At 44.0% G+C, this 71,269-nt stretch overlaps 2 protein-coding genes and 1 long non-coding RNA gene across 5 annotated transcripts; 1 reads left to right on the forward strand and 2 right to left on the reverse strand.

The window, feature by feature from the left end:
- Nucleotides 1–10,778: 10,778 nt before the first annotated feature.
- On the reverse strand, nt 10,779–30,710 carry MAP3K8 (mitogen-activated protein kinase kinase kinase 8). 2 transcript variants are annotated; one of them, XM_064444890.1, is made up of 9 exons: nt 30,448–30,710; nt 27,501–27,625; nt 26,220–26,580; nt 23,319–23,483; nt 21,572–21,833; nt 18,854–18,960; nt 14,560–14,712; nt 13,686–13,932; nt 10,779–12,153 (listed from the first exon to the last, which is right to left on the reverse strand). In XM_064444890.1, the coding sequence occupies exons 2-9, from the start codon at nt 27,533–27,535 to the stop codon at nt 12,020–12,022; spliced, it is 1,464 nt and encodes a 487-aa protein (XP_064300960.1). In that variant the 5' UTR covers nt 27,536–27,625; nt 30,448–30,710; the 3' UTR covers nt 10,779–12,019. The 2 variants fall into 2 exon arrangements, with proteins under 2 accessions (XP_064300960.1, XP_064300961.1); XM_064444891.1 differs by lacking the exon at nt 30,448–30,710 and having other exon boundaries at nt 27,501–30,169.
- Nucleotides 30,711–31,194: 484 nt separating this feature from the next.
- LOC135312117 (uncharacterized) lies at nt 31,195–32,852 on the reverse strand. 2 transcript variants are annotated; one of them, XR_010371778.1, is made up of 3 exons: nt 32,655–32,852; nt 31,963–32,070; nt 31,195–31,561 (listed from the first exon to the last, which is right to left on the reverse strand). It is a non-coding gene; the product is annotated as an uncharacterized LOC135312117 (long non-coding RNA). The 2 variants fall into 2 exon arrangements; XR_010371777.1 differs by having other exon boundaries at nt 31,963–32,852.
- Nucleotides 32,853–33,143: 291 nt separating this feature from the next.
- On the forward strand, nt 33,144–49,393 carry MTPAP (mitochondrial poly(A) polymerase). The gene is given in 10 exon segments (XM_064444889.1): nt 33,144–33,363; nt 35,624–35,796; nt 36,331–36,564; nt 36,897–37,121; nt 41,681–41,892; nt 43,876–44,102; nt 45,330–45,422; nt 45,528–45,601; nt 47,359–47,671; nt 47,674–49,393. Coding segments are annotated over 10 exon segments (1,767 nt in total). The 5' UTR covers nt 33,144–33,194; the 3' UTR covers nt 47,721–49,393.
- The last annotated feature ends 21,876 nt before the right edge of the window (nt 49,394–71,269 follow it).

Raw genomic sequence — 71,269 nt, forward strand, 5'->3', positions numbered from 1 at the left:
TCAGGCAGAAAGAAAGAAAAACAACAAAAAAAACCCAGAAAATCAAGAGGATTGTATATAAATGCAGGGAGCCCAGGTAATGAAATGGAGGAGTACCTTGATATGCCAGTGAAAGACATGAAATCAGCTACTACAGAGATAACAGCAGTGGGAATGTCACCTGGGGTGTAGGGTCAATAGCGAACAGGAAACAGAATAGTACCAGGAGAGGGGATGGAAAGCTTTCCTCACTTCAGGAATGGGAAAGGAAACAATTTTGATCTGTGTAAAATCAATTGGTTGAACAGGTCATAAAGAAGTGCTAGCAGGGCAGTTTTAGGAATCTGTTTTAAGTTCCTTAAGGTCAAATTTGCATTGTGATAGCACTCACCAAATGTTATTAGAGAGGGGGTAACAATGACAATTTTGGAGGCCAGCTGGTTTTTTGCTTATGGACTTGATGTAGCAAGGTGCAAGGCCAGAGTATGACATCCCTCCCCGCTGCAGAACCAGACATGTGCCTGTCAAGTGACTGTGGCAGACTTGCCCTCATCTTCTAGGTGTATGGATGGGCAGCTGTTGAATGCCCAAGAGGTCTTTATTTGGTCACATGACAGATGCACACAGGCCACATAGGAGAGAAAAAATGCAGAGCCCTTGGTAGCCAGAGCAGCAGGGAATGGGTTGAGGTCAGACAGGGCTATTCCCTGTCCAGGTGTTATGACAAGCTTATGGGCTATGTGTTACCCAAACCTCCACCAAGCAGATGATACAGAAACTGTTTGGAGAGACATTCTTCAGAGAAAGAAGAAGGTGTGGAAAGGCTCCATCCCTAATGGGTTGAGTTAGTAGCTGAGTAAGGGTTTCAGGTGTAAGCAAGAGCCTGCAGAGGCTGGGAAAAGAGACTGAGCAGCCATGGTCATGCCTTGGACATCTCAAAGTGCAAGAGGAAAGTGAGAGCTGTCATGAGGCGAGCTGAAATCAGTCAAAGGACATCAAAACAAACAGCAAAGTATGGGTTAAATGAAGTGGAGAAAGAACTCACCACAGGAACTCTTCCTCTTTTGTGCAAGGTCTGCTCCTTGATGCAGCAGTGTTGCAAAAACCAGCATGATTGTACAGACATTTTCCCTGACAGTGTTTTTACTATATCCTCTCAGTTTCTCCTTAGTTCTAGCTTTCCTCCAGTTTCTAGGGAAGTCTGGGCATATATTAAAAATAAATACAGAGCCTTTAGACATGATCAAGGGTTGGCATCAGCTGATCAGGTGGTGGACTTCAGTTCCCATGACCTTTTTAGGGTCTGGCTCCAGGCACCTTCCTCCTCTAAGCTCTCAGGAAATCCCCAGGCTAGAAGGGCTGAAAATAAAACTAGACTAGACTTACCAGGGTACAGAAAGGCACCTGAAAATGTAACAGAAAAAGAACTTTTCTCTGCATTCAGGTAAAGTCTGAAAGTGATTTTTAAAGTAAACTTCCCCCACTGCCAGCTCATTTCTGTGCTGATCTCATGCATAAGGCCTGAGACAGACTTTTCCAAGATAGTTGTCAAGGGGCTGCAAAAGGGAAGCAGCCCCCACGGGGGGGTCATTTTCCTTTCCCTGCTTTCACGTGGGCCTACGGTGCCTGAGGAGGGTCGGAGGCTGGGCTGGGTGAGGGCAGGGGAATACCCACGGGTGCTCCCCTGGGTGACTCACCCAGCAGCAAGCACATGCAGCACCCTCCAGCTGCACCAAAAACCATCAGGGCACCAAACGTCTGGGATGGAAGAAGGCAAAGCCTGGGGCTCATTTTCCTGTGCAGAAGAAGGATGAGAGTGGAGCAGATCTGGGATTGCAAAGACATGAAGACACTGGCTGAGGCAGATGAAGGTATAGGCAGGGATGTGGCTCCTAGGGTAGCTACCGCACTGGGAGTGTGGGATGGACCAGAGACAGTAGCCAGCCCCTGTGTCCTTCTGACATAGCACTTCCCGCTGCCACCAGCAGAGAGGGGAGAGGGCCCTCTGCTGCAGGTGCCCCAGCCCAGGGTTGCTCACAGTCCCCACACTGCCTGGCCCTGCTCATCAGTCCTGCTGCATTCCTCTGCTTGCAGCAGAAATCCACGTAGCTCACGTCCATGAGGCCAGTTTTCATAGCTGGTATCACTCAGCTGAGGCATTTGGGTCTTCTCGTATTTCTGAAGCACTTCATCCATCTGAAGCTCCCCATCCCTCCTGCTCCAGGGAGCAGGAGCTGGGGGCGTTTCTGCGAGGAGTCCCTTAGCTTGTGTTGTGCAAAAAGTTAGACAAGATGATAATTACCCCTTTCAGTTTTAAGGTTTCTGAACCATTTCCTCTCTCTATCTCACATGTTTGCTCAGTTCATTTTGCCCCACACTAGAGCTTTTCCCTCCACCCGAGCTGCTCTGCAGCAAGGTCTGATCCCTGGGGCATCTCCACTTTCCCCACAGGGACTTCACAAAACCTCACTGTGGAAAGTACCTTGAGGACTGGGGGACTATGGTGGAGGAAGGCACAAGACAGAGAGCATGCCACTGCCAAAACGCCCAGCCTGAACTAGGAGCAGCTGCATTCCCTTCCGCAGTCCCCGTGGCCACAACTTTCCTCTCTGGGAGTGAGGCAGGCTGCGAGCTTTGCCTCGCACAGGGCATGCGGACACGCTGCGCTCTGGACACGAGCCTTTCCTTTCCACACCCTGTGAAAGGTGAGACAAGTTTCAGGAGCAAATAAATAAACATTACACGGTGCGTGGCTCTCAACAGCAAAGAAATAAGCTGAGGGCTCCAGCGCACATGGCTGAGGAATCATTTACTAACCAGGACAAATGCAGGAAGATACTCTGTCCCTGGCAGCGTGCCCGTACAGTCAGCAGCGTGACACTGGGAGTCAGCTACACGCCAGGAGTGAGTCTGTGGGAGTTGTGGAGGTTGTGAATAACGCTGTGTACACCACCCTGGGATGGAAAGCTATGTGAAGCTCATCACTAGCAGTAACATAGCTCCTTAGATACATGTGACTGCTTGTTGTCCCAGCAGATGCAGAACAGACATGCTTCGTATGGGGTTTCTGAAGTGCATGCCTAGGACTATGCTACCGACTGCCAAGGAGGAGGTAAATAGAAGGACCCTGCCATAAAGGAGTAGCTCAGAGCTCAAGTGTCTGAGTGATAGGAGGCAGCTCAGCTGCTGGGGCTGGGGCAGGAGCAGGCTCACTGAATGCAGGAAGCTTTCCTCTTTTGCTAGCTAGATAGCTCCGTATAGACCGCGTGGGACTTGGGCAGACACAAGGCAAGGGGCATGAAAGCATCAGCCTAGCAAAGCTACAAGTGCACCTGAGGGCAGGGTGGCACAAACCAGTCTGTTCCTTTACTCAGAGAAGAGGAGGGATTTAAACTCAGAAACACCAGCCTGCTCAGCAAGGTGCAGAGAGCGAGATGCTAGCTAGTGTCCTGCAAAAACAGGCAGGCTTATAAGAGATTTATTTCAAAGAAAAGAGAAACCTGTGTGCATGTTATGGATAAATGCATTAAGCAAATTAATAGGGTTGGACTACATCCTGTGTCTCTGGTCAGCTTCTGCCTCCCCGGTGCCCTTTTTGCACATGCATCACCCTATGGCTTTGACTCATGAGTTGGCAGTGGAATGGCTTCAGGTTTACTGTCCCATGTCCTGACAGGAGACGAGGTGCAGGCACTGACATCACTGGGAAAGTGGAAATAGTATTTAATCTTTCCGCTCTGTTTTACAGTAGTATGCGGGTGCTCCCACAGCAGATGCTCTGGGTGCCATGGCTGCTCAGCACCAGCTGGTGGGTAGCCCAGGACCCGCTCCCACAGCGATCAGCTTCCCAAAGCACCTGACATCTGAGCCAGCCCAGCACTGGCTGCGTGCTGGCTCAGGGCAAGCACAGTGTACAGGCCACCTCTGGTCTTCAGCAGGTTTTGGTGATAGTGCAGCTATGCCAAGTCTCGTCCCTGCTAAAGGCTTGTACCCTTTCAGGCTTTCTGTTTGGCTCCTCTCCCAGCAAAACCTTCCCTCACAGGGGCTGGCAGGAGAGAGGAGAGTAGCCCTCATATGACAGCACTAGTGCTTAGGTGGACTTCCATGTTCAGAAAGGCAATGAGGTCCTGGTAGTCCCTCTCCCAGCGACCTTAGAGGAGAGGGACAGCACGTCAAAGGTTGCCTGGATGGGGGAAACAAAGCTTCCCTCTGTAGTTTCTCCCAGGCACAAGGAATAGCCTGGGAGAGCTGCAGGGACCGGGAGTAAAAGACACTGTGTCATGGGGAGGTGGAAATTATAAAAGCCATTCCCTAGATCTTGCAAGACTTGCAAGGGAAGGGAGGTGAGGTAAGCAAGCAGGGGAGGAGTCCCATTGCTCTGGGACATCAGCTGGATGTGAGGGTGCAGGCAGATGCTGAAGGGAGACAAGGTTTGCCTTTTTGTGACTGCCTTTTCATGCACCAGCCTCTCCTCTCCATCCAAAATGTGGGCCAGTGGGCAATGGGATGCAGGATGGCTCAGCTTTCTGCTGCTGCCTGCTGCCCCTCAAGGTTCAGGTCCACATGCAGCAGGAGGTATCTCTAGTCCAACTCCTGCTCGACACAGGGTGGACTGCAAAGTCACATGCAGTTATTTGTGTTGTCCCATTCAAGCTTTGAAAAATGTGTCCCTGCATCTGTAAAGATACCGATTTATAAACTTAAGGCAACTGGTCTTAGAAATTAGATTTGAAATTGTGCATGCAATCTCACCTCATGCACTCTGTTGGTTCCTCATATTTTCAAAACTCTTGTCTGAAACTGTTATGTCGCAGTGAGTGTGTAACTTCAGCTTAATAGTCACAGCCTCACGGGACCTGGGAGAGGAGCACCCAGAAGGGAGTGTTACAAAGATGAGTCATCCTCACCAGGCTGATATTTAACAGTTGGACATGTTTCCCTGGTGTGTAACCTCTGCCTCATTTCATAATCTTTCAGAGCAGAGGTGATGTTGTCTGAGACAACACTTGCAATTACAACACTGACAATATGCTTCTGGCTTCTGGTACTAATTCCTCCTGTGAGAGGCTTGACTCTGCCATGATGACTTTTCATATAGCAGCACTATCCAATTCACTAAAACCATTTCCTAAATATAAATAAGACCTTTTTCTAATTAAAAAGGCACAATGAAGTACTGTAATCATCACTATTGCAAAATCTATAAGAATAGTATCTACTGAAATATGAAGGCTGGACATGCAAAATGTTAAAGTCTAAGCCAAGGCAAATTCCAGTTTACAACAGCTGTAGTTAGCTGAAGTCTGCAAAGAGCTGAAGTTTGCAAGGAGCACCACATTTCCTTCCCTAAATCCAGAATTTTCTTCCTTTCCCCAGGCAGCTGAGGGATGAAAGACCTCTATTGCTGACCATCTGCAGCAGGCCTTCCTACTATGCTGGTTTCAGCTCTTATGTGTCCTAACAAGTGGTCTGAAGGTGTGCATGCAAGTGTGCTCTTGCCCACAGGCCTGCTTATGGAGGGGTTTGTGGAGTGGTCCCTCCTCTCCTCTGGTGTGCCAGAACATGAGGTACGCAGGGATGCCAGGCATGCACGCTAACTTTGGCTTCAGGTGTCTGAATGTGCAATGCTGCCCAAGTGCCCACCTGATAAATGAGCACTGGAAGTCACCCCCCTTCACTATGGAAAAAGGAATCCTTCTGGCCCTGTTTACAAATTTCATGGGGCGCAGGAAGGAACACCACTCTTCTCCTTAAGATATGCATGCTCAGAGACACACCTTGAGGCCTCCTCCTTCCAGGTAATTTCTGACTTCTTATCAAATCTGCTCTTATTCATGTGGATTACAGGGAAGGCTAAGAGAAGATGTCTCAGTTAATACTAGAGTCTTGCTGCAAGGCTGGAAAATAAAACCCAATTGTGGTAGTAATTGCATAAAGCAGTGCAGAAAGGGAGTCAGATGTTCCTGAACATTTTTAACATCATTTGGGTCATTTCCCTTCCCTGAAATGTTACTCTTCTGGCAAGATGAGTTACTGCTGTGTTGCAGCCAAAGATGTTTTCATATTTATGTGAAGAAGCCAACTTAACTTCAAAGGCTACTTCCTTGCTTGCTTGGAAAGATCTTTTCTTACACAGACAATGGCTCCATTTTCCCTGAAAGCAACCCAGTGCATACATGAAAATGGTATTTAGCTAGCTCTGCCTGAGACAAAAAAACCTGGTTTTCTGTTCTTTCAAAACCACCTACACTCAAAACCACAGGGATGGAATGTATGTGTCCCTCCACAGCGGGTCTGCAGGGCGAGCGGGGAGCTGGTTAGACCATACATCATTACATGGGCTTTTCAGACCATTTTTCAAACACAGCCTTTGTGGCATCCCTGGTGCCCTGGTGTTCCCACCTCTCTATGCCAGAAAGCGCAGCCGTGGTCCCCACAGTGCTGGCCCTGCTGCCTTTGCAGGGGTTTGCCCAGCAGATGCTCCTGGGGGTCCAGTTTGTCCCTGGGCCACTGGCATCTGTGGGATGGGAGCACAGTGCCACTGGGCTGCTGTCATCCCCGTGACATGGCAACACTCCCAGCCATGCGCAGGGCAGCAGCTGAAACCCACCATCTCCAGGCACTGTGGCAGGAGCTCAGTGGGGGAAGGAGCCAGGGGATCCCAAATGGCTCCACCCATGTCACTAGTGACAATCAAATCATCTCCAAGTGGCTGGTGACCCCCACAGAGGCAGAGCCATGGTGCCAGCCTCCCCCAGCATCCCTCTGCACCTGTGCCAGAGGGCCACTGGGCTGGCTAGCACTGTGGGATGTGCTGTGCAGTGACTCACAGGGACCAGACAGCGTTGCAGAGGGACACCGAGTCCTGCGGGATGGGAGGGAAGCTGGCACAGGTGGTGGGGACAGCAAGTTAGGCTTGGAAACTACTATCAAAATACAATACAAAAATACAAAATACTATACAAAATACTTACAAAAATAAGGCACAACATCTCAGTGGTGGGAGGTGATCTCTAAACCGCTGGTGGATAAGGCCTCCTGAAGCAGCATCCGCAGTGATGGTGTGATACAAGCACAGGCTCTGCTCAGGGTCAGCTCTGCCATGAGCTTATGTGTACCAGGACCATACACAGAAGCTCCTGCTCACTTGCAGTTTAGACAGGCGAGAGAGGAGCTAACAAAGGGAAAAGACCCAACTGTGAATTCACACACCAGTTTTGAAGACTTCCTCTTTGAGTAAACCATGGTAGGGTTTTTTTGGTTTTGGGTTTTTTTTGGGGGGGGGGGCAGGAGAAGAAGAAAAGTTGACCTTGGCTTACTGTAAGTGAGAGTTACAGGAGAAGGCAAGCCTTTGCACTGCCAGCAACCTTGACAGGTCCCAGGCTGCTCGCTGGCTCTGTGGAGCTTCAACTCTGATGGAGGTTTGATGGATGCCTTCCTGCTGCCCCCTCCTCTTGGGCTCTGCATACACCTCGCCAAGTCCTTCCCAGCCTGTCTCTCATTTCCATATGTTACTCTTCTCTGGCTGCATGCTGCTTCAGTGTGAGGCTTGCTCTGAGCATCAGGAGGGATTTTAAACTTTTCAAACATCACCATTTATTTTAATTTTTCATATTGGTAAAGCTATGCCTGGTGTTGTAGCCTGAAAGTGGGGCATTGCCTTGCTGTGCATGGACACCATGGCAGCATCCTTCCCCTGAAACGGACTCCTTCTGGAACAAGGTCTACACTTGAGACCAAATTTATGGGTGACTGTGACACTGCTGTTGCACGTAGCGTGACAAGGATCAGCTATGCACAGCCATTTTCTCTTGCACACCTCACTCTGGAGCATCCCTGCCTCATCCCCAGCTCTCCTCCCTCTGATGGCCTCTCTCCAGACAAACCCAACTTCTCCCGGGCACTGCCCAGACTGACCCCATGGCCATGCCACCCTACTGCTCAGGTGGCACGTGGCTCTGCCTCGCATGGGAGGTGGGAGGTGCAGGTGAGCAAATGCTCGTGGCTGTCACGGCAGCTCGCCTCCTCCCTGGTGAGTCACCGTGCCCCAGTATCAGTCAGCAGGGCTATTTCTGGTGGCCAGCCTGATGCAGCACGAGTGCACCCATGGGACTGTAATAAGCCACTCCCAAGGTCCGGCTGGATTTTTTTGGGGCGTTGCTGAGTTTGGCCAGCACGCAGCATTTATAAAGGACTTGTTTTCCCTTTGCCCAAATTATTAGCTTTGGATGGTGACAGTTTTAGAAATGGACTTTGCTGGGCCTTTCCTATAAGGAAAAGAAAAGGATGCTCTGGCTCCAGATAGTGCTTTGGTGCTCACTTACTGGGAATTTGCAAAGACCTTCCTCCTTGGGCACAGGATGAAGCAAAGCGTAGGAAGCAAAGTCCTGGTACCCAGTGTCTAAGCCTGCCTTAGAAGCAGCTTGTACAGCCCCAAGGGAAGCTGTTTCCAGCCATCCACGCACAGCACCGAGCAGCTCCCTACGCCCCAGCCCTTCCCAACCAACCTGTTTGGCCTGGGCTGCTGCAGGGGTCACACCTCCAGTGTTCCTTCCCCAGCTGCCTCTTTGCTTCTGCCATTTAGCCAGAAGAACAAAACACCATGGTCCCAAAAAAGGGACTAGCACTTGGCCAAGGGCCTCCCTCCCCATCCTCACCACCACTGCATGGGGAGGGCCTGGCAAACCGCTACTACTTCTACTGCAGCTTCTCTCAAACTTCCATTTGGGTTAACAAGGAGGCTCATTTAACCTCCCAGCAAGAAAACCCTTATTTTCACTTCTTCCAATTGCTCCTCCCAGTCCCTTCTGTCCACTGACATTTTTGCAGGATTAGAAAAACAAGGGCCTGAATTTAGAAGGAGATAATAAACCTGCAGAAACCAGGAAGCGAGCGAAACCCTCTTGCTTGCAGGAGGCATCAGAGACAGGTGTGGGGGGCAGGGGTGCAAAGAAGCAGCAGCTATAAGAAAACCAGAAAAAAGGGACTGCTCTCTCTCCCCCCATGTTGTTTCAAAGGCATGACCTAAACACAATCTTCCTTCCTGGAGTGGGGAGCTCAGCACACCTTCAATGATCTCCAAGCCCGCTGAGGCTGCTCCCACCAGGAAGCTCTGGGATCACACGCTGATCTGAGGACAAGAAACCTGCTAAGCTCAGGAGGAAAAAAGGCGCCTCTGGCTCCCTATTTTCACCAGTTACTGTGAGCAGTGGGTTCCTCCACACACTTCTGTTTTCCTTTGCATTTAGCATGAGTTTCAGTATTCCCCCGAGAGAAAATGAAACTAGAGATCAACACCAGAGATCAACACAGAGGCAAACCATTTGCAAAATCCCACAGCTCAGAGCAGACCAGCCACTGGGGCTTGTGCTAGCAGGGTTTTCCCACCATCCCTTTTCATTTCCTCTCCCTCACCTCCAGCCTTGATTGCTCCAAGTACACAACTGCTCAGGCAACCAAATTAGAGAGGCAATCTTCTCCCTTCCAGGTTATCTCTAATCCAGTTCATTTCCCTGACCTCATTGCCTAGGCGGTGGCACAAAGAGGTGAACCTACACAATGCAGGGATCAACCACTGTGGGATACGCTTGAGGGATGTGATATACTTGGGATATGGTATATTGCTCCAGAGAGAAACCCCTGCTTAGCTGTAGCCCGAGGCTCACCTGAGAAGTAGTCCTCAGCTATTAGAAAGCTCACAGAGCTGGCAGCAACTTTTGGTGTTTCATGTACCTGAACAGCTATTTGTTGACTGTGTATCAGTCCTCTGAAGGGACATTTGTCATTAAGCTTCATACTGTTTAGACCTGTGGATGTGCCTATGCAGAGCTATTGGTTCGCTCAGCCTAACCTTATCACCTGTGTCTGGCAATACATAAACTGTAATTACTTTGGATAACCTGGTCACTTATTACTTGCATAGTGTGAAGATATATATCAGCCATATACTACGAACAAATATTAAGTAGTGGACCTGTCCCCATACACAGATTGCCATGCTAAATCATTTAACTAGGTGAGGGAGAGGAGGATGGCATTAAAGAAAAAAAACCAAAAGTATAAAAATCAGTGTAACATTTTTAAGCAATGTTAAAAGCCCCCTAGCAGCCTATAATTCCTACATGGATCTCATTGTTGATTATCTAGGCACTTGGTAAGCATTTGCATAACATCTAGCCACTATTCAGTGGGGATAAACACCTTAATTTTATAAAAGGGAAACTAGGGAAGAAATTTTAAGCCCACCTCCAGTTACCTGAAAAGCTGCTTCCTACTAGTTCTGTGAATTTCAAAGATCAAAAGCCATCGGCAAAAGACCAGAAAATTGAACCCTGGTCTCTCAAGGCAAAGGTGAGCATCCAAACCATTAGGTCATGTTTTCTTTAAGTCAGCTACAATACAGTCAGGATAAATATAAAGAGGGCTCCCCCACACAGCTCTCCTCAAAGCAGCTAGTCATCTAGAGATTTTGCACAAAGCACTGAAGCAGGTGGGTTACTCCTAGCAGGATTTTTTTTTCAGCAATTAACATCAGGACTGAATCATTGTATGTTGTACACAACCGCTGTGCAACATCCACGCAGCTGAGAAGGAGTGTTGGGGTCTGAGAATGAGATTTTGTCAGAAACACTCATTGGTTGTTACCAGAGTCCAAAATCCATCAACAACAACCTTCACTCAACTCCCCATTAACTGAAAAGACGTGTGTAGTGTACCTGGGCCACGGTAGGGGAGGTTGGCCCAAATACCGTCACAGCCCCACACTGTTTTCAAAGATGAAAGAACAGAGAGACCACATCTCAAGGCACTGAGCTGGATTTATTCATTTAACCGTATCAGTATCAAACTAGAAATCATCTGTTTAAGATCACGTGTTAGATGGGAGCAGCATTAAATAATAGACGTATGAAAAAGAGACTGTGCTTCAGAAAGATTCAATATACAACATACATAGTATGCCATTTTAACACAAATGCTTATAAAGAATCATCCTAAGCATCAAAGAGTTTTATAAAAGTTTACGTTCTCATCCCATGGGATGTACAGAACTATGCAGTTTACATAGTTTTACTATCATCCAAAACATCATGTTTCAAATGTATGAGGCACAGCAAGAACAATACAACTCTGTTTCCATAGGAACATAAACACAGCTTGTCACTAATGACACGCTTTCCAATCCATAGCACTCACGGCAATTATACTCGTGTACAATTTTAAAGTATTAAAAAGCAAGAGTCTGGAACCTGCCACTGTTACCAACAGGAATAACATTTGCTCTACCCTTGAAAACTGCCCAAGATATCCTTGCAGTAGTTGTAACATAGGAAGCAGGTAAAGTCGCTGCCATGCTTTGTCAGGGCCAGCTTGCTGTGCTATTCCCAAAACTAACCAATATAGCCAGTGAAGGATTCCCCACACCCACGAAGGGGAACAGCGCCTTGCTTAGCTCGGACAGCCCAGGGAAGATGCAAAGTTAAAACACATCTGTAATCAAGTGATGCTTTGGCTCCAAAGATAGCTGATAGAAATTAGTTCAGCTTAAGGGAGGCCTTGATTTCCATTAAGAATGACCAGAGACTGGCCAAGCCTCAAAGACAGAACAAGACCGAACCAGCCCTTGTCTGGTTAAACCAAGGACTCCTTATTTTTGGAAGGTTTTCTCTAAGGACAGCTCAGACGGACTGAATGTTACAGCCCACATGCTCAAATTTTTTTTAAGGCACTATTTGCAAGCATATATTACAAGTTTTATAAAAGTGCAAGGCCCAGCACAGTAAAATATTCTGGATTAAGACATTCCCAGCAGAGTTCTTTTTGCCACCTTCTTGTTGGTTAACCAGCAGATGCACAAATATTTTTGCTTGGGATCAGCTTATCAGAGCCCCTAAGGGTTTAGCTTAATCATCTGTGCAATTAAACAGTATTCACATTTTACAGCCTACAATGGCAATATTTTTATGTACAAATTTGAAAATCAAGTCTTAAAATCAAGAGGTAGAGGTCCATTTCTGACCTGCCAACATACAATATTACTGAGTCAGTCATATTCTAAGGCTGGTGGTCCCCTAACAATATTGAAGTAACCAGCTAGAGCTCCAAGATCTATGTAGAGCGATCTTTGCCTCTTTAGCAGGTCTGACTCTTCCATGCTCCCGGTACACAATGAGGAATCTAAAAAGGAAAGAGACAAAGCATGTCCTTATTACACAAATAGCTACATTAGTTCAGTTCCACGGTTGCAGACATTACTGGAATAATTGGCCTAATATTTGCTTTTATTTTCTGTGGTTTAGAAAGCTTCATTCTTAAGGACAATATAACATAAACCTCATATAAAACAAAACAAAAGATACCAAATCAACCCACAACTCTAGGGCAAAGAAAGGTAAGCAATTTGCTATTGAAAACAGTAAGTGTGCTCAACTATTTAAAAAAAACAAAACCAAACTCTGCCAGCTGGGACAGCTAGGCAAAGCTTTCTTATCCTGTGAGCCATAGTGCTAAAGGAGAGTTTGGTGCAAGAAAAAACTGCTAGCTTTCTGCCAGCTGAGAATTCCCCTTCCTTACAGGGGAATTTTCATCTAAACAAATGACATCCTCTTTGTGTTGCTGGGTGTCACAATACAGAACAAATATGGGACCATCAGTCTTCATTCTGTTTTCTTTTAAATTAAGGTCTGAAGAAACCTTTGCAGTGGCAGAACTCCCCTGAATACTTGTGTAATGAGTGTCCTGGAATCTCAAGTACCTCAACTGAAGTTCCAGTTTAATGGTCAAACATTTCTTAGTCTTCAAAAGAACTGATTCAAATGGCCTGAGCTGGTCAAAGGATTATGCACCCACAGGGCAAAATTCAGAAGGAGCAATGCCATTCTAGATGCAAAGGCTGTGACTGATTTAAGCGTTAAGGGGATTCATTGCAACAATTATGCATTACAACACCCAAAACTTTGCATAGCTGTCTTTTCAAATACTTATTACATGTCTGGGTCAGTTTTTAAACGCTTTTTGTCAGGACCTCCGCCTCACCAACGTATTTTAGAAGAAAAGCATTTTTAAGCCTGTTAGCAGGTTGCTAGCACCAAATCTCCCTTGGTCTTGATATTACCTGAGGACTCACCGAGTTTTCTAATTGGTTGATGTACTATCATTCATGAAGCACTTATTAATGCAAAAGGGAACTGTGTTCTATCCTACATAATTTTTGTTTTTTTAAAACAAACGGCTTGTACTGCTGACACTCAGGTACATTCCAGTTACAGTCCTGTGTGTGTCTTTAAGGAAGCAAAATGTATTGGTTTTGGTGGTGGGGAGGGGGTGGTTGTTGGGATTTTTTTTTTTTTTTGTTAACAAACAAATCACTAGTATCAATAAAACATCTCTACTACTGCGGCAAATTAAGATAATTTGGGACAGCAGCCTATACTTCGTGAAGAAGCGCCCTGAATGACTGCCAGGGCTTTTTCATGAGCCAGCCCTTCCGGAGGTGCAGAATTCAGGCTAAGTTCTTCCCCTGTTGAAGTCAATGGGCGTTTTACATAACACTTAATGAGCTCTGGGTCTGATCTCATCTGATTGGGATTTTTACCGGTCCCTTTCCTGAAGCTTTTTGAGTTTTATTTGTTTCTGAACACTCACATCAAGTTTTGACACAAAGTAAAAAAATCTATAAAGTGCAAGGTAAGTAAGCCTGATATCATTACCTGCAATGTTTTCTGGCAACTGCAGCTCCTTCCTTGCAAGTAGTCTTTTCCTTTCAAACAATGCTGAGTCCAGACTCTGACACCTTGGCTGCTCTTCGGGGGGTGGGTGTAAGGCTTCGTGTTTCAGTAAGTCTGCTGCAGACAGCCTGTGATTAGGATTCCTTTCTAGAGCTGCTTCTAGCAACTCTCTCATGGAAGTGCTGCAGTCTTCAGCAATGTCCTCTAAGGGGGGAGCTTGCTTGTGTATCTGTTGGAATAAAAAAAGACCATTGAAACAGTTACTCCAAAAACAATGGAAGAGGAAGTCACAGATAACCACGAGTGGTCTGGGAATTCCCCACTTAAAACTCATCATCTCCCTGAGCTGGGCTGATCAATTAGAACGGAACATGTAACTGCACAAAATCCACCTTTTTTAAAGTCAGATTTTATCATAAATTTAAAAACTCAAAGCAACTCCAAGCAAGCTTAAAATCTGGTGCAGTGCAAATTCACCAGATTTCTGTATCACACTGGAAGAACCAGAGAATCAAATTTGCCAGGCTCATTTTTAACTGCAACTTCTAAGCAAAACAGACAAGCAGAACATAGACAGGCTTGTTCCATTCAGGTTTCACACTGTCCTAACGCTGTCCTTGCAGTAAACCCAAGGCCTGTAAATTGTAACACAAACCACAGAGATGACTCCAGCTCAACCTCTGTCTTCCCCTAAATGATCAAAACCCACTTCTTCCCTCCACCCCCCTCCAAGCAAAAGGGATGATATCATCTTTCTGACAAGTATTTTGATAGTTTTTGTATGACTGGAGCTTTCCCAAAAAGAGTACTGAAGCTTCAACTGAAGCTGAGCTACGGCTTTGCTAAGGACACTTACAATATAGAGATAGGATGGATATGCAGAACGAGGATATCTGTTCACCCAGGGAGGGATGCCAGTTTGCATATGAATAATAGTAGCTCCCATGCTGTAGATGTCTGCTTTTGTTGTGTGGCCTCTGCAGAGGATAACTTCAGGGCTCATGTAAATCTGTGAAGAGCAGTCAAAAAAAGATCAATCAACAGGGAAAAGAAGCAGCAAAGATGAATGTGACATTCCAGCATTCTGAAGGGACACATCCCACTAGTACTTGCAGCCTAAAGACCTAGCACCATCTGGGGAATAAGATTTCTCTGCTCTGCACATTACCACAATCACAGAGATTTTTCTGGTTTGGCACCTGGACAAACTCATATTCCAGGTTTGCCCTCCCCAGGCAGACCACAGCTCACTGGCTATGGGACTTAGCTGAGCTGTGAGAGGCTGAGGGTCAAGCCACGGCTCTGCTTTATTCAGCTGGGTAGCAGGAACACATTCCCCCACAGCAAAATGAGGTGCCTGAATTGCCAGTTTGTTTTGTGGGGCACTGCTCCATTCTGCTTGAACAACATGGGCATGCACTAGGCTAAAGAGAGAGGGTGATCCTGCTGCTAGCCACCCCGCTGTGGGTAGGAGTCCACTCCTCAAATCCCTGTTACATTGGATACTGCACAACTCTTCTGAACAGAACTGACAGATATACACCCTCCTGTCTTCCTTACTCTTCTCCTCTCTCCCCCTTACTCAATAACCTGCACGTTGGGGCATTATCCTAAGAAATGGGATGGTGAGGAACAGGCCAGGTCTAAGGCGACGCACAAATTAAAAGCCAGATCTCTTAAGTCCTGCTGCGTGCCCTTTCCACCAGGCTACCCCAGAGCAGCTATTAAGGCAAGCACCCCTCTTCCATCTTTTTTTTAAGCCAAGAATTCTAATCTCGTCTAAGCCAAAGTAAGTTTCAACCCAAACGTTTCACTGAAACGCTTGGATTTGTCAAGACTCTGAAGGAGGATCCAGTGGGAAGTTCCTGCCAGTCCGGGCAGCTGGGAGCGCAGCCAGAGGAGAACCAGATGGGCAGGATGCAGGAGGCACACCCCGCAGCCGGCAGGAGCTGCCCGCACAGCTCTGCCACCACCGCTGGACGAGGGAGCAGGTTTCGACACAACGCGGGCACAGCCCACAACGCACTAGGTTAGCAAGCCACCCTATTTGCTTCTGGTTTCTGCTTTTCCCTCACCCAATTTCCCTCTAAAGGAGCCAAACAGAACCTTAATTAGTTCAAGTCGTCCTGCCACAAAGAATCACATTAAAAGCCATTAACTGACACAAGAGCAGGAAGTTAAGTCATCACCGCATGGTTTGGCTGCTTACGACCACAGATTGGGAACAGCTGTAAGGCTCACGCAAATTCCAAGGAATACTTCCCAGTAAATCACATACCACATCTGCAAACTGAGCTTCACATCCAAAGGTTCAGCAGCAGGCATCTGCAGCTGCTACTTACTCCTGTCTATTGCTTTGCTCAGGGCTAAGACAGAGTAAGTGCATCCACACCCGCCACCTTTAAGTTTCATAAGGAGCACAGAACAGAATTTCTAATTTTGCAAAAAAAGTCATTAGCAAATACAGTGCAACTTGAGTGAAATCTATATAAACAAAAAGCAGCTGCCTTTTCGATGAAAAAAGGATCCTGGAACAAAAACCTGTCTGCAGTAATAGTCAAAGCGTGCAAATGGTCAAGATGCACCTTGATTGCACAGGGCCCAAAAGGAAAAATGAGATGCGTACCCAAGCTGTGACTTCAGACTGATTTAGACTGGCCTGAGACTCTGTGGCCACCAAAGTAGGCACTGCAAGCCCCAGGTGCTTTCCCATTCCTACTCCTTCCTACTGCTGGGCTCAATTGTGTGCTGGTCAGACCAGAGACACAACCCAGCTAAAAACCAGTCCTTTTCTTTGTGCTGTGCTAGTCTTAGTTTAGCATTCCTGCAAATGAAACACACCTTCCACATTCAATAAACCTTAGCAGACAACTTTTTCCTCCCCTCAGATGGTTCTAACTGAAGCCTACTTACTTTAATGAAGTGACAGAAGCATAATAGAAAGCATAGCAAATGCCTAGAAAAAGTATTTCCTGCAGAGCAATTTCATCACAACCATGGCATATTGTGCTGCACGCGTTGTACACACACTGTTCAGAAAACCCAGGTTTTTCATGCTACACCAAGTAAACAAAATTTAACTATCAGTCATTCTGCCCAGAATTGCAACTATTCATTTTCATAAATACAAAGAAGATTCACTACATTCAGACCTTCTTGTGCTGTAGAAGCAAATAAAAATCCTACATCCCCAGACAAGAACATGCACAGGAGAAAGATAACTCAAACTGCCACTTTCAAGGACACGAGTCCCTGCCAATACCAGACGTAAGAGAAACCTGCCAGTGCACAGGCATGATGCTGCATGGCAGGGATAGAGCCCTAACAAGGTGTAGCACAACTATGAGCAGATCAGCACTCCTGGACAACAGCCACACTTCTTAAATCTGCATAATAGAGGGTGCAAAACTCAGGAGGACCTTGGAGACTCAAGATCTTACTTCAGGGAAAAAAAAAATTCAAGAAAGCCAGTGCTATCAAAGGCTGGCATTTGTGGGTGACTGGATTAGGCACCCCACAAGGCTCAATACAGGCACTGTGGAGATGAAGATGTCTAGGAGGAAGCTGTGAGTTGAAAAACCTACAGACTAGCATTCACAATGTTCCTGCAAGTCTTTGAATGGTATTTGAAAATATCCTTTCCCAGCACACCCTCTGCAACCTTACTTCTGACCAGCAATGCTGCGGGGGAACAGCAGGATTGCCAGGTCAAGGACTGGCTACCTCTGCCCTGAGACAGCAAACACCAAGCACCACCACCTTTCAGGGTTGCGGGGATTATCTGCTTTCTGAGGACACGACTGCAGGTGCTCAACAGTGTGGAATATTTTTCTTCCTACTAAATGATTAATCAAGTGGTTTTTGCAGTTGCTCTAACCAACACGAATTTGGCCTGCCCCTCCAAGATGCAGGAGCAGACCATCACCAGTCCACTCCACAAACCTGGAAATCTCCTGTTTGCACACATCTCCATCCTTGGGAAATGCCCTACCAGGGCTTCCAACTAATTCCCACCATTTTTCTTATTCTCATTAACAGCACACAAAAAAACCTCCAAACACACACAAAAAAACCAAAGCAAAATAAAAAACCCACAAAGCACGTATATTAAATGCCAGAAAGCACATTGCTTCCAGTACGGTAAGCACTTTAAGCTCTTAACTCCCCTAGCAAGAAGGCCAGTGAAAACAAATGTTCAAGTATTTTCCCAAATATCTCAAAAACAAATAAACAAACAAGCCTGACATTCTGTGAATTCTTAGTTTATCCTACCCTTCCAAGGAGTGAAATGCTCTTTGTCAGTTATACAAGTATCTCCTCTGAACACGTGCCTATGCTGTAGAAGAATATCAAAACAGTAAGCACTAACGTTTCAGTTGAAGTGTTTCCTGTAAAAAACCTCCTCCAGCAACAGAGAGCATGCAAAGCCACATTTGCAGCCACTGTCCAAGCTAATTGTTGCTGCTTGGTTGTTTGCTAAAGCTCCAGCCCTGGTAACACTTTGGCATGAGGGTAGCCCAAGCGATGTGCAGGACCTCTGTGCACATTCAGAGTCAAAGTCACTGAGAATATTTAAAAGGCCCCCACCTCCATCACTGTCACGCCTAAGCAGTTTACCAGATAGTCATCATGTAGATGGGGAACAGAGCTTAGAAACTCTAAGGGACGAAACCCAGAAGTCTGTAATTTCTGTGGTTTCAAAGGAGGAGTCAAACTACTGTTAAGCAGGTCACCCCCAACCACAGCAGGTATCTCAGAAGAAATCTTTGCTAGTGCAAAGAACCAAATTCCACTCTGAAGCATCTCTGACCAGCAGCTGATTCACTGCAAACAACCCTCCTCAGACTACTGTTCCTTTGTTTGCCTTCAGTGAACCCTGATTTCTCTTTGACTTCAGATTTAATAATCGCTAACAAATGGGACTGCAGAGAAAGTGACATGGCCTTCAAAGCGTAAGACCCGATTCTCCATTCAGTAAGTTGAAAATAAAAATATAACTGAGATTATATTAACATTTGTTTGTATTTTTTTATAAATTATTGTAAAACTCTTTTGCCTAAGCTTATACTCTCAAGCTCCAAATTTGAGCCTAAGCATCACAACCATGGGTGTAATACAGCATAAGGTCTTTTGTCCCTCCAGCTTCTTACCTCTGTTCCTCTAAGGTCTTTGGGATAGTAAATGTCTTCAGTCATTTGCACGCTTAGGCCAAAATCCACCAAAACGGCTTTAGTTGACATAAAGACAATGTTGCTTGCTAAAAGAAAAACAAAATTGACAACATTTAAGTTTCTAGCACGTTGGGCATTTATTTTACAACACGCCTGTTTCATTAGCCTGAAAAGGGAGATTACCACAACCAGGCTCTATAGCTGACACAGTCCTTCTCCTAGCCAAAACAGGTCTGCCAGTGATTGGGTCCAATTTTAAATCATATCTTAAAAATCAAACTGGACTGGTTTACGAATAAGAAGAATCTATGTTTGGACACTTTCCTAGCTGAGAGAAAGACAGAATATGGCTGAGGGTCAGGGAGGAGGGTGGAAGACTGGTAGATATCTCAGTGCAGCAAGGCTTGCTCTGAAGGTGTTTGAGCGTCTCTAAGGTGGAGAGGATGCAACACAACTGTTGGTCACCAAGAGGCTTCTCGACACTAACAATTTAAATGAAGAGGGAAGAAGAGAGGAACTGAGGCCCCTCCACAGCAGCCACACCAGTCTCCTTCACTGGTCAGCGAGCGCGGCTAAGCGTGAAGACAGAGGACGTACTATGGCTGCAAAAGCAGTAAAAGTCAGAGTTCCAAACTCCCACTGAATTGCAGCAATATCTAGGAGTTTAATTCATGTTCCTTCATAAAACTCTGCCTAAGGCACAACTTTGTACTCAGAGGCTTTCTTTGCAGTTGTATTTCTGATCAAATATTTATGAAGGTAGTGCTCTGTGAAGCCTTGAGAAATTCTTGTTTGCTTTTTTAGAAGACGTGAACAAATGAAGCCTCCAAGATACACAACAGAAACACACTTTCTCCCAGAGGAAACTGTGGGTTATGTTCCATCCTGACAGTGCCCACCATGACTATCCGGTGGGAATACCCAGGCTTGATTTCAGTGGTACTGGTTCCTGAAGCAATCCTTCACATACCTGCCTCCTTACTAGTGTTACAAAGCTATATAAATAAATTGGTAATTTTAGGGATACCTTTGAAGATATGGCTTTTAAACACCACATAAAAGACAGTGCAGCCCTCTGCACTGCCACAGCGCAGCAAGCTCTGCTGCCTGTTTGCGACTGCACCCAGCCGCAGCTTCAGCTGGTTTTGGACTAAAGTTCCCCCCACCAAATAACCTCAGATTTAACCACTTTCCAATTCAGCGTTAAAATTATTGGCAGCACTGAGCTACTGCTAAGAGCCAACATAAAGTCCTCCTCCCCGTCCTGGCTCAGGGCAGTCTTTCTCTCAGTAAAATCCCCATCTCCTCCTGCGTCAGCAGGACAGAGACTCAACAGCAGCCAGTGCAGCAAGGAAGAAATTAGAGAAGTTTGGGAAACGGCCTTTTCCACCTGGCAAAAAAAACCACATACCTTGCCTCCCTCAAGCAGAGGCTGCCTTGCCAGGTGGCGGGCACGGCTGTCATTTAAGGCCTGGGGTTTGCCAGCTCATCTCCTTGAACAAAAACCAGCTCCCTGCAGGCAGGAGCATGGCAGCGGTTTGCACCCAGGTGCCTCCAGGCCTGGTGGCCACCAGCCCCGGGCAGCCTCCACCATAGCTCCTGGCCTGCATCCAGTAACACAGAAAAAGGCTGGTAAAAGCAAAATGCACTCACAGCCACCACATTCACAACGGGCTGGTTCTACTATCTATTATCAAAATGTAGTGGGTTAGGTTTTGGCTGGTTTGGTTTTTAAACCTTTTAATTAATGTCATTGATACTGCCAATTACAATAAACCCATTGGAAAGACTCTTACTACAAGTGAGAAAGCACAACTAAGGGAAAAATTAAGCAGTTTTATAGTTGTCAGAATCTCAAAGGCTTCCATCTAAAGTACTAACCCACATTACCTAAGAAAAATGCAAAACAGAGATAAAAATTTAGCAATTCCTAATAACTGTCTTTTCTCAACTATGTATTGTAACACTTCAGTTTGAATATTTTTATTTTAAATCCTCAAGTTTAGCAAAAATTAACTCAGAAGAGAAGTCTTCAGAAGCACTAGAAAGGCAGAATTTATCTGTCTGCGGGGGGAGGTGATGCTGGGAGAAATAGGATTTTATATTAAGCTAAATGGAATCCATTAAAATAAAATTTTAAAGCAATTTAATATTAATGTATTTAATTTAGGTTCAATATCAACATGTTTTGATTATTTATACTTGTTAATACCCAGAGCTTTTTAAAATCAAATATATATTAAAATTTGAAGTAATTGTTGAAAGAAAAACAACAGTAGAAATTACGTATTTAGTTCCAAAGTGTGTCAAACTGAGGAACAACCATGCAGAAACATAAAACCTAAAAGAAGGTGCAAGTGGAAGATGGGCATGGAAGCACTCAGGATGCATTTACATGGAAAGAGGGAAACTTCTGGCTTAACACAGACTGATAATTTCACTCCTTTGCTTCAGGCTTTTATTTCAAATTGAGTTGCTCAAGAAAGGCAAAGGAACTATGACTTTCAAATCATCTTCTCCACTGAAGTGAATTCATAAATCATGTATATAATTATTATCTCCAGAACCTGACCTTGTCATTTGTTGAGCACTGTCCATCCCTCCCTCCCAGAGATGTGAGGCTATGCACCCCAGCTCAGTCCCAGGCTCTCCACCGGAGCCCCAGCCCAGCCTGGACTGGGAATTGCACACACATACGTTTGATATCATGGTGGATAATCCTCTTGGAGTGGAGAAAGTCAAGTCCTTTCAGAATATGCTTTGTCACCCAAATGATTTCGAATTCTCTCATAGGACCACAACTCTCCAGCTTTTCCATGACAGATCCTCCCTCTCCAGCTTCCATAAAGAGATGGATCGTCTCATCCCACAAAATAGCACCGTATAATTCAGCAATGTTTTCGTGACGGAAACATGCCTGTATTTCAACATCCGATGGTTTGAACTGTTCCACTGGAACCTAGGACATTGAAACAAAACCACAGAAAAGCAGCTTAAAAAACAAGTTTTCTGTACTAACACTACTTATCCTACAGATTAAAATGGAAGAAGGAAGTAAAGCACTCCTATCAACTTGCTAAAATATAGAGCTTTATTTTGATCCTGTGACTTTTTCTTCCCTTCCAGTTGTGATACTTCCTGTTTAAAGTTGAGAGAGTTTTTGGAATCATGCCCAAATAAAAAGTGCAACCTTCCAGAAAAAGCAATGTAGCAAGAGTTATTCCCGTTAAAATCTGGTGGTTATGCAAAAGCTCTGTGCAAACTTCCTGGTGAAGGAGATAAAAATCCCACTGCTTTTTCCATTAGTTTTGTGCAGTCTCATCTGCTCTACCAGGACTATACACCCATCTGAGATGTGGATCAGTGCTTGCAGCGCTTAGCAGAGTCTACAGACTAACCATGCTCAGGACCTCGATTCAGTCCTTATCAGCACTGTTTTATGACTTACAAGAAATGAAACCTGCTTTCAAGTAAGCAGTTGACAGCACTGTATTTCTTTAAAAAGTACTGATGGCAGATTTCTAAGACAATAAAAAGCAGTGTTTGCTTACACATGGAAAGGCTACTACCACTCTTTTTACTCTCCTTCCCTCAGATTTGTGGCTGTGAACCAAATAAGAGACTAATATTTTTATAGTGATGAGAAATACTGTTCATATTTTCAGAAATATTAGGATGCTTTAATTCTGCAGAGGGATATGCAGGAGTGGCAAACTAAATTTGGCCTCATATGGATACACTGACTGCAAGGGAAGGACATACAACTGCCTCCCCAACTCTTTCACACACAGAAGTAACACAGATGGGGGATATAAAGCAATGTCCCACCTGAGCTTTTACTGGCCTTAAATATTTACTGCCCAATTCAGAATAGTATGTTTAAAGGTAAAGTTGAAAGAAAATGATGGCTTGCATAAACATAAGGGGGTGCTCAGCAGTTTTCTTGAGACATCACATAACCTTAAACTCAGTCAGTGCCCAAAACGAGACCTGCATGTAAGCTGAGCTGCCAGGGTACCGGAGTAAAGAAAACCTAAGTCTGAGACCCCCAGTTAAAGGATGAGATCCTAAAGCCATCTGCAGCAACAGGGTTTTGCTATCACCTTCAGTAGGGATGTGATCTCACGCTGATATTTTACCACCCTGAGTATAGCAGGAGAAGTAGAAATTCATCTACCCCCACATTGCAGCACACCTGCCCATGTAGCAGTTACACATACTTCCAGATACTTTCAAAATGCAGAAACTTTTGCAGTCTCAGAGCCAAAAAATTAGAACAAGTTAACAGTTGAAAACATGCATTTTTTCTACATTATGTAGGCCAACAAGACCAAGATGATCATCAGCCTAACAGTGGAATTTGATGCAGACATATTTGAAAATATACTGTGCATACTATGACGTACAATATTTGCTCAAAGATAAAACTATTGAACTAACATACCAGTTTGCATGCCATTCGCTTCTTGGTTTCTCTATCTTGGGCTAAGTACACCTTCCCAAAAGCTCCCCGAGGAATAAAATCAGAGCCAATATTCCTGTAAGTCAGCTTCCATGGAAACAGAAGCACATCCGAGTCGATTTGATAGCGCCCGTTCTTGGGTGTGATCTGTGGAGTTAGATTTAAAAAAAAAAAATCACAATGAAGTTTAAAACTACTTCAAGCCTAATTAATTTTATGCATGTAGGGGAAAAAAAAAATCACATATATGCGCACAATGCGTGCGATCTGCTCAGCAGTCTTTATTTAGAAACACCAAATGGGAACAGCATGTGAGGTGTGGCATTCATTCACTTCCCAGGCATCCATGTTTCCCTCCAGTGACTAACTTACAAAGTGTAAGTTGCAATTAATTGTCTTGAAACAACAACAACAGCAGCAGCTGGGTTAATGAAATTATCCACCTCTTGTTATTAGATTTACCTGCACATGTTTGTTCTTCCTGTAATCTGCTAACTTGTTATGCCACATACCTGTTACTCATAGGCTATCTTATTTGATGTGAGCAAGAGTTTCAGCATTTCCTAATATCATATGTACTGCTAGGGGAACACATTTTAATTTTCTATCTTATATCAGAGTTTCTGCTGCTTAGTAAATGGTTGAAGATGTCTGCTGTGATTTTACCAGCCACCTTCTAGTTTTATACTGTAGTTAAAAAAAACAGCGGCAGTCACACTGTCTGCTTTAGGTGGGTAATGTCGGGAACTTTGGTTCTCTATCTCAACAAGGTGAGGAGGGCTCCTCCAGGAAGCGATTCAGAGCATCTATGTCAGTATCTTGCTCTAAACCTTCCACTGAAACAGTTCCCTCCCTCTGCACATGACAGAGACCAAACTCCTAACTACAGCCGTGTGAGTACTGCTTGAGGTTTGATGTTATTTATTCAGTCTCTTAATATTCTCTCAGCTAAAGTATTAGCAATGTTTCCTGTGAATGTGCTTTCAGTTAACTCAGGGATATACAGTATTGTCAGTATCTGGAATATCATTAACCTGTTTACTGCTACTTTATTAAGATTCTTGAAGATATGTAAAAGCAGATCAAGGATATTTATCACTGCATGTCTGTCACATGGTCTCATGTACTCAGCTTTTCAGCTCATCCTTTTAAAGTAACAGCATATCAGAAAGATTATTGGGTTTACATTTCTTTTTAAGATGTAATGCACATAAATATCCGTGCTTTAACTACCTTCATGTTTTTCAATTAGGGAAGTATCTTCCTGACTGCTAAACTGTCACTTGTGACTAGTATCTACATGAAATAAGTTAATTCTTAGAAGTACTTAATTTTGTGGAGGATAATTTCTTACCTGTTGTGGGGGTCTCTTTTTATTAAAAGTATTTTGCCATCCCCCTACTTACGAGACCCAAGGTAAAGACACCAGCAGTCTGTACATCTTGCCTGCTTGCTTCTGCATTTCAAGAGGTTGATACTAGCTAATCCACACAGGTTATACCTAGCCTGGAAAGTAATGCAGACTGAGTGGAGTAGAGTGGATTTGCAGAGCAAGAGCAAGGACCACCAAACTATTCATATTTCCAGGAGACTTTCAGGCCTAGTTCCGAGCCTGGTTCTGTGGAGCAAATGCTGATTTGTGGCTGTAATGCATCCTCCAGTTTAGTTTCAACTGAAAGAAATCCAGCTTGTGCACTCTAAGACCCTTCACGATGCAAGCCACGGTGAGGTCAGTGGCGGGGTCACCAGGCAATCAGAAACACTCCTGATCCTAACTAAAATGCTGTAGACATTTACAGTGTGAGATGCACCTGCTGAAATGCATGTACAGGCTATGCCCTGCCTCCAATCCTCAGCTGCTCAATGGGTCACGTGCACCTAATAGTACTTGGTTCATACCAATTATATGCATCTATAGAAATAGCATGCAAGCAAAACAACCACGAGTATGTAGAACAGTGTCTATCCTAAGTATAGAAAACATTTAATATTAGTGTCATTTCAATGTTACACAGTTTAAAAAGTGGCTGTTTTGCAATACTGCCCAAATCAGAATAATGTAATACCCTGTGCTACTTCACAGCTGAGTAACCAGCAAGCCTCAAGCAACCAATGTTCGCATATAAAACGTATTGCATACATGATACTTAGATGTAGAACATCTTAAGAAAATAAAGCAGCAGCACAAATGTATATGAATAAACTTTCATTTCATAATTGATTGTTTCCACAGCAACTGATTTTAAATAGAAGTCCAACAACACTAATATCTACAGATGGTTGTAGAATACAAATCATTTTAGGGGAAAAAATGAACATATCTCAAAATAATGCATCTATACTTGAAACGTGTGACATTACACAATATTGTAATTCTGAAAGTCACAGTTGATACTATATGCTTTTTCTCCTTACTTACTTTTTACATTTTGTGCAGATAGTGTGAATTCAGCAACTATACTAAATTAGATCCTAGACCTTTAGTTGGGAGTTTTGCATAATGAACTCTTTACTGCATGAACACAAGACATTGAAAAACCCTTACTGTCTCCCAAACCTGTAAGCCATCATAGTTGTGGCTTTTGCTTTTATACTGCGTGTTTCAAGTTTGTATTAAATGAAGGGTACGTTTTCTAATCTCCAGGGATACTGACAGGCAACATAGAGTGGATCTTTCTGAACAAAAGGCCTTCCTCCACAGCTGCCTGAGATTGCAGAGACTAGACTTGATAACCTCAGAGATCCCCTCCAGTCCTGGGTTTGCACAGGGAATGACAGCCTGACTCTCGCTACTGGGACTGCAGGTGATCTTTATTTAGTTTCAATAATAACTTCTATCTCCTAAGGTCTATTAATTTTCAAGTAAAAAGAAAAGAGACATACCATATTCAAGAGGATTCCAGATTCTTGCTGTCTGCAGCCTTTAAACTGTTTTGCAGTGTTAGACACCTGATTTGCAAAAGCAAGCAGGTCTTCCACAGTCCCATATTTGACAGAGGACATCAAAGAAACGTCCCTTTCACAAAACAGTAAAGATTCCGCACGTTCTTCACTTTGATTTGCCTCTTCACACATTGTAATTAAGCTGTCTTCATAGACTGCAAGGTCTCCACCAGGATAAAGGTTTTCCATTATGTCTATCACCTCAGACATATTTAAATTAGTCAGCAACAAGTCAATCTCCTCTTTGCTATCACTATCCGTGCTCATATACTCCATTACTGTCCACTTTGCAAAACCACTCCTGAAAAAAAAGAAACAAACCAACCTGAAAACACTTCTCACCGAAATTTGTTTTAGCAACGTAAGAATGAAAAGAAGCAATCAGGGTGATAGACAGCTCATCATTATACCGTTAGATTTAAAATTATTAATTTGTATTACGAAGAGATTCATAATTAGTAGACTGGGTGAAGAAGAAACGGAGAGTAAGTCTTTGCCAGTGAAATTTTATTTAGAAGTTACTAGCCAACCTCCCCTGTCATCCATTCTTTGAATTTACTTCGATAAAACTTTTCATTAGAGGAAGTGGCACAGTAAGGAAGCACAAACTAGTTACATTTTGCTGGATATGCAAAAAATGGAGCACCCTCAACACAAATGAAGGAATTCATTACTTGGAAATGAATGACAAAGAGAGATATAAACGTACTCAATTCGTTTATACCCAAGTTTTTTTAAGCAATTTATGTGATGTGTCCAGAAAGAAGAAATGGTCATGGAGCAAGATCATTCCACTAGTACTAAGCATCTGTTAGCATCATCACATAAAGCACAAGTAAGCCACCACCTGCGATACACAACCTATCTTTTTTGCAAATAACCGATGAGAACTAGACTTGAACTGAAATTTTCACCAGCTCCAGAGCAAAGTCAGAAATGGAGCTGTCATAAAAGCAATAAGCTTTTGAAGCAGTTTCCAGCAGTTTGTTCTACCCTCACTATTACTAACAATAACTTTTTAAGATAAATGTTGATGATTTTGCTGAAGTAGACTTTTACTACTAGAAACTGGATTCAACATCCCAAGAAGTCCTTTCCCACCCCAGGTTTCTAGTTTAAGCCAGAGAGAGTTACTCCATTCAAGTTAAACCATATGTGTGGTCAGTCATTAAAATACTTGGAGAAATAGCTTTCAACACATAAATGTCTAGGAGCACTTACCTTTTATTTATTCTGGTTACATTACACAAAACCATCAAAAATGTCTCAATATAATCCCTAAAGTCGTCATGTTTCTTGACCCTGTATTTACCAGCGATGATAATTTCACAGCGTTCTGTAGCAGTCTATTAAAAAAAAAGCAAAAGAAACAAAGCATGGCAGACCAGCTCAAGCAGAAGGACTGGTTTATACTCATATGATCATTTGCTTCACAGGTTTCATGGAAAGAAAAACTAGGAATCACAAGGCTGAGGGAGGCAACAGGGGATTTTCTTGCACAAAGAAAAAAAAAAAAAGATAACAGCTCAAAAAGAATCAGGCTACTGTGTGATCATCCAGATTTCCAAGTAGTAGTGAAAAATAAGTTTTCCATGGTTAGGTCCTGAGTTTTATTTTTCGCTAATAGCAAAGAAGAGAAGGATCTCCTTTTCCTCTAGCAGAGTCGAGTAGAACAGGCTCTATTTAAAGAGCTCTCATTTCCTTTTTTTATAATCCACTTCGACCATCTATTTTGGGCAGAAGATAACAACCAGACAGAAAGATACTTAAAAAGAAAAAAAAAAAGAAAAAAGAAAAGCAGCAAGCACAACCTATTTATCTCAAGGACAAGCAGCCAACTCGGTCCCCTGAGGCCATGAGGCAATGCCGTTTACCCAGGTACAGTTTCTGGTCAGAATCATTATCTTTCTTACCCTCCCCGCAAGGATGTGGAAGCTTTGTGGCACATATTTCTCATGGGTTAGAGTATTTACGTCAGCTCTAACGCGGAAGAAAAGTGAGTAAAATGACGCGGCTGACTTGGCAAAGAAACCCAGACCATGTGCTGCCGGTCGGAAAGGCAGGACGAGACAGCTCAGCAGAGGCAGCATAGGAAAAGGCGAGGGGGGCGCCTGCGGTGCAACGCGCTCCTCCCCAAACCCCCGGGGTGACGGTGGCAGAGCAGCACCCTGCCCCCCTGTCCCCCCAGGATGGACACGGCGACTTTCACCAGCGCCCTACACCAGGTCACCCAGCCTCACATCAACCTGACGGCACCCGCGGGACTGGGGCAGCCGGGTGGGAAACCTTGCGGTCCCTAGCACCGCTCGAGCGGGGAGCACGCAGGCTTTGCATCCGGGGTGCAGAAAGAGGTCAGGTTTTTCCAACCTACACAACAAATAAGACCTAGGGGAGTTTTCTAAACCCTAGCATCCCACCTTCCTGCTCTATGCCTAAGCTAAAGGCTGTTAACAAAGCCTGAAATGGTTTACTCTTCATTATAAAGGAAATGTCTATTTTTCCCCACAGCAAGACTTTTATTTGTTGCTGCTTCTGGTGCTGAATTAATGGGGGGTGGAGAGAAAAGAAACAGTCCAGTCATAAAAGGAACTGAGAGACTGCATGTGAGAAGTCAGGTAAAGTTAGACACTAGCCCTGAGGGACTTTCTGAAGAAAAACACAAGCCTCCAGATGCTCTAGTCTTTTGCGGATAGAGAAAGTACGTACCACAGTTAATCTAATTCACACTCTGATAACATTTTCATGCATAAGGATTCTGTACAGTTTAGACCAAATGCAACTTTCCACAAGTGTCACCTCTACTCTGTTCCTCAAAACGTTCCCAAACTACAGCACAGTACTAGTAATATTCTCGCCAGTTTCACTACTACCCGAAAAGCTCTGAATAACAAGTGACTATAACCTGCATATTCTGTTCTGTGCTTCTAGTGCTTAAGAAAAGCTGCAGACCCTTCATTTTTCCCTATATCTAGCAAATTTTAAACATTAAATATTCACGAGATCAGTGTCTAGAATCTGTAAAGCTGTTTTTTTTTAAAAAATCATGCAGCAATTTATATATTATATTACCACCACTGGCAAAAAAAAAAAGTTGTCCAGCTGCCAGCAGGGAATTCCTTCTTCCTTTTCTCCCTAAAATCCTTTACTGGTGTCTGTGCTGGGTACCTAAGTAATCTTCTAAAGCATTCTCACAATCCAGTTAAATGAAGAAATTACATCACTAAGTATGTTTTACTTCTGCTCTCGTTTGAAAAAGTGGTAGCCTACAGTGCAAAAATAAAACTAAATGTAAGCACTTCAGTCAGTTGCTAAAGCACAAGACTCTTTCTCCAGTTCTGCCATTATTTCAACATTGTCACATGAGTAATTTGCAAGCCAAAGGTTTATTTATTTATCACAAACAGCTTTTTCCTTAAATCCCTTTTTCTGAGAAGTTCGCTGCTTGAGAGCATCCTTATAACTACCATATTAAAATAAGAGTAACTAGATACCAGACTTGCGAGCCCCTGTGGGATTTTTTTTTTTTGTGTCAAAGATCAACAAAAGTCCCCAAAACTACAATAAACGTAAAAAAAAAAAAAATCCACAACCAAATACCTAACAAAAACTGCACAGACATTCACACACCCACAATAAAGATTTCTTGTGCTGCTTTTAGGGAATAATTTTCTGGTCTAAGCGGCAAGTGATTGTCCACTAGTGATAAAAAAAAAGTCCTTATTTGCTTTTAAGAAAAGTTATCGGCTGATCTCGAAAAACACAACCCCTTTGAAAAAAAAGTTCTGCTGCTAAGGGACAAGAAATAGCAACAATTTCAATTTCTACATCATTCCAGCTTTTCACCTGGGAAAAAGGAATACCAACCCCAACCCCACCTCCCAGCCCTGACAGCGCTCGAGGCTGGCCTCCGACGGGGCGGCCTCCCGGCGCCCCCCCGCCCGCAGCCCCCCGGGCCCCGCACAGGTGCGGATCGAGGGCCCGCGGCTGGCCTGGGGCAGCAGCCAGGAGCCCGCCCAGCCCCAGCCCCAACCCGCACTGCGCCCCAACCCCGCACCTCCCTCACCCCGCTGCGAGCCGGGGGGCGAGCCGAGGGGGCCCCGGCCGCCTCCGCAGCCCCGTCCCGTCGGAGCTCTCCCCCCCGGCCCCGCCGCCCCCCGGCCCCGCTTACCCGCGGGGCGCCGGGAGAGGCCGCGCCGCCCGCCCGCCCGCCGCCAGCGCCGAGCCCGCTCGGGCGGCTGCCGCGGGGAACTCCCGGGGGCGGGGAAGGGCGCAGGTAGCGCCGCCCGCCCGGCACCGCACCGCACCGCGCCGCGCCGCGCCAGGGGCGGGGGAACCGGCCCGGCTCCTGCCCGGGTTTCTATTTCGGTTTCCTGGAAGGCGGGAGGAGCGCCGCCCTGTCCCGGGCCCCGGGAGGGGGGAGCGGCCTCGTCCCGCCCCGGCGGTGGCGGCCACGGGTGGCCGCTGTCATCCGTGACCCCCTTCCGACGGCCCCGGGCGCCCCGCGGGCACCTTCGTCCCTTACTGAGCAAAACTCCAGCCGAAACTTGGGAATTCAGGGCAACTGCGTGAAAGACTGGTTAGTGGCAGTAGGATTGAAGCACTGCGAGATGGTGGGCTGAGTTTGGTAATTGCTAAAACTGGGCGGGACTACGTTTTATTTCTTAATCAAAAAGCTGTAACTCTGGTAGGACCGTGCTGCCCAACAGCTCCTCTTCTGTGACTTAGTGTTTGACCAAGGAGAGAAGCGGCACCGCTCGATCACCAGAACCTCATGCCGCAGCAGTAGGACCCGTCTCCAGATCTCATGAGACACGAGCTGTATTTTCTGTGTTTTGTTTGCACTATCTAAAGACTATTTGCTTACTGAAGTCAATGGCAAAACTTTCATCATAAAGTTGCAGGACAAACGCTCACCTTAGGCTTCAGCGTTTATTTTCAGTACATACAACTCCTTTTCTGTTAATATTATCCACACACACCGACTCTTTTGTTCAAAGGCTACCTCTCCTATGCTGTTCAAAATTGTCCAAAGTATGGCACAAACGACATTCTGAAGCGTGCAGGGATTCGGACAGAGACGCTACTTGATCTTGTTTTCCTCAGGATCACAACCTTCACGTGTGGAGCACTGCTAGCAGGGTTGACCACTGTTCGCACATGGTTTCTTCTCCAGAATATACAATGATAAATACATTGGCAAACCTCCACAAAGAAATATGTGTCATCTTCATTGAGTGTGACATTGTTCAATTGCACTACTCAGTGCGTTTGCCAAGAAACATCTGTTTAAAAATGCAAGTAAGTAGAAAATTATTAAAGGAAGAAAAAACAGAGGAAGGATATGAAGGAGATTGAGGAAGAAAGGAGGCTACAGGAGAGGTAAAACGGAGAGAGGCCAGGCCTGGGAGAGGACGGAACCAGCAGCACCTCGAAGGTAGGAGGTTACGGATGAGTGACACATCCTTAACATGTAGCAGCACTCACGCTAGGATACGTCAGGTATCCTCTTTCAGGAACTTGCTTGGGTTATTAGTTTTCCTAAACCCACAATTAATTTTAATGAAACCATTTTCCTTTTTTAGAGCAGCTTCAAAGGGAAAAGGAGGAGGAGTTTCTCCCTCTCCACATCAATGAATTTTGGAAGGACAAGTCATAGAATTCCAGAAGAAACTTGCATACTTACCATGGAGAGATGGAGGAAACACAAGTTTCTGCTCCCTGGCATGCATACATAGGATATACATTGAAATGTAGTATTTTAAAAGCAATCTACTCTGTCTTCTGGATCATCCTGGGATACAAAGCAAAGTTAATAAGGTTATACCAATTACCTACAGACCCAGACTTACCCCGAGGCTACCAGGAGTTTAGCTCAGCAGTGAAGACCCGCTAACACACAAAGTAGTCACATGGCCCCTAACATACACTACAGATCTACCCACAAGTTTTACATAAATGACTGTTTTTAAATACTAAACTATGTCTTCTCCATTCCACATCCAGGGAACCACACGGCAGGCCAACAACTTCCTGGGCACCCTGCAGCTCTGCATCCCAACTGCTGCCCTTCTGATCCCGCAGAACGTGCACGCTGCCATCTCTTCAGTAACCCCATTTTTGCATCCCTGGTGTGGGACTACGCAAACATTTTATTTCCCCTTCAAGTTCACCCACACGCCCAACTTCACCCTCCTGCCCTGGCCTGGCCTGGCAGGGCTCGTGCGAGGGGTGACCTCAGGCCCCAGCAGCCTGGCACGCAGGAGGCCCAAGCCGCTGTGTGCGTCCTCGCACTGGAGTAGGCCACTACCCACACCCATAAGCCTTGGACTAGGCCTGGGCGGCTCAGCTTGTTCCTTCTGCCTGGCACCCACGCACCTTAGGCCTGGCCTGGGTGGCTGGGTTTGCTCCCTCCAGCTGGAGCAGGCAGCTGCCTGCACCCACACGCCTTAGGTCTGGCCTGGCTGATTAGGTTTGCTCCCTCATGCCAGAGCAGGCAGCTGCCCGCTTTCACACACCCTGGGCCTGGCCTGGGTAGCTCAGCTTGTTCGCTTTGCCTGGCACAGGCCACTGCCCACACCCACACACCTTTGGCCCGGCCTGGGCAGCTGGGTTTGCTCCCTCCGGCCGCAGGAGGCAGCTGCCTGCACCCACATGCCTTGGCCCTTGCCTGGCCGGTTAGGTTTGCTCCCTCATGCCAGAGCCAGCAGCCGCCCGCTCTCACACGCCTCGGCGGCACCGGCAGCCCTCCCCGGCTAGGGGAAGCGTCGTGCCCGTGCCCCGGGGCAGACCGGTGCGCCGGGAGCCGCTCCGCCCCCGACGGCGGAAGGTTGAGCCTCCCCGGCCGCCGTCGAATGAGGCGGCCGGCGCCTGCGCAGAGTTTGGTGCCGGCGGTGCGGTGCGCGGCGCTGCCCCGTAATGGCGCACCGCGCGGGCGGGTGCGCGCTTTTCGTGCTGCGGGGCCGCCTCCGCCTCCCCGCCCCGGCGGCCGGCGGCTGTGCGGGCCGCGGGCAGGCCCGCCTGGACTCCTCCAGCGCCGCGCTGCAGAGGGCGCCGCTGGCGGCCGGCGCCGAGGAGGCGGGTGAAGGTAGGGGTCGCCGGGCCGCGCCGCGTCCGCCTCAGGGCCCGGCGACAGCGCGGGACCGGGGTGGCGCGGCGGGTCGTTCCCGGGGCGGGGGCGATGAGGTGAGGCGTGGGATGGCCGCCTGTTGACGCCTGTTGTGTCTCGGCGGGCGCCCGGCGCCGGGAGGGGCTGGGCACCGCGGCGGCCGCGGGGTCGGGCGCTGCTCTCCCGGCCGCAGTGGCAGGTGCAGCCCAGGAGCCGCTGTCGCTGCGTGGGGCTTGGCTTATAAATGTGGTGTCAGCTCGAGGTAGGCGAAGTGTGAGAGACCCCCTTAAAAAGGCAGAGGGAACGTTTGACTGACGCTGTGTCCTTAGTGCACGCCAGAACCGGCGAGGACCGGCCACTGCTGATGTGCTGTAGCTTGGCTGTACCCTGTCACTTAGTGTTAATGCATCTGTGAGCCTGAGGCCTGCGCCTCTACTTATGTTTCACAGCTTGAAAAACATTAGGAGGCAACCTGTTTTTAAAGGGAGAAGGTCAGGCGATATTAACAGTTTCACAAAAACATCAGTCTCTTGCTGTTCATATCCTCGTAGTAACAAGCATGCAGCAAATTGGATTAAGGAACAATTACAGATTTCAGTTAATCATTCTTATTTCGGTGTATAAATTCGATTGTTAGTCTCATCTGGCTCGCTGCATGACCAGTGAATGCTCGCATTAACATCAGCATGCAGAGGGCAGTATTAGAATACGTACAAGCACCATGTGGAGGATGGGGCTTCTTTTTCCAGCAGCAGCGCTAGTGTATACCTGTTTAAAACGATTGTGAAACTCTGGCACTAACTGGAAAAGTTGTATGGAACAGTGGAAGAAAGCAAAGTGGACTGCTTGTCGTGCATTTAAAATGCTTACAACCTCCATCTGGATGTGATCATCTGCATCTGTGCTATGCTCAGACTGTGCAGATGACAGCAGAGCCAGGAAGAGATGTCAGATTGCAGCTTCTGCTATAGCAACTAGACACGTACAGGTAGTAAACCAGGCAGGAATCACATAGCCACTCTGGCCTAATGCAGAGAGCTGTGGGAGTGGGAAGATCCGGGTTCATCTCCTGATTGTGTCACTCGTCCTGGGACTTGTCCTTTCTACATCTCAGTCAATTCTCTGCCCCCATGAAAAACAGAATATTTATCATCTTCCTAAAGTGCTTCTTGGTCATCTGATGAAAAATGCTGTGTAAAACTAAGCTATTGAAACAACTACTTTGGGTATTTATTATTTACAAGTCTGTGAGAGCTCAATAAACCTGTAAAATAAACAATTTTTAAAAATGATAATAAATACTAACAAGTGTCCTGAGATGATAGCTAAAATTTTCTTGTGGGTTCCTCGAAATCAAAAGCATAGAATAAAGAGCTCTCTGTTGACTCTTTCTGTAGCAGATAGCTGCAGGGAAATAACTGCATGTTCTGGAGCTTCCCAGTCTGAATTTTAAATGGCAGTGTTATCAGGTAGCAGCTTCACAGGCTCTGGTAATGTGGTGTGATCAACGGATTAGTTTGAGAGTTCTGCAGGGAAGTAGTTATGATTTCAAATTTGAGACGTGGCCCCTTTGCCTGTATGCAACCAAGAAAAAAGTTTCTCTGTTTCTGGATGTTCCAGCACTTCTCATTTCCATGTTGATTCTGTAGGCTGTCAGCAGCAATACAGATTGCTAGCGGTATGGTGAGGTATGACTGATGTGTGGGTTTTTTGTAGTAGAGTAGTTGAAAGTATGGTACTAAATTAAAATTTTGAGTAGGAGTTTACTGTAAAAGAAGATGATGAATTGTAAAAATAAGCAAGCGTTGAATTGTTCCGAAGGTGAAAGTGATGGTTTTGCGGTATCCAAGAAAGATTCTCTTTTCTGTGCAGCTTGCCAAAGGTCTAGCTCTGTCTCATACCCTAACTGGTATTTCCAGACTTGTATGTAGAATTCGACTGCGTGTGATGATTTTTTTTAATGGTGAACAGCAAATCAAAGCAGAGCTAAGATCCCTGTATCATCAAGCTTCCTGTGGCATCCAGTGAAGTTAGTATTGTTTTCTTCCTACATTTCCTGTTCCTTACTTTTAGAAGTGTTTGTGTCTTTCATCCATTCTTCATAGTTTTTTGTTTTAGACAGCCAGGGCAAACCTTTGTTCAGTTGTTCGTTCCCAGACGAGGAGGTGAAGCATACTGAAATAAGTTTTAAATCTTTTTGTTTATATAGAAAAACATTGATACTTGTTTCTTCTCACAGATGCTGAAGTCAGTATCAGGAAGAAGACATTCACTGAGGTTCAAACAGAACGATTGGAGCAAGCAGAACGGACTGTTTTAATTAAGTGCCCACCAAAAATTAACGAAAAAAAATTATTACAGTATTTATCCAGTCATGGAAACATTAACAGTCACTTCTTTTTTGAAAATCGGGTAAGTAATTAACAACTTAAGATAAAATCTAGATGAGACAAAAATAAATACTAGCATTTGGTCAAGCCTTCATACATGTAAGTTAACAAATCATTTACAATATAGATATTAGGTTTTATCTTTTTTATTGTTTACAAGTTGCTGAGGAACAGGTTTTTATTCATAAGTCAGCTAAGCAACACCTCCTCTAAGGGATAGGTAGCAACCTGTTTTGCACTAAATATTTGAAACTTTTATATGTTTGCTCTTCTAACAATAGAGCTATCTTTTTTATGCGCTTCTTGAGCATTACAGTTGTGAAGATAAATAGATTTTAGAACTTTTATGCTTAGTGCTTGCTGCCAAGAATAGCATATCTTAAATATTTTTGACCTCTTGTGAAAAAGTGTCTAAAAGGTGTTGCAGTACAGAACGTAGCATTCAGCTTCAGGACTGTTGTATTAAACTGTCTCTGCTCCCGGGAACATCTGAAAAATCAGTTCAAGGCTTGTATGCATTCACTAACCCTGTCTGTTTCCGTTCTTAATGTTTTAGGGTATCCATGCTTTAATAGAATTTTCTGAAAAGGACAGTATAGCCTCATTGCAAGATGCTATTGGAATCCCAAGTCCTGCAGAGCATCATGTTGTCCCATTTAAATCTAGACTTTTTACTTTCACACTGAAAAACCCAGTGAGTCAAGCTGCTGAAGAGACACCAGTTCAACTCTCTCCTCAGTCTCATATTCCAGTGAAAGAGCTTATTCAAAAGCTTTGTCATGCAGACAGTGTAAGTATAGGTTTCTAGATCTCTGTCAGTTAAAAATGAAGCATGCCTGTTTCAGATTTGCAAGTGGTCACATGCAACTTATAAAGCAATTTATTTCTATTAAAATTTTAAAAAGTAACCCCTGTTAGAATTTTGTGTGAATGGTTCTCTTACATTGAAACAAATAGATGAAATTAGTCACTTTGACAAAATAATTTCTTCTGTATGAAATAAACCTGTTGGAGATTTAAAAAAAAAACTTTTAATTGAAATGATATTCAGTGGATGAAAATATATGTTAAAAGATAGAAGACGGGTCATTGTATCTTTACAGTGTTTATTTTCTTAACTAGATAAGCAGTCAGATGTACATTCTACTGAATGAGTATCAGCTTACTGAAGAAAATATCAAGCTCCGATTTCTGGCCTGTTCTCTGGTTCAGGATTTCGCACGTGCATATTTTCCAGACAGCACAGTAAAGCCATTTGGCTCTTCAGTCAATACCTTTGGCAAACTGGGATGTGATGTGGACATGTTTCTGGACTTCCATGATATACGAAAGCATGCTACAAAAATGGTAAGACTATGGTGTGCATCTTCAGTCTGTTGGATTTCTTCAACAGAGCAGCTCATTTGCTGTTTCACACACAGGAATCTGTTTATACTTAGATTTTACATGAGTTCATACTATGGACTCTGAACAAGTTTATCTGAATGTTTAGACTTGAACACTTTCAGAAGCTGGATGTGACATGACAGAGAACTTCCTTGCAGCAGGAAGAAAATGATTTGGTGTTTGCATAGACTTTGTACTGTCAAGGTGATTTTTCACTGGGGAAATAAAATCTCTCATCCTCTGAAACTGATTTGGCGATGTCAGACCTTCCCATCCTACTGTTGGGTTTTCTTCTCTGGAGCTGCTGGGCTTCTTCCATGCTATTTTAAGCTTCGCTTTGATTTTTAGGGTCTCCCATGTTCTGAAGCATAATAATTTTGTGCATGTGTGTACATGTGCATTTTGGGAGGGTTGTCAGGTTCTTTTCCTTCATTTAAAGACTTGACTTCATGCTACAGAAAAGATACTGAATTATGTACTGGGATGCATATATACGTACACAAGGGTATGCGGAGGTGTGAAAGTTTAAGACCTCCCGGGATAGTACTGGGGAGTAGTTGCAGGTGGCACACATGTTCATGTTTGTGGTGTCTGTCCAGAGAAAATTACCATGCTAACGGCACTTAATTTTCATTGTGAAGGGAATTAGTTGACTTACTCCTGAAAGGAACCTGAGGATAAGCTGCTCTATGTGAACTGCAGATGTTTTGGGGACCAGGACCCAGGAGCAAAACAGGAACCAAGCCAAATCAATAATGTAGATATTTCAGCCATCAGACTTCCCATTAAGATACTTTATAATTATTTGAATGCCTCATTGATAATACAACAGTAAGACCAAGACAAGTGGTGATTACTAAGCAAGTGTAGAGGCATGAAATTGAAATATATACACTCACTTGAATTTGCTGACCACAGTACAGAATTTGCATCAATACCTTAAAAAGTTGGAGGCTTACAAGGCTTCAGTAAGTAATATTCAGTACAAAATATTGCCTTTTTCAGTTCATGTATTAAATTTCATCTTAATCATGTCTTAACCCATACTATGATTTGGAAATCTGCACTGTGTAACTAAGTTCATGTGTTTAGTGTTGGGATTTGGGCAGCTTCAAATCATAATGGTTATTTAGAGTAGGTTTTGTCTTGGTCCTTATGTGTGTAGGCATAAAGAATGGGAAAGACAAGGCATTTTTGGAAGGCTTTTACCTCCTGGTGCTGTTTTTTGACTGTGGACTGCAAGCGCAGATTGCCAGCTCATGTCCAGCTTTTCATCTACTACTACTTCCAAGTCCTTCCTGGCAGGGCTGCTCTCAATCACTTCATGCCCCAGCCTGTATTGATATCAGGGCTACCTTGCACCTGGCCATGTTGAACCTCATGAGGTTCACATGGGCCCACTTCTTGAGCCTGTCCAGATCCCTCTGGATGGCATGCTGACCCTGAGCACCACTCAGCTTGGTGTCGCCTGCAGACTTGCTGAGAGTGCACTTGATCCCACTCTATATGTCACTGAGGAAGATATTAAAAAGTACTGGTCCCAATATGGACCCCTGAGGGACACCATTCACCACTTATACTCTGTGTCATGCAGTGAGGCTTTTGTCTGGTTTGCAAGAATAGTGTTGATGCACTAAAGATGATGATATTGTTGGTTTTGTTGAAATTTTAGAGTGCTAAAATGTGGGCATAGCTGCTGCATCAGTGTGAAAGTATGTACAAAAATAAGATACATTTGAGCATTGTCCTGTAATGGAGTGTAAGAATCTTTAGTGTAACTCTTGTGTCTCAGTTGAAGCATAGCCAAAATGGGAGGCTAAGGTGCCAGCACCTAGAGAGCTTTGTACTTTGTAGGTTTGGTGGGTTAACCCTGGCTGGCCTCTAGCTGCCAACCCGGTTGCTCTCTCACTCCCCCCCTCCTCAGTGGGATAGGGGAAGAAAATAAAACGAAAAAACTCTTGGGTCGAGATAAAGACAGGGAGAATACTTACCAATTACCATCACAGGTAAAACAGACTCAATTTATTCCCAGTTAATAACAGAGTAGGACATTGAGAAATAAAAAAAAAAAATTAAAAACACCTTCTCACCTCAGCTTCTGTGGGGGTCCACCGTGGACCTCCGTGGGTTGCAGGAAGACAGCCTGCATCACCATGGTCTTTGAGGGGGTGTGTGCTTCGGTGCCTGGAGTGCCTCCTCCCCCTCCTTCTTCACTGACCTTGGTATCTGCAGGGTTGTTTCTTTCACATTTTTCTTACTTCTCTCCCTCAGCTGCTGCGCAGCATTTTTTACCCCTCGTTAAATATGTTATCACAGAGGTGCCACCAGCATCGCTGATGGGCTCAGCTTTGGCAAGCAGCGGGTCCGTCTTGGAGACGGCTGGAACTGGCTCTGTCACGTGAGGAGCAGCTTCTGGTGTCTTCTCACAGAAGCTACCCCTGCAGCCCCCCCCCTACCAAAACCTTGCCATGCAAACCCAATACAGTAGGAAAATAAGATGTTGGGTATCTCTCTTGTAATAGGCAAAAGACAATACTTCAGAGGAAGGCAAGTCTCATATAGTTGGCAGTGTGGTTTACAGGGATAATGATAGCCTTCCTAGCAAACTGTGTTACTAGTATACATAACTCAACTGTCTTAGAACAAGTAAAGACCAGGGGAGGTAGCTTTAGTTGTAAGATGATACAGCAGCAGTGGAAGGGTATCTTCTGGTTTCTGCGCTATTGAAGCCTTTCAGGAGGTGCTGCAATGGAGTAGGACCAGGTGTTGCAGCACCTATTTACATTTAATAACATTTTTTGAGTCTTATGGCAAACTGATTACTGATTGTGAATTAAAAAAGCAGCAAAAGTGAGCATCCTTTACCATGAGCAGATTATCAATGCAGTGTTTGACCACAGATAGTGTGTTTTTAACGTGCAGGCAGTTTGGGAGATTAGTGAATGACTTTAAACAGAGTTCTGCAATATTTTGAAACAGTTTTTGCGTTAAAATAGTTACGCTTCTTGCTGAGGCTACTCTGTCAATTTACCCCTGAGTAATAGTTTACTTACCTACGTTTGCTGTTTTGAGCAACATGGGAAGGGGGAGAACCACAGGGTTGGGGCAAGTGTATCAATACTTTATCCCCCCAGCTGGCACCAAAGCTATGTATGAAGGTCCTATCAATTATTAGGAATGTCTGTTTTATCATTACAAAAAAAGTCTTCATCCAGCTTCTGAGAGATATTGAGGTGTTGTCTGGGAAGGCATATTGTGATTTCTGTCACAAACATAAAGGTCTGAACACTGGCACACCAACATGTCAGCTGAGTCCCCATCTTTATTTTTCTTGTTACCCACCTCAATGTTGATAGTTACAGGCTCCTTTCACTTTGAGCCAGCCCTGCTGTAGCATGCAGCTACACAGCCAAATGGGATTAGGGACCTCTGTCCTTGAATGTTCAAACTCATGCACTGGCTGGAGAACTCTTGGCAAGAGGAGAGCAGAAAAAGTCACCTCAGGGTTTGCCAGAGCGACTCAGAAATTCGGCACATAAAGTGAGTTTGTGGGAAAGGTTGCAAGGTCCAGAACTTCTGAATTGTTTCACTTGTTTGTGAGTGCATGTTTTCTTTGCACCAACCTGGTGACAACGAAAGTGACCTCCTCTGTGTCTCAGAGGACCAGTTAGGTCACTGTGTAACGCTGTTTGTATAGTATGCATTCACCCATGACATGTTCCCAGGGAGAGGAAAGTCAGTGTCAAGTACTGGATTAGCAAACAAAGTTAGCTGAGGCTTAAAAACATAGACTATAAAGCGAACAGAGATTTCATAGGTATGATGTTATTTTATTGAGGTATAAACTACAAAAATGACAATTCAGAATACAAAGACAGGAAAATTCATGTCTGATGTTGTCAGAATACATTTCCATGTTTTTTTTTTTATTTGTTAGAAAAAATGTATCTGATTTGAAGTGATTATTTTAAGTCTTATAGAATCTTATCTTCATTTTGAAGGATTAAGTAATTTGCATGCTAAAATTTTATAATTTTTTAAAATGAAAAAGACGTTTTCCTTTACACTGCTACTTGATTCACTAATAACACATTGTTCTTCGAGGATTTGAAATTGAATTACTGGTTTGAAGTTAACAGTGATTTGGTTGTGTTTTGCCTGTCTTTAATTTAATTGTATGCTCTTTTCAGTCAGAGCATATATACTCTCTCGGAAAGTCCAGAATTACATGTTGTAGGCAATAGTGAGATGTAGTAGTATTATATCCTCATCTGAACAAGTAACTTTACAGTAAGTTGATTGCTATCAACCTGGAAAAAATGAATCACTGAAATAGAATTTAAAAGAGAAAGCAATATGTTTTTACCTTCTTTAAGTTCTGTGGGCTGCTTTGAATAATTCTTGTCTTTCAATTTCTAATTGTACAAGCTGCTTTGCAAACTGTTGTAGTCTTTCAGAACTATTCTGAAATGTCTCTTTGGTTCCAGAGCTAACAGTTTACTTTTAAAATTCTGTGTTAGAAAAAAGGTCCCTTTGAAATGGAATATCAGATGAAAAGATTACCATCTGAAAGATTAGCAACTCAGAAAATTCTTTCTGTGATTGGTGATTGCCTTGATAATTTTGGTCCTGGATATGCGAGTGTACAGAAGATACTCAATGCTCGCTGCCCGCTGGTGAAATTTTCCCATCAACCAACAGGATTCCAGTGTGATCTGTCAGTGAGCAACAGGTGAGACCTGGTTTTAAATAGTTTTGGAAGAATACTAATGTACTTATGTTCTGCAAACCTGTAATGAAAACTGTTTAGTCTACTCCTTTCTGTGTTCTTAACAAATGTGAATGTTGGCTCCAAAAGTAAATAGGATATTTTTGACTTCTAGAACTTAGGTTTAATGTGCTTAAGATACCTTTCTCCAGCATAGGAAATACTTGCTAGCTGAAACTGAAGACTTGAAAACCACTCTATACAATAAAGTTGGCTTGTAAGGAATTGAAAGAAGGCAGTGTTTGTTAGTGATTACTTCCCTTCATGTAGATGGGTATAAGCACAGCCTTCTTTTGATTGCTTTTCAGATTAAGCAGCTCCACTGTGTTAACTTTCAGTGATTGGGCTTCTAGTTATTTTGGTGTCCTTTTTTTCTTCTTAAGGGCCTGCATACACCTGTTTGCTGGCAAGGTATCTTGTATGCTAAATTAACTCACTGCATCAGAAAGCAGTCTGAAGCGTTACTGTCATTTAGGACCTTTTCACAGCAGTGCCCAATAGAGGGAGCAGGCTTCTTAGAAATACCTCTGCATCTATTTTTCCTCTTCCAGCTTGCTCTCATTTGTTTGATAGTAAAGCATATAATTTGTTTTGCTATCACTTCTTATATTAAGAAATACCCACCTTAATCCAATATACATCCCTATCTCTGGCATAAGGGTAAGTAATTGAAAATGAGTTACTCTTTTCATTGTTCTTAGGCAATGGTAAAATATGAGTGATTATCTTTTAGAATAATTTTGATACAACTTTTAGTGCAGATTTTGATTTGTGTACATCAGATACAATCAGATCCTAGACTTAATTTTCTGAATTACTCAAAGTTCTGTTTCAGAATATGCAGGAGTCGTTAAGGTAGTACTGAGCAAATGTCTCACAATAAAATTGCTTTAATATATGCAGCCACAGTGAAAGTCAGCATGCAGTTCTGTGCAAACTTCTTTGTAATTCTCTGCTGATGGTTTGGCTGGTTGGGACTGTGTGTGTTGTCTTGTTATCATTTGGAGCAATAACAAACCTCTGTGGACACAAGGAAGCGTGTCACAGATGATATTTAAGAAGTCCAGGTGTTATAAAACTGTCATGGTAAACTTCCCCAGAATGCTGTGGTGGATTTTTAGAAGAATTCAGTGCAAGGTTGGGAGTAAAAACTCCTGCAAGTGTAGTTCAACAAGCACTTTAGACTAAAACTGACCCCAGAGTAAGTTTTGCTCTTGCATTGTGCTTCCATTTTGCTTGCGCTTTTTCTTGCCCTCCCATTTGTACGCTACATGAATGTTTGTATGACCATACGATGAAGCAGATCAAAAGCGGATCCATCTGAATACCTTTGTGCTTCCAGATTAGTTGTTCTTTCGGCAGGATCAAACATTCGTCATTTGAAAATTACCAAATGGGCTTGTTTTACAGATTTCATTGTTTCTCTACGCTTCATGTATTTTTCATTTTATTACTTTTTTAGATTAAATTTGTAAAAGAAGTCCTAGTTGTATTTGTGTATTAGGATCGAGGTATTATCCAATGTACCTCCAAGGCAATTGTGGCTAAACTATGTTTTTCACCTTGATGGTGCATAATTTCACTCCTGAGTGCTTGATGGTGTGTGTTTGGTTTTGGTTTTGTTTTGTTTTTTTCTCCCACTGTGATGCAGAACAAGGAAACAGGAAACAGTGCAAATGCAGTATTATCATTTATCCATAACTGTATCCTTCTTACTATGGCAAACAACCATGTATTTAATCTTGGACAACTTCAGACATTCTCTTCTATTTTTTTTAATGCATCAAAGTGGTTTATGGGGTTTTTTTGTTTGTTTCTTTTTGGGTTTTTTTAATGGATACCCTCTTCCCTTATAACTGATGCTGTAGGGCTGAAGAGTGAACACTTCATTTGGTACTTCACAGTTCTCATTATTTACACGTCTCTTACTTTTCATTTCTTCTTCAGCATTGCTATAAGAAGTTCAGAACTCCTGTATATCTATGGCTGTCTGGATTCCCGTGTAAGAGCGCTGGTGTTCAGTGTGCGATGTTGGGCCCGCGTTCATGGACTTACAAATACCGTTCCTGGTACCTGGATTACAAACTTCTCCCTAACCATGATGATCATGTTTTTCCTGCAGAAGAGATCACCACCTATCATTCCAACACTAGACCAACTTAAAGAACTGGCAGGTAAGGACAGCTCTTCCTGTTTTTATTGAAGTGACTTTCACATTTGTTTTCTCTAAAGTGATGAATAAACCCAAGCAATTTCTTTATGCTCTCAAATACTAATGCATATTATGTGTGTCTTAAGTTTGAGGGAATATACAAGTTTTACTTGGTGGGTGGGTTTTTTTGTGTGCAAATAATGCATTTTTAAAGGCAAAAAAAATATTTTTCAATACAATACTAAGGTCTATGTAGAGGGATTAAGCTTGTTCTGTGCCTTAGATAATTAAAAGTAATTTATTTGCTCAGTGCTCCCATGCTGCCTGTTTTTTGTTTATTTTGTATTTGTTTTTTAGAAGACTTGCAGGATCTCAAATGTCTCTGCAGTTGTTAAGGATTTTGTGCAGATTGATATGATGTATACTGTTTTATAGATACCAAGTGTTTAAAAGAAAGGCTGTATTTTTCCCTAACAATTTGTAACATCCTTGAGACTGTTCAGGCCATCTGCAGATAATTCTTATATCTTTGCAAACGAGCTGATCTGGCTGTTCCATGCATAGCTTTCAGGGTGTTGTTATCTTCCATAAATCTAATCAAAGCATAGAAAATTACATCCCAAGTTCTTGATTCGCCACTCATGCCTTCTGTGTATTGACATGCTTCTTTGGAAGCTTAGGGTGCTTTGAGTGGAGAAAAAGGTCTGTGTTCAGTTGCTTTAAAATCAGTTCAAACATTTCCATCAGAACTCTTATATAGAGTTTTTATACATAAAACAAAACACTTGCCCTGAGATTTTACAAGAATATTCCTAATTCTCTTAAATTTTTCAGAAAAAGATGGTGGACACTTTGGGTCTGATTTTTTTTGAAACCCTCAAATAGGTATTAACCTCAGAGTTTTGTGCTGTTTAGTATATAATAAAGCTCTGTATGCAGAGATGTCAGGTTTGTTACTTAAAAGAAGCAGCTTCAGAAAAGCAAAGATGTCATATACCTTACTCCTGCAGGCTTTTGAAAATGTGTCATTTACTCATGCTTCTTTTCCTTTGCCTGTCCACGGACTTTTTTCTTTTAAGTCTTTAAACACTTAAATTTAACCTTAACCTGAAAGTTCACTTGTGAACTAATTTGATTTACTTTGTATGATAGCGTTCATTGAATTGTTGTGATGTTATCTGAATTTTAATAAATACAATGGCATTTTATTGTTTATCACTTCAAAATATGCCCATGTTTTTTGTTTCAGATGAAAAAGACAAGCATGTAATTGGAGGATGTGATTGCTCATTTGTTAGTGATTTAAGCAAGATTAAACCTACAAAAAATACAGAAACACTTGGTAGGTAAATCTTAACCTTTTTTTTGTTATTAGTATTTTTATGAGCATATTGAAAATAAACTTTTCCTTAACCTTACTGATGGCTATTGTTTTTCTTTCCCTTAGATGTATTGTTGGGTGACTTTTTTGAATACTTCGGAAACTTTGATTTCAGAAAGAATTCCATAAATCTTCGAAAGGTAAATGAATTTTAATCTCTCATCATCAGTTGAATTTCTCAGTCTGCTGTTTGACAAACTACATATGCTAAACAACAATTTCTGACATTTTTAATTGTATATACAAAGTCCAATTAAATTGGTTGTAGCCAGAAACTGAGTCCTTTCTGTGAAGGAAGAGAGTTTTCCTCTTGGAGCCTAATCATATACAGCGCCATTAAGAACAGTGTCATGACTTGGAGATGTTGGAAAGCACAAGCTCTGATGCTAAACCTGTATGATTTTTTTTTTTGAAAGCCTGTAATAAAAGTGGCAATTTTAAAAAGCAGAAGCTTCTGTGCTTTTGCTTCTGTGAGAAGAAAACTTAAAATGTTGTGATGTATGTTATAGCAAAAGTCTGTGACAAGCCCTGTACGCCAGCAGGCTTTGTATTTAAAGTTGGGAGTCCACACCCAAACAGTGTCTGCATTAAAACTTCCAACTGAGTTCTGAAACTTGCTTTTGGCACTTGAGTTTCCTACTGCAGTTTGTATCAGCCCACAGTAAGTGTAGTTACCACTCAGTAAGCATGACAGATAGCATGATCTTTCTGTGCTTGCCAAGAGGTCTGCGCTATCGCTTTGGTTTACTTTATATTTTTAAGTCATGCTATTTATTGATATGTGTGCATGCAAGTATGATAGAAATACATATAAATTTAACACCTTAACTCGCTAGGAGTTCCTGCTGGGCTGCTTACAGGATGGGGGTTACAGTGCCATGTTGCTGCATGGACACTCTTGTTTGTGTTCTGTTTCCTGCTTGGGCGCTGTGGATTACTGGCATAAGAGCTCTTTTTCCTGCTGCAGGTTGATCTAGAAACTAATTCATTAAGCTGGAGAACTTTTGTTTGCTTTTAAGCCTTAAAAAAGGCAAGGAAAACCGTACACTGGTGGGAGCCTGAGCTAGTCAGGGGAAACATCTGTGCTGCTGCTGTTTCTCTGTTTAAGTAGTCAGTCCTTTTCACCCTGGGGCAAGAGTATGTAGGATGTACCTGGACACTCCTGGACTAGCATTAGCTTGATAGGCTTCTGTTAGAGCTTGCGGTGGAAGGCTTGCAGAGGTTCTGTAATAGAGAACGGGTCAGCTAAGGAGCTTATGAGTGCTGTGCATTTAAATAGTGAATTACATATTGTACAACGCAAGTTGTTGACAACTACCAAGTGCCCAAAAGTGGACCGTGACCTGAATAGTTTTGTACTTACAAGACAGACTGAACTGGGAGGAATTTCAGCCAAGGCAATAATCTTGTTTTGTTATACTAGCTTTTAATGAGCACTGTGAGACGAATGGTTTGAACAGTTTAAGTGCCTGTAGTAGTTTATCAAACTGGGCTATGCAGGTTAATATGACACATGCTCATGCTGCCCATACACAAATGGAGATAGGAGTAGGAGGTTGCAATGAGTGAGGTCTGAGGTTTGTGGAAAAGCAAATGGGAGAGTGGCCAAAAAGACTAAAAGCTGTAGCTGTGTGTTCTTTGCCTTGAAGGAAATCTAAGCTGAATGTGGCAAGGAAAACCACCACTAAGAGGATTCAGAGAACAGGAGTCATAGAGTCAGGTTGACAGGAAAATTAACTTGATTAATAAGACTTTTTTTGTTGCTGTTGTTGTTGCAAAAAGTTCTGTACTAGGTCAAAATACTTGTAATGGTAATGTAATAACTCAAGAGATTTGTTACTTGTTCAGCCTATAATACATACATGCAACTTTGGCTTTTTCTTTATACTGTCTGCAGGGAAAGGAAGTAAATAAACCTGAGTCGTCTCCTCTTTATATCTGGAATCCCTTTGAACAAGACCTTAATATCAGCAAGAATGTTAATCAGCCACAGCTGGAGAAATTTGTAGCTATGGCCAGAGAAAGTGCCTGGATTTTACAGAAGGAAGGTGAAACTCAGCGACTGATCAATAAAGAGCCTTGGGGACTGGCAGCCCTGCTGATACCATTTGGAAAAAGTAATTCCAGCAAGATGAAGAATAGGATGAAAGGAATAGGAAGTGAAACAATCAGAAGCCTCTTGGACTCTTTAAAGTTAAATAATGCAAACAGTCTACAAAAAGCAGTGGGAAAGTGACTTTCAGCACAGAAACACAGTAGCTGATATTCTGTTTTAGGAATTGAATGTGACACACAGTCCGAAGAACATTACTTTTAATATTCCTAGTGTGGTGAAATGGAGAGTCAGATGACCTCTGTTTTCCATCGTGATGCTTTTTGTATAGGTCTGCTTTCTTTCTGTACGTTTTCTCCTCCTTACTCTTCAGTTTTACATCTGTTTTATGAATGAAGACCATTCAAATGCAAGTTTTAGAGATACATTTTGGAAGTAGCCTTCAGATGAGCACTCTAAAAAAAAAAAAAAAAGACTGACAGGAACAGCATGGGAAAAAGGTTTGGGAATTCTGTTGACTAACATACAAATGATAGGCTAAGTAAAAGCTCAAGAAACAACCACCTTTCAGTGAAACCACAGTTAAAAAAAGACGAATGTTAGAACCATTGCTTCCATTCCAGTCATGTTCTGGAAGCCAGTAAAACCGAAGTGCATGAATCTATTTTTGCAATTGTTTTCCATTGATGTAGATAGTGCCAAGACAAAATAAAGAGAATGGAATTAGATAGTAGGGTGTGCAGTTTCATAAAACATTGCTCTCCAAGGGTAGTGCAAGTGTTTTTCGTTGGGAAGGTGGTCGTGTTTACCGCTTGATCTCAAATTTCTTCAGTCAACTCCCTTTTCTTTTCTGTACCCATAGGACTGGTTCCCACCCACACTTGTGTATACACTCATGTTTCTCATTTTGCCTTCGACTTCACTTTAAACCTGTATTTCACGTTCAGACAGGGCCTTTTGTATGCCCTTGTTGCCTCGTCCCTCTCCTCAAAGTCGCTGCTCACTAGGCGATGCAAAAGCCTTCCTCTCAGTATCCTTTGCCGAGGGATCTGTCCCTTGCAGAGGTCCATAGAGAACGCTATATCATGCTGCAGTCCTGTTCCCAGTCTTGCCTTGTTTTTCAGATATTCAGAACGGTGACTGTCACCCTTCCAGATCAGTTGGGCCAGTGCGAGTCAATGCTTCTTGCTGACTTAAAGCATTGAGTTCTCTGTCCATCTGCCACTAAAGAGAGTGTTGTAAGAGGAAGAGGGGAGGGAAGAAAGGAAGGAGGTCAGAAAGGGAAACGGCAGGCAGGCAGATGTCAGATAGATTTTTCAGGTACATTTGTGAGCATTCTGCCTGTCCAGTCTGAGAGCCACACGTGTGTTAAAACTAAAAGGCGGCGGTGATAAGAACTGTACAGACTGTTGTCTTTATTAACAGAAGTTCTGTGCAAGAAATCACTGTAACTCAGAGATTATCTCACAGATGCAACATCGATGTTTATGATTATTGTTTCATTTTCAGTATTTTTAGATTCTTTAATGTTTCAGTAGTATATGTTTTTTGTGTAGACTTTCTAATGGTATAGCCTGAACAGTTTAAAAGTGGTTTATCTTTTCCCTGAGGTATTATTTGTTGGAAATACTGTGGTCAATAATGCATACTTCCAAAGTATTTGTGAAAGCTGGGCAAGGAAAAGCACTTTCCAGCAGTTGGCAGACTAAAGGGTTAGACTTTGAGTGGCAAGAAGACCCTCTTACAGATCAATTCCATATTTATTTAGAGTTTAATATTCATATATGTCCATTTCTGATTCATGAATGTTTTCTGAAATAATGACTCACATGGTCATTATCATGGTCACAGAAATAAATTCTCATATTAACTTCTTCAAGATTGAGCCATGAATTTGAAACTTAGTTTCCTACCTAAATCCCTGGTGATAGTGTGTGAATGTCTTGTTTGAGACTGGTGTGAAGTTTGTTGTCACTTGTCATTGGTGCTAACCCAAAGCCTTTGATAACAGGCTTGGCACTGGTGCTGTAAGGAGCCTTTTGCTACCTTAATCTTTACAGAACCTAGAGGTACATTCTCTGCTGTTTCCCCAGCAATAGACTTTGAGGCTTTTTGAAGCTTTTTGAAGATTAGGGCAGTACTCAAGTACTTGTGAGATTCCTTTTTTCCAGCTAAACAAAATGGGTAACACCGCAGTGTGTCCCTTATCAGTGACAGAAGCATACAGCAGCACTGTAGCAGTGTCTACCTACTTGCATTATATTCACAGTGACATACATAGGAAAGATTTTATGAGAATTTCTGATACATAGGCACAGGGCACTTGTAGTCAAATACCAATAAACTTTGTACTTTGGTTATACAGTTGAGCCATGCTGAAGCACATGCTTCACTTATAAATGTGTGTAGGCATTCAAGCCGCTTAGTATTCCTTAAAAGGCAGGGTAGAGCATGGTTACTGTACATGCAGTGCCTTTCAGCATCGCTTTTCTGTTTAGACTGCCTGTCCCTTTTGGGAATAGTTCTGAACCCTTTTCATGGCTGCAGGCCAATTTCTGAAAAGAAGAGAGAAAAGCCAAAAGCAGTGTTGTAGCCGTGGAAGTGCACAGGTGATTATTTCAGATGTCTGCAAGTCCAGGGAGCTGGAGGCCAGCTGGTGAGTGAAGCCCAGAGACTTTGAGGAGCAGCTATCGTTGGTGATATCAATAAGCCTGACAGGCAGCTTTCATAGAGGAGGCTGCTATCTGGGGGTGGAGAACCGACTGTAACCTTCCCTGAAGCATGAGCTGTGCCTGGGAGAAAAGCTGCATGACACCGGTGGAACTGAAGCCACCTGTGGGAAGAGAACCAGACAGAGAAGAGGAGGACCAAGATTTGAGGGAGTGTATTTAGCAAATCAAGAGAGATGGTGTGCTTGTAACTTCCTGAGGGCAGCAGCTTTATCACACTGAAGATGGTTAGAAATTATCAATTTGGCTCTCTCAGTGAAAACAAGGGTTGGATATTTGTCAAGAAAGGGCTATGGTGACAGTCTGGATTTGAGAGTTTGTCATATGGTCCGGAAACTTGTAAACAATGTCCCGACAAGAATGAGGCAGTAAGTTTTAGTCACTTCTCAAACTTGGCACTGGTGTGCTACATCGTGGGGTAGGACTGTTGGGGAGGCCACGTGTAAGGAACATCAGTTCAGTAAATATGTTTTTGCCCTCACTGGGAATACTTTTCAGTGCAGTCTCACATTCCCGGGCTCTTAACTCATTAGGGAAACTGAAAACATTTAAAAGTTCCTTGCCCTGAGAAAACGCTCTTTGGGACATTAACTTCAAGTTAACATTTATTGCCAGGGATTTTTTTTTTTTCCTAAATGTTTGATGCTCACAATAGTTGCAGGAATGGGTTGTGCTACAACTGCTACTGTTCCATCATTCCGCTGTAGCTTACTGGGAATCTGCAGCTTTGGTCTACAGTTAGCTGCTGGGTGAGTGTCTGTGTGTGATGCTCATGGCTAAGACAGTCACAAAACTGAGGCTTCCTGGCTGGTAGCAGGTACTCTATTCCTCTGCTTCAACGTCAAAACTACAATTCCCACTTGGAATTCTCTCCTCTTGACTTTGGATCACAGTATAATTCAGGTTAGGAGAGACCTCTGGGCCTAGTCCAGCCTGGTCTTCAAGTGGGATCAGCTGTGAGATTAGACCAAGTTCCTTAGGGCTTTATCTAGTCAGGCCTTGAAAATCTCCAAGGACAGGCTGAACAACCTCTCTGGACAACCTGGTCTGTAATACACTGCTACATGCTTGTCACTCTTACTGCCATCCACTACAAATGTTGAGGTTACTCCTTCATGTAAAGACCCCCCCCAGTCTTTCCTTCTTCCTTTCCTGTCTTTAGTGAGGAGCTTGTATCCATCCAGCACAGTGCTCCCGCCACGTGTGTGCTCTCCCGCCACATGTGTCATTCCAGCTGTGCTGTAGTAACAACATGAGGAGCTTTAGTTCCTCCTGCTTGTTCCCCAGGCTGCCACATATTTGTATCCATACATTTGAGGTGGGTATCTGTTCATCATTTTTGTTCTTGAGGTCCCTCTTGTTCCCATCACCCTGCATCCTTTGCTCTCAATCCATGTCCACTGCTGCCTCACTTAACTTGGTTATAATTGTCCTCCCTTATTGTTCCTAGCTGAAAGCCTTGATATGGACACTGCTCCTACCCAGTTTGCAAAGTCCCCTCCTGCCTAAAAATTAATTTCTAAAATGATCTGCAGGAAAAGAAGAAGTTGTGAGTACCAGATTGGCATGACTGAAAAGCGGCAGGAAATACATTTGTGCCTCTGCAGGGGAGTGTGGTGGAAACACCTGACCTAGCCTCAGCTGTGCTGGTGCATCTGCAGAGAAGCACCTAACACCATGTAGAGACACTTGTGCAGGTGTGGAAGAGGACTCTGCTGCCTAGCAGAGCTTGTCAGCTTGGGTTTGGCATGTTGCTGATGCTCCGTCAACTTCTGAGTCCAGAGCGGTCAGGCTCTCAGCTGCAACACAACTGTGCTCCCTGCTTGCGCTGGGTCTGTGGTCAGTGAGGAAATGTGTTCTTACAACAGCATGCCTTCGTTCGTGCAAATTTATTTCTAAGTTCAATTTACTTTACACTCTTGGGGGAATATGGGCTGTGTTTTTACTTGACAAAATTTTGCACCTTGGGACAAAGGAAAGATAGAAAAAGAACATTTATTTAAATAATTTTGCCAACAAGCTAGTTAAAGAAAGATCCGTGCCAAGTTCAACTGAAGGAAGTTTAGGATTTCCAGCCTGGGATGCTTTTGAGATCTGATGAATCAACAATTAGGAAGTTTTTCAAAGTGAAATCATTCTGTTCACTGGTAAGCTCTCTCTTCCAAATGCTTTGTCTTGCTTATTGGAAAATTACCACCAAGGTTCTCTCATAGTACAAAATTCTTCTGAACATCATGAGTAATTTGAGGTCAGTTTGTTTAAAACAAGGTGTTAGGATTTATACACGGCTAACCTGTGCCTGGAGGTAAAATCTCTTGCTCCGTAAGTCCTCTTAGTTGAAAGTCTTGATCCACTGCTTTTGCAGACCTGTTAGTTGTACTTTCTTTAAGTAGAGGGTTGTTTGGCTTTCTTTTGCAGGACCTTCTTGGTTCTTTTCCCCCTCCCCATTGTCTTTTCATCATATCTGATCTGATCTGTAAAAAATAGTATTTCATTTGGCCCATAGTATTTTGTGGAGCAATAGTGAATACAGCTGCCGTCAAGAAATGGGTAGTTTTTAATAAAAATGTGGCTTTCATGTTGCAATGTAAGTTTTTGACTGCTTAGTTTCTTGTGTAGATTGTGTCTCCATGCTGCCTTTTTTGTGGCTTATAGAGGGATCAATTAGCTGGACTTGATGAACCTCACCTATAGCGAGCATGTATTTTTAGGAAGCCTGTTCCTTTAAGAGACTTGTTTAACATGGTCTGTAGTATTAGAAAGCAGAAGTTACCTGCAAATATTTTGAGACACCCTTCAAAATAATTTATTTTCCCCTGTTGTTATGGGGAAAACTATGTTAAATTTGTTTCACAGAAATACTTCAGAGATAGGTTTTTGTTCCCGTGCTGAGCTCTCTTGTGCATACAGATTTGTAGTCAACGTAAACAGTGTGGCCCTGCACAGGAATCTTGCATGGAACAACTCCCAGAATATGTCTTCTACGTATTATCCTCACAGCCCGATGGGGGAAGTAAAAGCACCACGAATTACTAAGGCATGGCCTCCCATTTGTGTTGCTGACTCCCCAGGATGGAATGATTCTTGTAATTCTGTATCGCTTTTTCTTATGTTGGACACATGCAAAACACTGCTTTTCTGCAGAAGAAGGTATGTATGTTAGAAGTTGGATTGTTAGGATGTAAAGCAGTATTATTTAAATTCTTTCCAAATATTTACATCTTAAGTTTGGTTTTCTAAAGTCCTTCTGTAGAAGCTACTGCTGGAGATTTTCAGGATAAGAGAAAGGACTGGCAGAATACGTAAAGGCTTCATATCTCAAGTAATTAGATAAATGGTAATTACTATTAGATTAATTATCAAAAATAATTATATAGTGGAAAGTAATACATGTAACAATCCAGCAGAAACAAGGAATACTGCCTTGCCTCTTTGAACCAATTTTCCTCCCTTAATTTTCTGTAGTCCTCCCAGTAGTGCACTACTTTTTATAAAGCCTGGGATTTGGGAGAGCATACTGAATGGAAATCACAATATTCAATACATGGGAGGGTGAGTATTTAGCCACTGCAGTAAATAAAAAACAAGCGTTACTGACTCCATTGTGAAATGAGATTCAGGGATTTTGTGACTCCAAAAATACAATATAGAGAATTGTTCTGTGGATCTTTAGGTGACTCATACTTCTTTTGAAAATTATCTTTGGTCACCTATCAAAAGAGGGTTTGCTATAATTGCTTGATATCTGAGCTTGCAAAGTAAGATCTCATTTGAAATGACCATGATCTGTTTTGTTGAGACACTAAAAACCTTAGCTATTACAGTTCTGCACTAAAATCCATGTTTAAGAGGGTTTGCGTCACAGTTGGCTTAGGAATATTATCACTTTCAGTTATCTTAAAAATGCAAAAACGTACAGATAGCAACAGACTTTCACACTCCTCCCACTTAGGCTGTATGATTTTAGTTCCCCTTTTTACTATAGACAATATTTTCGATCTTTAAAATGTTTTGCAGCAATTAATTTTGTATTTCTTCTAGGAGATAAAAAATAAAGCAAAAGATCTCCTCTGTACTTGTTCAGTAAGTTGCTCTTCCATTGTGCTGTTGAAGTCTTTGATGATATAAAGAATAAACTTTCTGGCACTTTCCTTCCTCAGAAGTGCACAGAGGATTTTTGCATACTGAACCAAGGAGGCATTTCGTAGAGCAATGGTTTTGAACTGTTGATCTCTGAACCCCTCGGTGTCCAGGGAACAATGTCTAAAGAGCTCACCAAAAAAAGCTAGAAAACAAAACCCTGAGCAAGCCAACCTGACTGACAGCCAGCTTCGATTCGCCCAACAGAGGTTTTTAACTTTGGGGATTTTCCAAACAAAGCAAAGGTCAAACCAACTGCTGTTGTGTCATGGTTGGAGATGTAGCATTTCTTGCATTCCAGCATCACTTTATGATTAATAATTTTTTTAAGTAAGTGGTGGTCTGTGAAGAGTATGTCTCTGTCACTTACAAAGCATGGTTTATAATGAAGAGAGCAGAAATGATATTTTGGATGTCTGACAAACTCTGAAAGACATCTCTTAATGCAGAGAGAAGAGATTTTTTCTAGCAGGATATCTAAAATTTCTGAACCCTGCCCTGGCAAAAAACTTGTCTTATATCCTTATAAAGGGGGAATGTGGGCGCCTCAGTTTGTCTTGATTTAATTTTATCCCACATGTATAGGGTTACAAGTATGTGGCAGTTAGGCATAAGCGATAGGATTTTATGCTCCAAATGCTGGTAAGAGAGAGGCTTCAGATCACATAGGTTAATGCAGACTTGATTCAAAGGCACCTAGTCCAAATCTCCTACACTTTTTTAGACCCCACCCACCAGTGCAGCACAAGACTATAAATATTAACTACTGCCAGCTGCTTGCTCCCAGTAGGGATGCCTGCCCCTGAAGTTAATCTTTCTGATTCAGTGGGGACTGAATTCATTGCCAAGCCAACCCAGGGACTTGTGAAGCCTGAGAAAGCAAAGAACGGTTGGTCATCCCTGTGCCCCATTCCCGGCGTTTTTTTCCTCCTGACTCCAGTAACACCAGGACACAACCCTAAAATTCTTCTCAGATACAGAAAGAGTGGGCAATGATGTTATGGCATGGCCATTTCTATTCCTCAGATTTGTGCAATTTATGTCGTTGGGGGGAATGGACGTTTTTATCTAGCATCTTTATTCTGTTTTAAAAAAAAAATGATGAAACATTTTTTTTTTCCCTGGAGTTTAATAAGTTAGAGCTTTTAGAGTTGTGCTTCACTTGCTCCCATGTTTGTCCTGGCAAAGAGCAAAATTTAAAGCTGAGCCTTTTTCTGCTGGGTGTTTTTCTTTTCTACGATGAACACAAAATATGCAGTTGGTGTCGTGAGAGCAGTAGGTGCAGGATTCAGCTGACAATTCCCAGCACAAAACTGTCTTGCCAGGCCGTTGAAGATACACGACAATGATTCATTTCGGTGATAACGCAGCAGGAACACAAGTCCAATTGTTTGCTATGTAGGTCAGAATGGGGCATGTTGGCATCTCTGTTTGCAGACTTTACAAAGAAGTCTGGGAATGGGAAGCATGGCAGGAAAAACCCTATTCTGATACTACTTAAATCATTCCCCTGGCAGAGGTAGGCCATAAACAGTTTGCTGTTAAAATACTTGCTGTCTAGCTGGCATAGCTGGACACTGTCTCTGTATGAGGAGGTTTAATTTTTCAGATTAAACAGCTCGTTTACTTTTTACCCAAGCTCTGCGATTAAACTCTGGGTTTGTGTCAGGGAGAAGACCCTTAGAAACACACAGTGATGCTGTTCCAGCATGAGCTTCTGACAGCAGTTTATGTTCATGTGGATATTTCACATACTTAAGAGCCAGGGGAAACTGGCAGATCACTTGGCTGGCTGAGGATTTTTCTTGCAGCCCTGTGCCTTGCAATGTCTGTGATAGTGCTTCAGAAACTTGTTCACCTGTCAGTTTGTGTTTCGCCTGTTCAGTCAACGTGGGCTTTGCAAATTGGCAGGAGATGAAGTTGTTGGGGACACAATTTTGTGTAACGTATTACAACATTTTATTGGACACCCCTTTGCACATCATGATTCTATATCTTCTTGTGGGAACCTACCAGCTCTCCCCTGATGTCTCTTCCTTCCAGGAAAGCCTCTGGTTATTGAAAATGAAGAAACAAGCTTTTATTCTCTTCCCCTATGTGAGTGTTCCAAGGGATAGACCCAGGACTACTTTTGTTCGGTAAGTTTGGATGGTATCGTGCACTCTTTGGAGCATGGCATGTCTCTGCATGTGCCCATGTGAGCACCATTCAGGCTCTGGTTTCCAGGTTTGTCCCTCTGGTCCTCTCTCATCATTATCTACATTAACAGCAGCACTACAGCTAATACTGTTCTATAGCTAGGAGAAGCTGAGGCACATATTGTGCCTTCCTATTTTGGGGAGAATAACTCTTTCCCAAATGATGCCTCTCCTTGAAACTGACTGTCAGCTTCTTCTCATACCAGTGGAAGAAATGTGCAATGCCTTACAGCATTGATCGAATATATGTTATGGCAAACATTACAGCTGAAACCATACTTCTTTAGGTTCCACACTACACATATTCAAGGAAAAATTTTCTCTCTGTGTCCCATATCTTGAGAGCTGGATAGATTTTTTGAAACAGTTGGAGGCAGTGTTCCAAGATCAGATCATATACCCTTTGAAGGAAATAAATCCTGATGGCTGGACATTATGTTGTCTAATGACCATACTTTTTCTTGCCATGTTTATTAGCACAATGTGGGCTTTTATGAGACTGTTCTCCTCCCTTTATCAGTTCTAACCATCTATAGCAATCTTTTCTCCGGGGTTCAGATAATTATCTTATGAAAATCTGTCTCATACAGGGAAGATACCAAGCCAGGTGATAATAAATTTGAAATAACAATGTGTTCTATTAAAGACTTTAAGTTGCAACACAACTCAGAAGGGAAGTGGGTGGTAACTCTGATATTTTTATTTCAGCCTCATCATGAGAATCTGATTTAATCTATTTTATTATTACTGGTGAGGCTTAATTTTAAAAAAGCCAGGGAAATTTTGTCTACCTGCCTACAGGTCAGATTTCTCTTCTAGTAGGGTCTGAAGCCCAAGCTAGTGCTTGTGTGTATATCTGTAGCTTAATGGCTTTCAACAGAAGTCACTAGCTCAGGATCTTGATTCTCCTTGATTATGAATAAAGGCATAAAAAATAATAAAGGAAAGGGGATTTTGATTTCCGCTACTGCACTCTTATGTGAAATGCATGCCAACACAGAGCAGAACACCATGTTCTGACACAGAGAAGCATCTGTACTTAAACACAACTTGAATTTTCAAAGGCCTCCAATGGCAAATCCCAAATCTTTTTGGCATCTTTGAAAAAATTACTGAAAAATCAATTACACAGCAGTTTATGCTGGGAAGAAGAAGTGGAGCATATCTTCTGTTGAAGCATCATGCTGTGATGAATGGCCTGTAGGTCTGGTGAGCCAGTCATCCCCTCCAGTCCAGTCTTTGTTTCTGAAAATGAGCCAGTGTATATCTGGAAGAATGGGAAGTCGTCTGGAAACTTGATCCAACTGATCCAACAAATAGCTCAGCTGACACTGTTATAAAAGCATAGCTGACTATTTCAAATGTTCAAATAATAGTGATGTTTTTAACTAAGCAAGGTATTATAACCTCATTTAACACTGCCACTACTGTTTGTTGCTGAAATAAGTAAAAAAAAACCCTAGATATACTGTAATCTTCCCATTTAAATATCTGTAACATCAGAATAAGGAGTAGCATGACAGGATGAAAAAATATCTTTTGGTAAGACTTTACCACACACACTTTGACTGTCAGGCTTAAAGATTATATTTAGATTTGGACGGTGTAATAGTTACTGTCATATCAAGCTATTTTTATATGCATGTTTAATGCACTAATTTAAATAAAGCTGCTTTTTAAAAATGATGGGTTTGGTCTGATTCCTATAAAAACTAAGAGAAACAAGGCCCCCCTTGATTTTCTCCGTTGGCACTAAGGATGCAGCTGACAAGATGCTCAAAACTCCCCAAAGTTCAAGGATGGATTTCTCGGTTGTTCATTAAAATTTTCTTGTTCCTCCCTTGTTGAGTTCTAAGGCATTTTATACACATCTATGTAAAAGCTTCTTGTTGGGCTGTAACAGCCTATCACACTGGTACCATTTTCAGAAACAAGCTCCTCTTTATAATGAGCAAAATGTACTGAGACTTGCAAAACCTCTCTGTTACAACCTAGGGGGAGTGTAGTGCTTTCCTCCCTAGCAAGGTCAGATGTTGAATCAAGAGCAAGCGCAAAGCTGATAAACTACTAACATGGATCAGCTGCAACAATAGTCCTGTAAGTCAACTGAAAGCCTCTCCTTTAGTGTATTTACCTCGCTGACAGAAGGCACATTCAATCTCGCTTTTTTGGCATAGATAATCAACGGAGGTAGAGTAGGGGAATTTACCTTAAATCATTAAAAGTAAAAATATTTGGATTAAATTCTGCTGTAGTATAATCCCATGCAATTCTAGTGATACCAGGAAGTGACTGTGGCTGCACCACTTCAACCTCTAGTGAAAACTGTCAACAGTAAAATACATATGTGCGCTGGTGGTTCAGCACAGGCTAAGAGAAGAAAATCCCCATGCCTCAGGAAAGACACTCATGCAGTGCTTTCCTGAGCAGGTTCTGGCTGCAGCTGCTGGAAGGCAGCAGTTTTGCACCCCCTTTAGCTGAATTTTGCACACCTTTCCAGCTGCGGCTGCCACCGAGGGAGCTGCCCTCCCCTTGTTCCTGCTCCTGCATTGCCCTCTCGCGTGGGCACACGCATCGCATGTCCATGCCGTGATCACCCCTGGAAGAGGGTCCGTAAAAGTGACTCCAAAGTCCGCGGTTCCCCTGCTCCTCTGTCTGTTTAATGGGCACAGGAAGCTACAAGCTTGATTTTCTTTTGCTTTTATGAGCTCTTGCAGCCTGTTAGCAGTAAATATCAGAAGTTTCTAATAACTTATGTCCTCTTTATGTTTTAATCAGAAAAAGACTGATGTGGGCTTTATTCCCAAGGCAACCACCCCCACCATTGCTGTACCATGCCTCGTGCCCACACAGCATCCTGTGACGCAGAGAGCTTCTCACAGGGTTGGGCTCAGCAAGCTGCACTCCTCATTGGGAAACTCCCCTGCGTAAGCGAGTCCTTCTTGTATAATAGGGTGGACCTTGCAGCTTGCATTTTTCTAGCTGTGGAAAGCTCTGTCTTCATTCAATGCAGCCTTGGAGTTGGGAGCATTTATGCAACAATGCCCAAATAAGCTGCAGCTCTGGTTGGGGAATTTTGAAATGTCCTGTGCACTATCAGGAAGTTTTAGACACTTGCCGTGTCTTGCAGAGACCTTCTTAGCACCTTCCCCCACTGTCCCTCCCTGGGGGACACCCTGGGCAGCAGCATTCCCCAAACCATCCAAAATCCCTAGGGATGGGGGAACTGGCTGCTCTGCTGTCTGTTTGCAGAGATCACCCCAAACATTCCAATAAGGGAGGGAGGGAACTCTGACTGCTGTGACACTCCTGGGTTTAACTCCAATTCCGAAATCCTGGGGTAAAGTGCTCCATTTCTCCCTGGAAATGGAAATACTGGCCCAAGGAAATTAATAACTCTGTTAACATGGAAAGGGCCTGATTCTCTCCTTTGCCCATCTACTCTGTGCAAAGTCCGTAAGAGAGTTTCTGTGCTGCTCAGCCCTGTTAGGGGTATAACACAAAGAATGTTTTCTCTTGGTATAATATTGGAGGGAAAAGTCTCTTCCTACACAGACAGCACGAAAAATGTGCTAATTCTGTTTTCTTCCTTTTAAGACATTGACACAACTTGAAGAAATGTCATTTGTATTTCAAAACCAGTGAGCAGAGGCAGGTGGACAGTTGCTATCAGCACATTAGAGTGACTCCACACTGCAGCATGCTCATGGCAGGAAGGTAGGGATATGCCAAATGGTTGGGTGCAGCCGTGGCTTCCTCTGTGGTTGGGAGAAGAGCATCCTGCTCTGAGCTGCAGGCAGAAGGTGCCTCCCTGGAAATCGGGTGCCCAGCAGCAGCCCTGGGCAGGCATTGCCCTGTGACCCCCTGTGCTTCTCTGCCTTGTCCTTCATGCTTTTCATGATGGTAAAAGCACACAATTCGGGGTGCAGGCTGTGTGCTAGCCCCCTCTCCTCTGGTCTCCTCACACCTACCTCTGAACCTTACTCTCCTTTATCCCTTGTGCTGGGAAAAGCCCTGGGTGGGTTCTTTATTGGGGTAAATAAATTCTACTCTCTGTCTACTTTCTCTCTTGCCTGCCTGCTTATTAATTGCTGGATTGCCGTATGTATCACTTACACCTTTCTGGTATTAAGTCCATGTCATGGACAAATGTTGTCCCTCCTCTGCACATTCAGCAGCTGGGGGAAAGGCAGATCCTGACAGTCAAAAGACAGCAAAATATCACCTCCTGTCTTGATTTTGAGTTTATCCCCAGCATTAACAGAAAAAGGCCCTTTTAGCTGCATGGAGTTTAACCATAACTAGTCCTTGATGATGGCAAAGGTAATGGGTTGGAAAGCACTCTGTCCTGTAGTGCGTAGGGACAACATGTGAACTTGGCCTTGCAGTAGCCTGTGATAGGCTGAGAAAGACAGATTGGGCAGTCTGCTCCCAGGAGTAGCAATGAGGTGGGTGGTGAGATGCCATAGATCATAATTTTGGATTACTTCAGCACAGCACAGAAGACTAAACTTCACACTGCTGTTCCCTGTCAAAAAACATTTACTGCTTAGCTGGACCACAGCCGAGCCTCCTCATTGCAGCCCCACGAAGTTACATGTGGTGTCAGGGGGTGTAGATTGTCCTGCTGTCGGGGTACACGGCAGTGCATGAGCTGAGGTGCAGGCGGCTGACCCCATCTCCCCGGCGGGGTGTGTGCTCTCAGCCAAGCAATGACTGTGTTGATGGGTTTTACTGGAGGGTGTTTAGAAACGTTCCACCACAGTGCTTGGAAAATTTTGGAAAGCAAAGAAGGTGTCTGGCTCTGCCAGCAAAAACAACTCCTAAAAGGAGAAGATAAATTACATTTTCTGTGTGGCAGGCTCACTTTCCAGAAAGGCAAATGCCACCAGTAGTGGTGGGAGGGATAACAGAGGCAGCTCCTATAAGGAGGCGATTTCTTTCAGGATGAAATTATGCATCTGTTCTGCTTGCCACAGTCATTGCAGCATCAACCCTCCCTCCCTCAGCTCAGCTTCTTTCGCTCAGAGTGAGGCTGTGAGCTGCTGTGCAAAAAAGATGTATTTTTAACATGGAATAGCTGCTTCTTCTGCAGGAGTACACACCAAAGGCACAAAGCACTCCTTGCAAGCTCTGAATCAACCTGCCTGGCCTTCTCTCCTGAGGCTGGAGCATGAGGGCATTGATTAGAAAGGCTTTGCTGAAGTCCCAAGCAAGCTGTGAAACCTTTCCCATCCCTCCACCGATTTCTCTAAAACTGAATTTGGAAAAGAATCTTCCCAGAAGATTTGTTCATACTCTAATAAGCATGAACCAGAATACTAATATCATTTGTTCTGTGGCATTTCCTACAAAATTCTCATTATTCCAGGGTAATTCTTTCAAGCCCTCTTAGGTACATGTAGTAGCTGCGGTCTTTAATCCATGTGAAGATCTATAGGCTATGGTTGGGCTGAAGGCTGGTAAAGTCCAGTATCTCAGATGCTTCTTACCAACAAAAAGCTCACCTGTCATCCACTGAAAAAGTCCTTCTGTCAACGATCAAATGAAGAGATAAAAATCATAACAATTTGAAGCTGGGTAACACTGGAATCACAGACTGATAAGGCTGGATGAGGTTGGCAGGGACCTCTGGAGATCATCCAGTCCCACCTCCTGCTCAAAGCAGAGTCTGCTAAAACAGGTTGCCCAGGACCGTGTCCAGCTGATGTTGACCATCTCCAAGGATGGAGCCCCCGCTACCTCTGGCCAACCCGCTCCAGTGTTTGACCACCCTCACAGCATAGCATTTGTTTTCTTGCATTTAAAGATAATTTCTTGCATTTCAGCATTGTGCCTCTTGTCCTGTCACTGAGCACCACTGAAAAGAGTTTGGCTCCATCTCCCTTAAACCATCCCACCAGGTTTTATACACAGACTGGGCACAGCACTCCAGGAGTGGCCTCACCAGTGCTGAGCAGACAGGAAGGATAACCTCTCTTGACCTGCTGGCGATATTTTGTCTTATGCAGCCCAGGACACCAAATCTTTTTCTTGCCCTTCCTGAAGAAGGAGGAATATTTGCTTTCTTCCAGTCTTCAGGAATCTCTCCCGATTGCCATGACCCTTCAAAGGTCGTGAGGTCCCATGGGCCTGTATATGACCATTTTGCTTAAATGTTCACTAACCTGAGCCACTGAGAGTAAGTGTTCTTTACTCCAGATTTTCCCCCAGTCTCGGAGAAGTCTATAACATCCTATAGCAAGGATGCACTTTTTTGTTAATTCTCTGCAGTGCTCACAGCATATTGGTTTTTTTATTACTCCGTTCTACAGTATTCTCCAGAAAAAATGACCTCAGCAGCAATGTTTCTGTATAATTATAACCTCTGTATATCTACCTTCCTTCCCTCCCTTTTCATCCCACTCACCTCCAGCACCATATTTCTAAATCCTTCTCCTTCCTCAGTGCTTACGGGAGGAGGCGGGCTTTGCAGCATGTCTGCGGACTCACATTTCCCACTCTGCGGGGCACAAGGGATGCACGCTTAAATCCCTCTGGTGTATACTTGCAAATTTCAGCTTCATTTTGCAGAGGAGGAGAGCTCTGGAGAAGGTTTTCCATTAACCTCATCCCAGCCCCAGCGCTGACATCATCAAATCCCCCGCAAGGGGTACCATTGCTGCATCTTCACAGTGAAAAGGTGACATGATTTTGTTTAAACATATAAATTTAACTTGCTACTCAGGGTGTGCTTTAGAATACTGCAGAATTTTCCTGAAAGATTAATGATGTTAAAAAGTGCTAATGGCAGGTGAAAGCAGCTTTTAGCTGTACTGCCATCGGAGGGTGGCACAGGATGCTGAGCTGTTCCCCTGCGCCGCTCCCCACTGGGGCTGAGGACACTTGCAACAGCTGCCCCATGGAATTGCACCGCATGGCACGGGTGCCCCACCTGCCCCACAATGACAAGCCTGGCATGAGTTGATTGTGCTCCCGACAAGCCTTGGGCAGGCTTGGGGAAGAGTTCCCAGCGGCTGCTGTCATCCGTGCTGCTACTCATGCCTCTGTGGGGCAGGCATACTCTACAATGACAGTTTTTTTCCAAAGTGCTCCTCTGCCTTTTATGTTTGCCTCCTCAAGCAGAAGAACACTCTCTGCATTAATACACCACTGCAGCTTTTTCAGAAATATTGGCCTGGCCTTTGCCTGTCTGTCCGCAGAGCCCCCAGCCAGCTGGTGGAAAGATTAAGTCCCCCTCCCCATTTCTCTGCGTGTGCCCACATCACCCCAGCAACCCGCCTCGGCCCCAGCCTGCTCCCCGTCTTCCCGTCTGCTCTGGGTGCCAACAGCCGCCTCTCTGCCCCATGCTGGCACTTTTTTCCTTCTCAGCTCTTTCAGTGAGACTGGATCCTTCTGTAGTTTCAGCCATAGTGTGACAGTTGGATTTTGGACACCGCTAGCTGGGAAGATCCAAGAAAATATTAGCTGTTGCTCCGGGATAAAAAAAGCAGCAAAAATTTATCAGCATACAACCCCACCCTGGGAGACCTGTCGACAGCAAGCATGGAGAGCCAGGATTCATCTCCATCTTGTTCCTACACACCCAGACCATGTTTGCAAGCCTGGAGCAGGTTGTATTTGGCATAAATCAGGTGTCTAAAGCCACGTACACAGACAACATGGTGGGCACACTGAATCGCCTAAACAGACAAAAGTGCGGGTCTCTGATTTCAAGCCCATGCCCCTGCCAGTTTGAGATTCTTCTTAAAAAATTTCAATTAAATTCCATGTTCTGGAGCATACAGTTTTAGCCTGGAGAGAAAGAAGGTCCTACTTATAGGCTTGGTTAGAAAATGAGATGCATCCCATAAGGTACTTTTTCCTGCATTTAACAGAAAATGAATTACATTATGTCATTCTCTATTGATCTGCATGTGACCAAAGAGTGATTTCTACAGAACCCAGTGGGTTACTCCCACTGCCAAGGCCTGCCCTGCTATGGGGACTGCCCAGTGGGGCAGCAGAAACTGGTGTGGAGGACACTGGTGGGGCAGAAACTAAACTAACTATGCAAGTGTCTCTGCTCCTGGAAAACCCATAGGCAGGAAAGACCCATCATGGTAAGCTGGGCTGCTCTGCAGCGTGACTTCCAGAGGGGAACAGGCTGAATCCACACACAGCCTCTATTTTGCCTCTGACGTGACCAAGAAGTGCCACAGCAATTATTTGTGCTCTGAGGTTGATCATGTCTGACTTTCTGTGACCACACTCGATGGATAGAGATGATTAGAGTAAATTCCAGTGCTCTTTGGCTCTCCCTGGTGCTGGGATGCTGATGAGCAGTGACAGTTGCACCACTGCTGTCCTTTCCTGTGGTAGATATCAGAGATGTAAGTGCACAGATGATGCGGTATGTGCCGCTTCTTGCAGCCCAGTTCTGGGAGGCTTTTGGCCCCCAACATGCTCGCTGCCATATAAGAAAAATAAGAATTGCATTGGAAGGTGCCTGGAAAAGTGGAATATATGTGTAGACACATATATCAGTATATTTATCTGTGTTTCTCCAAGGAGAAGTGGCAGATTGGTTGTTTGCTTTGGGGAGGTGGAGGAAAGGTCAGAGCAAACACCTTTTGCTCCATGATGCACTCTCTTCAGACCCGTGTCACCCTCCAAATGCCACCAGAGCCAAAGTGCTGCACAATAACACGCATTCCCCCAGCTCTGCTCTCCTGGAACTTCTATCTGTGCAATCCCTTCACTTAATGGTACAGCACAAATCAAGATCACACCCATAATCATACACCATTCAGAAATGCAATAAAAACATAGAAGCCTGCAAACAGTCATGAAATCAAAGAGTTTACATATGTTTGAACTGTTTGTGAAGGATGCTGTGGGCAGGCTTGCGTGCCTGCACATGCACCTGCTGCCAGAGGGCTGGCTGGAGACCAGGCACGTGCTACTGCAAGGTGAACAAAGGTGTCCAAGCACAGTGGTATTCGGGCTGAGGTAACCCACCACCGGTAATGTCAACACCAGCAGCAGAGAGGCACGTTCCCGACATCTTTGGGTTTTGTTTACAGAGCCTTAGTGTCGGTCGTGGCAGCCACACTGACATGGCCAGCGGGAAGGTAGTTGTATTCCAGGCTTCAAAAAAAGAGATTCCATTTTCCTGTCTTCAAAGACACCAATCTGAACAGGCACCGTGTTTGCAGGAGATGCCCTCTCTCTTTAGGGGAAGAGAGTTTTAGTGAAATAGTTTCTCTTCTAGCATCAGTGCCATATGGGACGCTGAGCAGCAGAAGGACAGTGGGAAACCAAAGTGAAGGTCAGCACATTTTGCTTTGAAACTTCAGTAGCTGGTTACAGAGAGAAAACAGTTTTAATATAAGGTCTAGTGCATCCAGATTTGGCAGCAGGAACTGCCTAGTGGAGTTTTAGATGTTTTATGTATTTAAGAACAGATGTGAAGCTGAAGCTCTGTTATTGGTGGGCATTTCTCAGCTATTCTTTGCCACAAGATGTTCCATCTGTTTTATACCCCAATACACTTCCCCTCCCATTGCTGTGGTCTTAAAACATTTAAATTAAAACTTTGTTTTGTAGAAGTGGAAAAAGGAAATGTATTATTTGTTTCCCACCACTCTCTACTCTTTCTCCTTTCTGCCTCTCACATGCAAAGTTATTATCCCAAAGGCTGTTCTGGGCTCTCTCTTGGTCTTTGTCATGCACGATGTGGGACCTTGGTGCTGAATTTTTTTCTGCCAGCAGAGACTGTGGTCATTCCTACTGTCCATTTCAGTTGTGCCAATGCAACTGCTTTTTTGGGATGTAGCATAAACTATGTCAGTGAAATTATTTGGGTGAAGAAATAGCAGGCCAAAGGGGGAAAGCTGCAGCTGTTTAATGTATGATTAAGCAGAGCAAATAGTTTACTTTTCTTACTCATTTTACAGAAGTGAAGTAACCGCCTCATGGCAAGTGAGGCAAGGCTCCAGGTTAGCTGTGGCTGGCAGCTGTGTAGACCCCGGGCATGAGGGCTCCATGCTGGAGGCTGCTGGGACCCCCAGGCAGGTATTGGTACTAGGACTGGTTGGTGCTGATGTGGTGGGTTGCCCCTTTGCTCCAAATTAATAATGAGCATATGTCACAGGTGCTGCTGGGACCCACGCACCAGCTAAGGAGGGATGGGTTTGTAGGTCACCAGCACCAGCAGACCCACCAGCAATAGAGTGTTGTGAAGTGTGTCACCACCAGTGTGACAAAATACAGAATAAAGCCATGAAAATAAATAACCCTAAAGGAGCAGGGCCATCACAGGGTCACAGGGTTTCTCCTTGTGTTCCCTTTCCTTCCAACATGCTCTATTTACAGCCTGGGATCCTGTGCAGTCTCCTCTGCTCAGCTTCCTTCTGGTGTGTCACCAAGGGGTGCTGTGCCCGGACGTGCCAGAAGCCACTGTCACAGCAGTGACTATGTTGCTTCTTTCTTTCCCCTGCTCTAAGTTTCTCTTCAAACATTACAGCTACATGGTCCCAGTGTCATGGAAAAAAATCCCCCAAAAGATAATTTCCAACAGCCAGGGAGCTGGCGTATTTCTAGTTATAACAAAAAAAGTGACCGTAGCCTGATTTATACAGATCACTTCCTTTGGTTAGGCCAAAAAATGTGACTATTTCAAAGCTGGTTTATATTTCTAACTGAAGTCCAGAATCTTAATCTCTCCTACTGTTTCCCCTGTCTGAACTATGCTTGGCTGCGTGCAGGGTGAGGAATTAGGGTCAGAGGTGGGAGTCAGAAGGAAGAAGGATCAATTGTTCCTATTGCAAAAATAAACAGCAGTAAGTGCTTAATTGTTTCTGTATTTTTTAATCAAGTGGACTTTTCAGGCTGCTCCAAAGAGCCCTCAGTGTGCGTGAGCAGCACAGACTGAAACCAAATCAATCTATGTCCTCCTCCTCCTCTCTTCAGGTGCTTGTTTTTCTTGTCATCGCTCCAGGGTGAGGACAAGCTCCTCCAGTGCTCCAGGCCTCTGGGCAGGAGACGACTGCAAGAAATGCGCTTCTCAGTGGATCAGAACAGTGGTATCCAGCTCCAAACTGGGACAGGTCTGGAGGAATGTCAGGAAATCCTGCTGGATCACCTTCTGAGTGCAGCAGGGCAATGCAACTGCATGATCAGTCCAGAAAGCCTAATCCTGCCTTCACGGCTGACAGCAACATCGAGGGACTGCAGCACAAGACTCTGACCCCTGGAACGCCCTTGGAGACTGCAGGGGGAAAATTAGCTCTTGCAAAAACAAGCCCTTTGATGAACGCAGGAGCTACTGATGCCTCGTTCTCAATGGGTTTGTGTTTTGTGCTTGACCTGGGAAAGTGTGGTCTCCTATGCTATACTTTCCAAAGCAAGTGGGCTTCACTCAGAGCAAATAAAAAGAGAGTTTCCCAAGAGCCTGGCTCCATTTACAACATCAGCCATGCTCCATATGCCCTGGGCCTGATGCTCCATGGGAGTATCCGGACGGAGGCAAGGCACACGACTTTGCACCATACACCAGCGCCTGCGCTCTCACTGTCTGCAGGAGCTGAGTACCATGGAGAATATAAACCATTTTGGATCAAGCCCTCATCAGAAATAAAGCCACCAGCTGGGCTATATGTTTACATACCTTCCTGTCACCCCCAGTCTGCCCAGGAATTTCCCCTCCAGTGGGATTTTTAACTGCTCCCTCCTTGTCCTCCTGGAAACACACTGTTTGCTTTAGCCCTAGCCCATGTCCTTCAGGAACGTGTCTTCAAGTAACTGGGGGCCAGTGTGGGCTCTGCTTCAGTCTGATTTCTAGCAGACCAGCTGCTTTCAGCAGGAATGAACCCCTGTTAACCAGACCAGCCCTTTCCTGCAGCACCTCCTAAAGATGCTGAAAGGTTCAATTCCACACAGAGATGAGGATGCTTGATGTTCTGGGCCAAAATTGGACTGCTACAGTAATGAATGATACTCCTGTGCTTGAAATGGCCGTGTGGATGGTGAGACTTGGAAGTACCAGAAGAGTTTCCAGAAGCTGGCTCTCTTATATATCCCACAGATTATTTTTTCCCCCTTCATATTTTTTCCCAAAGTTTCATGTGTTTTGACAAACAAATGTAACCAGGATGCTGAGGGATTAACCAGGATCAGAAAGACTTTCATGACTGTTGGTGTTTTTCGCTGTTGTATTTCTTCTGCATTTCCCAGAGTCACTGGAAGGCTGCAGTGTTCCTGTATGGGACGTAATGGGTATCATTTAAACCCAGGCTGCTACACTGCAGGTTAACTGTGAGCAGAGCAGAGATGAAGAAAAGAGTTTAGCCTGGGCAAGAGGCACACCCTTTACTTTGGCAAGAAGCCGTTCAAATTCTTACTCTGATTTATGCTAGTTTATACAAAAGGCTGTACTGAGCTCTTGAAGCATGTGGTAGTATTTAACTGTATAAAACTTGGAACCAGCTTCAAGAACTGCATGTGAGGAGATCAAAGCTAATAAACTATATATTTCATATAGGGAATATCTGTGATGAAGAAACAGATTTATCCCAGTGATAGCCAACAGCGAGAACCTCATTTGAAAACAAAGGCTGGCGCAATGATGTTCCTCTGCTTGTTTTGCAGGGAGATTGTTTATTAGAACCACCATTTTAATATAAACTCTGCAAAGGCTTGTGTACTTTGCACAAAGGCGCTCATGGTCTCAAGGCTGAGGACGAGGTGTGCGGCAGCAGATGGAGCTGGGCTCTCCGGGTGTGCGGCGCCTGGGGTGGCAGCTCTGCCTCCCCTGCCAGGGAAGGAATGGGGGCTGCACCTTTCTTCTCAGGCAGCAACATGGAAAATACTTTCCTCCTGGAGTAGTCAGGCTCTGATATAACTGCCTCTGCCTATGTTTTTCCAAAAAGGGAAGAGGGAGAAGAAAACCTTTGCTTGACTGTTTTTTGGCACAGTTCATGACCAGTTGCCTAGCCCCAGCTCACTAGGAACCGAAGGTCATCTGCGACACCTGTCCTAGGGAACCTAGGGAAGGCCACGGTCCTCCTGCACCCCTCAGTGTTGCTGCTAACCTTCCACCCATCACCACCGAGGGTCCTTCACTGTGGAGGATGGCAGCTGTTCCCCCCACCATTCTCTTCCAGGTCCTCCTCTCTCCCCCTCCCCGCTGGCTCTCTCTCACCTTGTGCAGTTCAGCTTTTATGTCCTGGTTATTTATGTGAATCAGGCTCTCCAGGGCTGCCCTGCATGGCTATTTTAGTAATTTCCTCCAGCAAGTTCCTGTGATTGTTGGGCTGGCATTGTATGAGTCACCCACCATGCTTCCTCCCACGCTCCCTCCCAGCTGGGAAAAGCCTCCTTCTGCTAATTTTCCTTTGTTAACCAAAGCATCCTGAAGTAATCCCACCTTTAACACCACAAAGGCCACACTTGGTGATGGTAGCATTGTGTTCTGCAGGTGCCTGCACCACAAACAGGGGCAGAGGATGCCAGTGAACCATCTGGCAAATCTACCACGGATGGGAGAAAAGAACTGGGCTGACCTGCCCCTTCATTTTGTGCCTGCAGCTCCACTTGGTTGCCTGGGGCTTTTGGCTGGTAGTAAAGCCAAATTTCAACCAGAGAGGGACCCAGAGCCACAGCCTTGCTCCTGCTCTTTGCATGCATCCCAAGCCTGATGGGGAATGCTTGGCCTGCTGCAGTGACCTTCCTCATGGCCTCTCCTGTCCAGATGACACCTGCACATTGCAGCCAGCATCTGCTAGCCTCAGCATGGGCAGCGGTGTGTTTCTAAAACCAGCTGAGACTGTCTGCTTTAGTAGACATGAGGTACAGCCAACTATACAACCCAAAGCCACAAGCCTCTGTGAGCAGAGCCCTTTTGGTGACAAGGATGCTCAGTGCGGCTATCACCACTCCATGATGGAAAGCAGGGCTGTCAGGAGCTGCCCCAGCATGCTGAGTGTGCACAGGGTGGTGAGAGGCTGCATGGTGCATCTGGGCACCACATGGCCCTGGGAAACCACGGCACACACCTGGGCTGGCATGCTGACTTGGCTCCTGTGCAAATGAGCTGTTAGCGTGTGAGCACTGGAAGTATTCAAAATACACACAGGGCAGGTATCTAAATATATGTGATGGGCAAGTGTTAAAAATCTGAAAGAAACAAACCAGCATGTTTCTTTACAGTCTATCATGTTTCTTTCACATGTTTGTTTTGCTTTGGGCTTTTTGATGTTGTCATCCAAAATAAAAATACATGTTTTCCCCCTAAGCACCAGACTGGAATGCAAGTAACATTTCTGCCCCAATGAGGGTGGAAAACATCAGCAAGCTTGAGTCTAGCAATTCCTTCCTTTTATTTCATTAAGACATCATGTTTTCACCTTTGTGCTGTGCTGGGCAGACTAACCATCAGGGATGCTCTTTGCACACCAGCCTTGCCCCCATTCAAAGAAGCCTAGTAATGTGCTTGTAAGAACATTACCTCTGACCACTGGTTCCCACTGGAGGTGCCCAAGGGCACCTTCCACCCTAGTGTTGCTGCCTTGCACTGAGAGTGGGTGAGATGCAGCAACACAGAGTCCTTTGGAGTATGCCTGTACATGTCCGATGGGTGGGCGCTGAGCAAGCAGCCCTGCAGCAGCCGGGCAGGGGAAGGCATGGACCATGAGCACACTTTTCTTA

The sequence above is a fragment of the Phalacrocorax carbo genome, chromosome 2 (genome assembly GCF_963921805.1).
Source record: "Phalacrocorax carbo chromosome 2, bPhaCar2.1, whole genome shotgun sequence".
NCBI classification, from domain to species: Eukaryota; Metazoa; Chordata; class Aves; order Suliformes; family Phalacrocoracidae; genus Phalacrocorax; species Phalacrocorax carbo.

Coding starts and splice junctions, on each gene's coding strand:
- MAP3K8 (XM_064444890.1), bottom strand. CDS start 27,535: ATGGTTTTGTGTAATGTAACCAGAATAAATAAAAG. Junction 21,834..23,318: donor AGCGAATGGCATGCAAACTG/GTATGTTAGTTC, acceptor TCAATGTCCTAG/GTTCCAGTGGAACAGTTCAA. Junction 14,713..18,853: donor AAGACCTTAGAGGAACAGAG/GTAAGAAGCTGG, acceptor TGCTCTTCACAG/ATTTACATGAGCCCTGAAGT.